At 36.4% G+C, this 72,089-nt stretch overlaps 2 protein-coding genes and 2 pseudogenes across 2 annotated transcripts; 2 read left to right on the forward strand and 2 right to left on the reverse strand.

Annotated features, from left to right (window-relative positions):
• Nucleotides 1–24,783: 24,783 nt before the first annotated feature.
• On the reverse strand, nucleotides 24,784–28,444 carry LOC144435542 (succinate-semialdehyde dehydrogenase, mitochondrial-like). Its single transcript, XM_078124133.1, has 6 exons — nucleotides 28,397–28,444; nucleotides 27,937–28,080; nucleotides 27,292–27,435; nucleotides 26,727–26,885; nucleotides 25,954–25,980; nucleotides 24,784–24,852 (listed from the first exon to the last, which is right to left on the reverse strand). Exons 1-6 carry the CDS (start codon nucleotides 28,442–28,444, stop codon nucleotides 24,784–24,786), a joined length of 591 nt encoding a protein of 196 aa, XP_077980259.1.
• A 3,461-nt stretch (nucleotides 28,445–31,905) lies between these two features.
• Nucleotides 31,906–51,930, reverse strand: LOC144446212 (succinate-semialdehyde dehydrogenase, mitochondrial-like). The gene is made up of 11 exons (XM_078136001.1): nucleotides 51,336–51,930; nucleotides 40,433–40,485; nucleotides 38,831–39,023; nucleotides 38,564–38,647; nucleotides 37,051–37,221; nucleotides 36,558–36,674; nucleotides 36,068–36,211; nucleotides 35,522–35,665; nucleotides 34,904–35,062; nucleotides 33,234–33,403; nucleotides 31,906–32,834 (listed from the first exon to the last, which is right to left on the reverse strand). Exons 1-11 carry the CDS (start codon nucleotides 51,378–51,380, stop codon nucleotides 32,570–32,572), a joined length of 1,545 nt encoding a protein of 514 aa, XP_077992127.1. The 5' UTR covers nucleotides 51,381–51,930; the 3' UTR covers nucleotides 31,906–32,569.
• Nucleotides 51,931–59,724: 7,794 nt separating this feature from the next.
• Nucleotides 59,725–61,320, forward strand: LOC144435551 (cytochrome P450 1A5 pseudogene; annotated as a pseudogene).
• Nucleotides 61,321–65,190: 3,870 nt separating this feature from the next.
• On the forward strand, nucleotides 65,191–68,235 carry LOC144435558 (cytochrome P450 1A1 pseudogene; annotated as a pseudogene).
• Nucleotides 68,236–72,089: the final 3,854 nt, after the last annotated feature.

Raw genomic sequence — 72,089 nt, forward strand, 5'->3', positions numbered from 1 at the left:
GTGATGTTTAATTACACTTTAGTAACGAGAATACTGTGATCACCTTTTAAATATGCAGAAAAAATTACATCCCATAACCATATAAACTCAGCTTGTGCCCCTTTGATAACCAATCAAATAAACTTGTTCTATTGTATCTAACCAATTAAGTCATCGACACTGATTTGTAAATAATAAACTTTTGTACTTCTGTATTTCTTTGTCAGTAAATACATCCCATTCGTGTTCAAGTCCAAGAGACTGTTTAAATGGGATTTGTTACAAGAATGATATGGATGTAGAACTATGCCAGTGCAATAGAGGATTCGAGTTAAATAACACGGACTCCAATTCCACAGTAGCTGTATGTATAGGTATGTCTATATACTTATAAGTTACATACATTACGTTTGGTGACACTTGCAGTTAGGTATGTACATCACAGTCGTCCTTAGAAGATAGAGTTACACAAATATCAGACTTACAGTAAGGTATGCATGCAATTGTATTGCTTTATTGAGAAGTCTGTCTTCCATAAACAGAACGGCAACGGTAACATTTGTTTTGTGCTCACAGACTGTCGCTTGAGATATGAGACCAATAGCCTCAAGTTAAACGCGTGTCATTATGTATAATGTATGTTTGTATGGTTATACATACCGATCTAATTAGGTGCAGATGTGCCTTTATTATTACCCCTGGCGTAGACATATGGTAACATAACTGACCCACTCCCAGAACATTCTCAACTATACTACCTAATGTTTGGAGCATAAATCTTGGCAGCCATTGTGGCGCATAGGATTAAAGTTGTCCCCTGTCCTACCAGCTGGTCTCAATATTTGTGTAGTTCATTTGGGGCAAAATCGTCGTTCAAGTATGTAACTTATCCAAGGGCTTAACGAAGCAAATTGCAACGGCGAGGCCCAAACCAAAGCAGTCCACTCTATCTAGCCATTCGACCATCGCTACTCCAGAATAAGTACTTGTGGAATCCAGATTTCCCACCACCACCACTACTTAACTATCTATTATGTTTCAGAAATAAACGAATGCAATAAGAACGATACAAACCAGTGTCAACATACATGTGAGGAAGATACATCTCCCGGATATAAGTGTGGATGTTATGACGGATACCAATTAAACTCGGACTTGAGAACATGCGTTGGTATGAATATGCTTTGGAAAATGTCTTGTAAATTATCTTGCAATTGTCATCATATTTGATGACATGAGGGAAATGTATTCATAGATAGACCTGCTTATAAAATGTTCTAATGGATGTCATATGCCAAGTCAAATATATTGGTATCGTCACGTTTCCATATCAAATAATTTAGCAATCAGACTGCTTGGCTATAGATAAACCTTTTAAAGAAGGAGGCCAACAAAGTTGTACAAGAGTTCATTAATTATAGATATGGAAAGGAAAGAAGAAATATACAATTCTTTACTTTATGTATTTATTACTTTTATTTCAAGGTCACTTTTATTTCAAGGTCATTGTATGAATGTAAGTAATGTATCATGGTAGAATGAACCCAGGGCAATTTGGGGTCCGGCGTTTTATATGATTATCATCAAACCACTGAGTACTATTTTGCATTGCTAATATTATTTGCAGATATCAACGAATGTACATCGGGCACTCATCAACACAATTGTTCTTCGAAGGAGGGATGTGTTAACACAGACGGTAGTTACCGATGTTTTTGCAAGAATGGTTATACGAATGTAAGCTCTGGATGTGAAGGTACTGTAGCTTGATATAGTATTGTAGTTTGAGTAGAATTTACATGTCACAGTGGTATACTTTTAGCCGTGATAATGTCATACATAGCAAGATCTAGATAACGTACGTACCCCTTACCCCCTTCACATCTTGCTCAATTAGTGTAAATATGTATATAAATCTAGGAAGATGAGAACTTCCAAAGTAAATACTATTAATACATTTCTCAGTCTCGCTATCTGTATGCCACAAATATATTTTTCACTATCAGTAAACTTTGCATTTCGCCTGTGGCCTAGAAACGCAGTACACATATTGTCATTGTAACCGCATCTTAATAAATATGTACAGCAAGAATGGCAAAATTAGCTTTCGTTTAACGTTTTTATGATCATCGAAAATAAATATTTCAGTGATCTTTTAATGTATGTTTTCGTTTCAAATCAACTCTCGTTTAAATGTCACGTGGTTGTGAAAGTAGTGTTTGTAAAAGAAATGAACAAGTGGACGTCTTGCGAGCGCCCTCTTTGAGTGATCGGATTCCCGATGACAAATCACCATCAATCGTGTTAATTCTATGAATTTATAAATTTCAACTCTCTAGTTGTAAAGCCCTCCAATCTGTTGTTTTTCTTAAACATCATTTTCACAAATATTGTTGATTTCTGTCTTAATCGCTAATAACTGTATTGAAAAGATAACGGAAATATGTAATTCCAGATAAACAATAAGGAGTAATTGGTTTTGCTAGTCGAATCATGGATAGTCTACACAATACACCAGTCCTGTAGAACAGATGTAGTCTTTTTTAACAAACTTCCATCATATCATTATGCAACTTAAAACCATGTAAACTTAGCTTTAATAAACAACTTAAACTAATGGTTACTATTTTATTTTTTAATCTCATACACCTTGTTTTGCACTTGATTCTTTCTTTAAAGATATCAACGAATGTGAAATAACGTCTGCACCATGTGATGCAGACGCTGTTTGTAACAACACTGAGGGCTCTTACTTCTGCGAGTGCAACGCTGGATTTGATGGCGATGGTATCTCCTGTAAAGGTAAGACCAAAGAATGTAGTGCAACATTTCATCCCGATAAACCCACTATGAATTTCATTTTCGAATTTTTTCTTAGTGTATTTTCTTATTGTAGCTTTACGTTTGGATCATGTGAATAATTCATATGACTGATGATATTTAGTAATTTACATATATTAATATTAATTCAATTCACAGATATCGATGAATGTAGTAATGATACAATATGTGGCAACAACGGAGTATGTCATAACAATGTTGGATCCTACTATTGTTCCTGTATTGATGGATACAAAATGGAGAATGATTCTTGTCACGGTAAGATAAATAGATGTAGATGAGTGATTGATCAAGTGTGTCTAGATTTATTGAGTAAGGTGGATGGGTAGGATTATGTATTTAGTGAAATAGAAGCTAGATTAGTCATATGTATCGTCCACTATCGCAGCTTTGTAACAATGCATTAAATGCCATGGCATCACAATTTACACTAGTCGTTTTTGAGAGAACTATATGTATGACAGAGACAAACACATACATACACAGACAGGCAGACAGACAGACAGACAGACATACATACATACAGACAGACAGACAGACAGACAGACAGAGATAGCGAGACAGACAGCGAGACAGACAGACAGACAGACAGACAGACAGACAGACAGACACACACATACATACATACATACATACATACATACATACATACATACATACATACATACATACATACATACATACATACATACATACATTACTACTGTGTTTAGAGGGTTCGTCAGTGTAGAGACGACCACGTGCAAGAAAAGTTACAAACAAGAAGGGTTTGAGAGAATATCTTCCCCTCTTTTTTTAATAACCACCGAACCTTAACCTCCGTTTTTTGATCTAGCGCTATTGCTCGAACGTTAGGCGTACTTTACATCTTAGCGGACTTCTTTACCAACGTCTTTCGTAAATTTCCCCTACACCCATCTAAGTTGATTTGCAATGTTTGTTATGCGAGGGCAGATAAAGAAGTAAGAATAAGTAATGACATTTTTACATTTGTAGACAAGGATGAATGCACAAATGGTGATGAAACATGTGATACGACTGCCGATTGTACCAATACTCCAGGATCATTTACATGCAGATGTCGTGAAGGATTCACAGGAGATGGACGAAGTTGTACAGGTCAGAAATGATTTTTTGCGAATTTGATAATCTATATTAGATGATAATGCTATTTTTTACACACTGTTTGAATTCCTTGCATCACTCGAGTTGGTAGCTACACTGCAAAATTGACACTCTTTACAGACAAACTCAAGGTACATGATTAATGTATTGTGCAACGTGTGAATTGTTCAACCAGTAGAACTTTACCCATGATTTTGGGCTACACCTGGTCAACTACCAACTATCACTTCTGTTTTAAAACCTTGAGCCGAAGTGAATTGAAAAAATGAACTGCATGTAAAACAAATACTAAAAAATATAAGTGCATATAACTTGGAATACTGGCTTCCTTTGCAAAGTCGTTTTGTTATTACCTGCTGGTATATCGATAGTGGTGATTAAGAATAAAAGAAGTGAACATTGATGATTTACCTTTCACTTGACAGATATTGATGAATGTTCATTACCCGAGGATAATCCCAATGCAAATATATGTCATCAAAACGCCGACTGCATCAACAATGAAGGGGATTATGCATGTAACTGTACACAAGGTTACCATGGGAACGGAACACACTGTGATGGTTTGTTTTGTTTTCTTCTTAATCATATACGTTTCTTACCTTTGTATGTTCCTGATCCCATCTGTCTGTCTGTCTGTCTGTCTATGTGTATGTATGTATGTATGTATGTATGTATGTATGTATGTATGTATGTATGTGTGTGTGTGTGTATGTGTGTATGTATGTATGTATGTATGTATGTATGTAGGTAGGTAGATATGTTTCTCATTTCTGTAACTTCTTTACACATTTAAGTATTGCTTTTCTTTACGCAGATGTAAATGAATGTGAAATGGAGAACAAATGTGCCGACAATTCAACAGGTGGCCAGTGTACAAATTTAGATGGTACATATCGATGCAGCTGTGTAGTTGGTTTCCGAGGTAATGGTGGGGTTTGTGAAGACATCAATGAATGTGTAGAAACCCCCGATGTTTGTCATAGCTACGCTGACTGTAACAATACAAATGGGTTCTATGTTTGCGTTTGTCGGCCTGGGTTTACTGGAAATGGTGTATTATGCCAAGGTAAGCTATTTGCATAATTTGACCATTTTGTTGTATGGTAGCTGTGCAAGAACTTTCATAATAGAGCATCTCATCTTTATATCGAGAATCGGACTACAAATATTGCATATCATGCCAGTGTGTATTCCCTTTTAAAACTACTCCCCCCCCCCCCCCCCCCCCCGTGTGAAGTACAGTTACTTCTTCATTTATAAGGCTCAACGCATACACAGGACATTTGTAATGTTTTATGAATCAATTGAGGAGAACATTCGAGGTGAAAGCGCTTTTTGTTATTCGTGTGAATAACCACTTGACGCTTTCTCATTATTTTTCAGACATCGACGAGTGCGCCAATCAAAGCTTACACAACTGTGATGATAATGCAACGTGTAAGAATAAAGTCGGGTCTTTTGGATGTACTTGCGATACTGGTTTTGAAGGAAACGGAATAACGTGTGCAGATATCGATGAATGTACCTTGAACATCGACAATTGTCCTGGGGAATCTTACTGCAACAACACATTTGGTTCCTTTGACTGTTTATGCCGTGATGGATACTCAAAGAACGGAACACGGTGTCAAGGTGTGTAATTTATTCAAAATAAATAAATAAATGATACAATATAAGAAGTCAAATACCAGTGTGTACGGTACGCCGCGAGGGGGCGCTCTGACACATTGGGTCAACCAGATAGAGCAGGCCGCGGAGAGCGAAGTAATAACACGTCGTATTTTATAGTATCAAACAATATGACAAAATTTCTCAAACTGCGATGCATATTTAAGGATGTACATATACTTTGTCTTTGAAAAATCACTAACCCCCATAGTCCTACACATTTTGTTTGATATTCATGCTTTCCAAATAACAATATTATAAAGATATATCTGAACACAAATCAAACACTGTCAGAACACCAGCCAAAACTACAATAAATCTATACCTTGCAATTGCTCCATAAAATTAGACCAAACGAATGTATACCTAAGTTAGTCAAACTTTATGTCACAACAGATGATGATGAGTGTACAACTGACAATGATTGTTTAGAGGAATCAGCTGGTGGCCTATGTATAAATCTACCTGGAAGTTATTCATGTGAATGCAATACAGGCTACAGAGGCGACGGGAAGACAAGTTGTAGTGATATCAACGAATGTGATGATTCTAATATTTGTCACACTTATGCTGATTGTCTCAACACCAATGGTTCATATATCTGCGAATGTAATAGTGGTTTTATTGGAGATGGCAAGAAATGTAAAGGTAAGTTGTATACATAATATTATGTATTTTAGCAGCATAGATTCATTTGGGCAACGGAAGTTTGGATGGCGTGTTCTGTGTTCACCTTTGATTACCCGTTTGATAACGCTAAAAGGTGTGAATATGTTGGGACAAAATATTCGTGGAAGGGACCAGGCAATTACAGTTACCATGGAAACCAAAATGAGTGGAAGTCAAAATTGTTGTCACTAACTATGATATACTATTTAGATGAAACTTCGTGAACAGACTTTCTATGAAACACGAACCAATCAATTGGGTTTTGAAAGAATTTGTTTGTTAGCATGTCAACCAAATAAGAGAAGATTTGAGTCAAATGACATCAAAGTCGCGGATCCAAGTACATCATCAGAAACAATTTTTTAATGTTGCCATGGTACCCAAAATGTGAAAGATTATGAAATTCGACCTCTGCGCCAAAATGCGTGATAGTGACAGACAAATTCCATGTAGCGTAAAATTTGTCAAGATTATTCATCGAATGGACTCAAAGAAACTAGATGTAGTTAATGTCGTGATATACGTAAAATTGAAAAATACATGAATCAATGATTTGTTGATAGTAATGCATCCAATGGTATCACTAGAAATCTCTGTTATCGGTACCATAGTAACTAAAATGTTACCATTGCCCAGGGGTATGTTTTCACCGCAAGAACTGATCAGTTTTGATTAAGGTATATTCTCTCTAGTCGTTTCGCCATGTAATTCTATGAAAATATGAGTCATTGACAACACAATTTCTATGTCTTATTCTGCAGATATCAATGAATGTCACAATGACACATTTAATGAATGCCATGGTGACGCTACATGCATAAACAGTGTAGGATCATATCGATGTGAGTGCAATGATGGTTTTGAAGGCGATGGAGAGACATGCACTAGAATAAGTACTACCACTGAAACTCGGACAACCACTATGGGTTTGTATGATTACTTTATTGACAGTGTTCTTTATCAAAAGTTTAGTGTGTATGATACTAGTACAGTATCATCTTTCATATTTACTTCTCAATTCGTGCGGAAGCCAGTGATATGATGACGTAATAAGTGATAATATTGATAACAATTCTTCGCAAACAGAAAAAGAAATGGGGGGGGGGGTAAAATTGAATAATATAATAGTCACGAGCCACAATACTCAAACTATCATACAATGCATGGAAACATTGCTCAGCCCGACGAACATTACGAAAAAGCTACTACTACTACTACTACTACCACTACTACTACTACTACTACTACTACTACTACTACTACTACTACTACTACTACTTGCATACTAATGAAACAGACTCAGTGTTACTTTTATAGACCTTACTAGTACTACACATGTACAAATTAAAGAAATGCGACAATGTCTGTGATGACAGGAGAACCAACAAATGCATCGGTTAAATATTTTGTATCCAACTTTGTTACCCAAAAATACTGAAATTAGGGGTTAATATTGATGGAGAAATCACCATATGTCGTAAGGGGTCAGTATTTTATAAATTTTGTTTCGTATTAACTTATCTACATCTTCTTTGTGACCCCTGATATGGCAAATGTTTAGAATAAATAAATGAAGCTAATACAATAGAACTAACTGCATGTCAAGTTATATTATCTTTATCCATACTTCTGTGCCCTAGAAATTCCAACTACTCAAACTGATGAAAATCAGACAATGCCAATGACGTCAGAGAAACCAACATCTACATCTGGTAAATATATACATCATAACATTATAACCTCAAGATAGAAGTTTCACCTGGAAGATTTACTGCTGACATTCAGTAAAGTGAAAATAAATCAACATAGTAGACTGTACCAATTAGACGCAGTTCAATCTCCTCATGGGTTTGGCCTTCTGGGTAATTGTTTATCATAGTTTTAAGTATGTACTATCTATATATCCCACATCGTTGACTTCTGTTGTGTCAACAATTTCATGTTTATATTGCAACCATAAACTTAGTCGGCTTTTGTACTTGTGTAGTTTCAATCATTTATTGTCCTTCTTTTCTTCTTCCAACAAAAAATGTCAGAAATAATCACAACAGATTCCACGACATCGGAGGAAGCCTCTACTACTGTGACATCAGGTATGTCTGTCGCGTATTTTTTACTAATTTTCTTCTCATCCCTTTCAAATACATTACATTATATACGTTTGCGATAACTTAAAAGGGGGACGCCAGTAATATATTTAAGTTGCACACTGTATATCGATGAGAGATATTTTACACTCAAAGGTATTGGCACTCAAGACTCATGAATATTCAGTGTGCAACTTGAATATATTATTTCTGCTGACTCCCATGATGCAATAGCTCATAGCAAAGATACCCTATAAAGGCACAAGATCAACTTGATGTTTCTCTAAAATCTCAAGTAATTGTAGGTGATGTAACATTATGAAATTGCTCTTCAGAACTCACAATTTTTGAAAAATGTCTAGTTCCTGGCGTGCTGTTCTTCTTTAAGACTTTTCTATTTACTTTCAATGTTACTTATGCAACCTAAGCATATTTCATGTATTATTTTATTAAGTCATGTAAAACATTCCAAAACTGGTTTGTTGTTAGACCATTAACATTTTGTTGTTTTGTTATTATTTCTATCGCAGAAACCATGACAGAGTCAACGACATCAGATGAAGTGACGACAACACCAGGTATCTTTGTCTTACTTTGTTCAAATGTCTCTAAAAACAAATCTACAGTAAATGCTGATTATGATTTTCTCAAGATTAGACAATGAAATATGTGACATTTCACGACAATCAGAAAACACACCAAATTGTATATGCTAACACAAAATACCACAAAGCCATACAAAAACAGTACCGATTAATTGTAAGTTTTTCAAGCACGTGGGAATAGTTTGTATGGAGAGTAAAATTTGGTTGGAATTAATAATTATGAGCATTAATATATTATCTGTCTGTGATTACATAATGTTGATGCAAAAACATGGCAAGCCTCATTTTGACAACTTCCGGGCTGGTTTTATGCAGATTACCATGGTCAAATGACACACCTTTGAGCCTTTCGAATAAACCATTATTAGTAGTAGACTGTAAGATACGTCGTGTTGTTCCGCCCTTACTGGCCTTCTCTCACTGATGTGATAAATTTGACCTGCATTAGCTTTCCTTATTGTTTATTAAGTTATAATATCTATATTCATCTTATACTTGTGCACTTTCAATCATTCATATTTATATGGTCTTCCTTTTCTTCCAACAAAATTGTCAGAAATCACGACAGAATCAACGACGGAGGAGGAGGAAGCCTCTACTACATCAGGTATGTCTGTCGCGTACTTTTTATATCATTTTATTCTCACCCATTTCAAACAGATTACATTGTAAGTTTGGGATAACTTAAAAGGGAACGCCAGTAATATATTCAAGTTCAAACCTGAATGTTGATGATATATTTTTTATCGTGAAGGGTTTGGGCACTCAGAACTCGTGACTATTCAGTTGTGTAACTTGAGTATATAATACTTCTGCTGACTTCAATGATGCAATAGCTCATAGCCAACGATACCCCATAAAGACTCACGAAATGTTTATTGTCTACTATATTTCATCAAACAATGTCTAATTATAATTTTTCATTCAACTTTGCCTTGTGTAGAACACTCAACGACATTGAAAGAAACGTCTGAGGCCCCGACAGTAGCTGAAAAGACAACCACTGCTCCAGGTGAATACGAGAGAGAGAGAGAGAGAGAGAGAGAGAGAGAGAGAGAGAGAGAGAGAGAGAGAGAGAGAGAGAGAGAGAGAGAGAGAGAGAGAGAGAGGGAGGGAGGAGGGAGGGAGGGAGGGAGGGAGGGAGGGAGGGAGGGAGGGAGGGAGGGAGGGAGGGAGGGAGGGGGGGGAGGGAGGGAGGGAGGGAGGGAGAGAGAGAGAGAGAGAGAGAGAGAGAGAGAGAGAGAGAGAGAGAGAGAGAGAGAGAGAGAGAGAGAGAGAGAGAGAGAGAGAGAGAGAGAGAGAGAGAGAGGGGGGGGATTGAGTGAGGGGTATTTGAGTGAGGGCCAGAGTAAATTTTTAAAGCCAGTAATACTGGCTCGACAATGAGATTAAACATCTAAGAAATAGATACACGTTTGTGAGTTATTGATAACCCATTTTTATTCTTGCTTTAATTTTCATACAGGTTGTGATGATAAACAATGCGTCGACAGCACTGAGTATTGCGTAGAGAAAAGCGATGGCCCTAAATGTCTCTGTAAACCTGGTAGCCGAAGAGATGACAACGGTACATGTGTTCGTAAGTATCAATTGAAATTACTACACTGACTTTTTATGTGCGTTATATGTATTATTAGATAAAGAAATAGAGAGTTCTTTGTGTTGAGCCCGACGACCATTTCCCTGAAAACAAAAATCCATAAATATCTTCAAACTTTGTCATATGGAAGCTTGCTTCTTCTCCTTTTGAACTAATACAAGGAATTAGGGAGGGGTCCTCGTCTTATCTTCAAAGAAATCAACAATCTTTTATTTTCCTAAAGAGTTAACAAAGTATTCGGCGGCATCTTTGGATTCCAAAATAATTTTGATAATCTACTTAAAACTTTTGTTCCATTTCTTTTCTAGTGGGTTTGAGGTTTCTTGAAAAATGTATTAGCAAGAGCTTAATGTTTACTTACTAGGTACATATATACTACATTATATCATTGCTTGTATTATATTTTTAATGTCACCATCCAGATATTAAACAATCAGCAATAATGACATAGCAATTATGCATTTTCTTTTACAGACACAAAAACCTTCAAGGGTTCATTTAGATTTACTGCCTTTAACAATAAAACATCTGAATTTTCAAGTGAGCTGAATGACAGAACATCACAAAAATACAAAATCCTTGAAAAAGCTGTTATTGAAATGGTAAGATATGTTTATATGTTAAACTTCTTCTCCATGTGTCCAGAGTCCCCAAATGCCATCTATATATCTCGACTGTACTAGTGGTTTATGCTGGCCTTTCCACTGCAATTCCTCTTCCTGTGTACCCATGTATTTGCATGCAAGGATTCGCCCCAATTTTTGAACCAATTGCTGTTCCCTCTTTTTGTATATATTGTTTGTCATTGAAAGTGTAGTTGGTGCTCTTTCCACGGAACGCTTGGATATAAAGCTTTTACATCCATACAGTCTCTTCGAAATATATGGGTTAGAATTGCAAGGTTTAAGGTATCAACTATAGACAGAACCTCGGTGTAAAATTACACACACACACACACACACACACACACAATATATATATATATATATATATATATATATATATATATATATATATATATATATATATATATATATATATATATATATATATATATATATAGTTTTGGTAGTACTGGAACTCTTTCTTGGTTGTAACTCGGAGTTTCACGATCGCACTATGCGTGAAACTCCGAGTTACAACCAAGAAAGAGTTCCAGTACTACCAAAACTATTACGCTCTGCCACTGCGGTATAGAGCACTGTCTTAGCAGATTGATACTCACCAAGTTATATATATATATATATGTATAATGGGGGTCTTTTTGTCCCAACAGTTAAATGATGTGTTCAAAGGTGATATATATTTCCAAGGAGTAATCATTCTCGGCTTTAGAAACGGCAGCATCGTCGTCGACTTTGTCATGATTGTCAATGACGCATCAGAGCACACAGAGAAAACGTTACAGGAAACATTAAATAATGAAATCGAAGATGGCGTTCTTAGGGAATTTGAAGTAAGCAACTTCACTGTCGGAGGTAAGTCGTGATTTTGTTTGATCACTCCTACGGATTGCCATTATATACTGATAATATGCAGGGTGCACTGATTTTAGTCAAATTGACAGGTAGTAATAACATTAATCGCAACGATGACACGTATCCATGTGACAATGATAAGTTCAATGTTCAATGCATACGATTCGACAACTAGGTATAAATAATAGTGATGCAATCAGTGCACAATTTACTTTTAAAAATGCAAATTTTGATGTGCAAAAATGTAGGAGGCCAAAAATAAACACGCTTATGGTGACCAAATTGGTGACACAGAAAAGTTAAGATTTTATGAATAAGTGAAATCATTTGTTTCATCTAGTGATCAAAATTTACCTCCGCGTTTAAATCCAATATGTTCAAATTGTAATTAGTTAGTAATAACTAATCTAAGCCTTATACAATTCATCATAACATAATATACCCATTCCTTGTCACGTTTGTTAAATTTATGAATGATATTCATACATTACCTTGACCAGCCCTTGCAACAAAAATTACCATGGACTACCTCCATATATTCTTTTAGATATCGAAGACTCTGTGTGCATACACCCAGACAGACACGATTGTTCTGATTATGCACAGTGCATTGACCACTCAGAAGGGAATTTCACATGCGTTTGTAATTGTGGTTATGATGACGATATGCCTACCAGACCCGGAAAGAGTTGTAAGGGTAGGTTTCTTGCTGTTGTCATCTATAGTGTGAAAGCCGTATTTTAAGATATGTTTTTGAAGATCCATGATTCTTAGCAAAGTTCTCGCATTCGTGATATCTTTATCAGTGGAGCCAGTCATAAGAAGACACAGTGACTTTTTTCATGGCTAACTTTCATAACACTCCATCCAGAATGTTAATCATGATACGACTCTGGTCTTCAAATCAAGCACGGCAATGGTAGAAATGTTAATGTGCTTTTGAGTCAGAACTTGATTGATGTATCGACGAAAGACAAAATAATTCCATAATAACTAAAACAAAACAAAGAAACAGTGCCATCTATCATAAAGTGAACAAGACTGGCAGTTTACAGTCGAAAGTTCTCAGCTTTTCAAATGTATTGTATTGGTTAACATTTTAGTGTACGTGTGATCAAAATTATTATGTTCACTTAGTATAAAAAGTGGTGTGATGGTTAGCGATCGTTAGACAACAAGCACTTTGCTAAAGATGTGACCGTGGCTTCCAATACATAAAATCCACTCTATTAATCAACGCGAATGCTATCAGAATATGATTCAACATTAATGTATGTGGCACCAAATATTTCTGTTCTTGTCGCTTATCATTTTCTTATCATTTTCACATAGCACATGACAAACAATTCCCTTGTCTAAACGGTGGAAGATGTAAACTGGAGGATGGCAGTAGATCATGCGAGTAAGTATGATTCAGGCGTTGATGAACATTTGACGATAAAATGTTGAAATATCCCTTCATTACGAGTATAGTATGGTTGAAAATAATCATTCGTTTCACAGTTTCCCTTAAGTGAATACGAGTACATATATTTGTCTGAAAAACAATACTGTGAGTGTCCCAGGAAGCTGAAAATTGTTCGATGAGAAATTACTTTGCTTTGTTACGATTTTTGAAGAGTTCATGTTACTGCCTTGTAAATTATATACATTGATAGTTCTATTCCCAACACTGCCAATTGTGATTACCCTAAATACTCGGATATGATACGACACTGGTAATCCACCCGTCGGTTTACTAAGATAGACTCAAACTAAATGTATTACTCTTCAATGTGCTAGATTACACAAGTTGGTGATAGGGGTTCATCTGTTGTGCGATTCTAATCACCCTGACGTCAAGATAGTGTAAAGTGGAAGTCCCAAAACAACACTGCAAATTCCTCCGTACTGAGACTATAATTAAACCAACGTCCATTCAGTAGCTGATCACTGTTGTATCACATACAAGAATATCTGTGGTTGAATCAACATGTTGCGGCAATAGTTTTAGTTTGTGTCTATCTTAGAGGAATGAAGGCTCAAATGCCAGGGTAATAGTAAGAGGTTTACAACGACCACTGTGCTCCAGCGTATCAAATCACTAATTATTCAGATGCAATCAATTTGTATTTAGCTGTCCTACTGGATACGACGGTGACAAATGTGGAATTAAAGCACCTTACCTAATAGGTACGTTACATAATATTAACTTATCAAAAGATCAATAAACGAAAACTTTATACTACAATATGCAATCCTGGAATAGACCTAGCTTTTAACCAGATTCTTCGGGTTGAAGAAAATCGTGAAGAAGAATATGGTTGGACGCTAGGATTTATTCCAACGTTTTGGTGCCATACGAAGTTTTAATTTACTTGAAAGTATATCACCTGCTCAGACGAGTCTTCATCATATTTTGAAATGTCAGTTCATACTTGTCTAAAACTACTAACATAGTTATCAATCCTTGTTGTTAAACCACTGGGGTAAGAATCATAAACAGCTCAATGTCCAAAGTAAATCAATGCATGAATGAAGCAGTTTTTTAAGAGGGTAGATAGACGGACATGATTTATGCTGTGATTCAATAATAATGTATAGTTAAGTAGTAGAGATTTGGAATTGTGAAAATATTGCAAACTGATCGATATATATCAACGATCTGCTGTCACTCCATTTCCAGACTTCGGTTCGGCAGAAACTATTGGTCTTTCCGTCGGCATAGTGGCTGGTATTCTCATTGTAGCCATTGTCGTTATCATCACTATTCACTATTGCCGAGTTTCCAGACACAAACCAGTAATACAGAAGAACTACAAATCTTGGCCTAGTAAAAAGGCTACAGGTCTCACCTCAAAACAACATGGCTACCCTGAAGAATGGCTATGGAAAGAGGATAGTATCGAAGAAGAAAACGAGAATGGTATAAGCAACGAAGACTTTGACAATCTAGGCAGAGCTAGAAGACTACGTGAGGTGATGGTAAATGTGCCTAGCTTCCAGGTAAATATTGTCTAGATATAGCAATCAATAATTATTAGTTTATTTGCAAAAGAGGTCACATGCCCAAAGAGCTTTCACAACGTAAAATATAGAGTTTAGAAAAGGTAAAGGAAGTACTGTATGAAACTAGAACTTAGGCCAAAAAAACCAGAATTATTTCTGGTCAGCGCGCGCATCACTTAAATACCCTCGCGTCGGTCTTTTTACTTTCATGCTTTTCCAATTCATAGAGTCTGCACATCTAGGGGGGGGGGAAACACAAAAAATAACGCCCCCAACTTCAAAGAAGACAACTGCAGAGCCAATCATGGTCAAGCAAATGACATCTGCCCCCACATACACACTTGCTCTAAAGTACTAAAATAAATTGAACAGTAACTTCCGTAACTCGTAGATTGAGTGACAGGTTTGTTCAGAAGAAAAACAAATAGAAAAGATAAAACACACCACTTTAAACAAAATGTCCTGATGAGAAAGAATTCCTTTTTTTTGGTCTTAGGTTTTCATTTTGAAGCCCTAGCTTGCAATAGCCATTTCATACATTCGTAAAATAGTATGAAGTGTAGAACAGTTTGTCGAGCTTTCATGACATTATATTGCCTTACCCTTATTGCATTGTAATGATACAGTTCGTGTCAAACTTCAAACTTACATAGAAAGTAACATCAATCAATCAATCAATCAATCAATCAATCAGAATTCACTTACTCTACACACACACCATTAGAAAGTGTTGCAACATTTGGTACAGAAGACATACAACAAAGATATTTGCCATGTAATTATGTCATCAGTTGATCTTTTTTAATTGTGTAATTGTGTCGTTAAGTATTGTGAATATCGAAATAATCATATTTATGAAAACTCAACAATACTAGTTGTCTGTTTTGGAGTTCGTTTAACCATAGACAGTGAAGGGGGAGTTGTTAAACCCTACTGAATTTTTAAGAAATTACGTCAGCATAATCACTAAACGTGTAAAATTTGATAGAAAGAGGTTTACTCCAAATGCTCTTCACTAAAGAAACGACTGCAGACAATGCACGGTGGATTGCATGATCTGCTAGAGCTTGTGGTAAATGCTGATGTTGATATATTCATTACAGATTTTCCAAGGCGCACCGAGAGAAGACTATAGCTATACGTCCGATTCATCTCTCCATGGGGGATTCAAATTACCATATGTTGCTGATGGAACAGAAGCAGGGAAATCACAGGTAAACCACAATTATATATTTCTGTCGTCCTTTGTTCGATCAGTTGATATGGATACATACATACATACATACATACATACATACATACATACATACATACATATGCATACATACATATATACATACATGTACGTGCATACATACATACATACATACATACATACATACATATGCATACATACATACATACATGTACGTGCATACATACATGCATACATACATACATACATACATACATACATACGCATACATACATACATACATACATACATACATACATACATACATACATACATACATACATACATACATACATACATTTATACCACCACCACCACCACCTTATATAATAATGAATTATATTACATTCCAGAATTCAATTCCTCTATATCGGTATCGTGTAAACCTGCACAAGTCTGGTCAACTTTGACATAAGAATATCAAAACTTTTCGGAGAGCTCAGTCGACGTTCAACATGACAGTTCAATGCCAATCACTTTGGAGCCGGAAAGATACTTACGGTCAATCAACATTTCTAGTCATAGGCAAATGCTTGCTAGGTTTCGCTGTTCGTCACATTTCCTGCGCATAGAGACAGACAGAAAACACGGCATTGAAAGAAACCAGAGAATATGTTTATTGTGCGATTCAAATGAAGTCGAAGATGAATATCATTTTTTATTAGTATGTTCATTTTTCAATCATTATAGGGAAAAATATATTTCTAGATTTTACTTTGATCCTCCGTCTGTACAGAACTTTGTCGATTTACTTTCTTCTAACAATGTAGATACACTACAACGTCTCGCAGTATTCTTATTTCATGCCATGAAACTACATAAAGAAGTTAACAGTGTTATGTAACAGTTTCATTGCCTTTTCAATACTGTTTTACTGTAATATTGGTATATTGTATCTTTGGGCCGATGGCCTCTGAATACGGAATAAATAGACCACTTATATATAGAATTCAATTCCTAATATTATTCAAATACATCACTTCCAGTTTTGTCATTGTAGTTGTGCTTATATTAACAATGTCTTTCATGTTTGATTACAGCATAGATCAAGTGACGCTTCTACACTAGACGCAGATGAAGCAGGAGCGTATAAGATACCGAGGGCCCGACTACATCAACATCCCTTTTATTAATCGACATGATATGGATTTGTCTTTAGTAAAAATGAACTTCCTCTTTGAGACTCAATCTACAGTATATAATAGTGCTCATGGTACTGGAAAGACAACATGCAAGAAATAATACAGTATGATAATGAACTTACCATATATAGATACAAGAAAATTGTTTAATTGAAAACACGTTAAATTAAAATGTTATCTACCCGGTTCATACCCACTAATCAAGACTTCATATAAATCTAGTACTTAGACCAGTATTGTATACATCATTACATAATAATTATTATAGTAAACAGATACTACATTACATACTTTTCAGAAAACATTATGAAAGTTTATATTATTATATCACGGCAATCAACAAAGCTGTCGGCATATTGAGTGTGTTACATGGAGGTACAGCCCTTTTCATGTTAGTGTTCACTGGCTATGTTTGCTACAAACATGCAGAAACGAATTTTACAATTTAAGATATCAAGCTAAAGGTCACAATAAACAATGTAAACGTACTGCATCTAGGTTCAGACACGCGGGCGTCAATGTTTTGATCATGTCTGCAGTTGATTTGTGCATGGTGATAAGTTTGTTCATTTTATTTAGCCAAAATGTTGGAAGAAATTCAATCTTTTTATCTTAAAGACTCAAAATCGCAATTTCTCATTCGTTTGTTGTTGGTTTCTGCGTGATTATATCCGACAAAGCCAGTGAACACTAACATGAAAGGGGCTGTATTTTAATCATCTATTCGATGGATGTTATTTGCATCAAGAATGTCGTCGAAGTAATACAAAATGGATTATTATCAATATCATCAAATTACATGTTTCTGGAAGGGTGAACAAATGCAACATTATGTGATTGATAGTTGTATCATGACATTTCACATTTACAAGTCAAAAAACCACCTCAAAGTTTCGTCAAGACACAATCGTAAACAAAAAACTCGTCAGCAGGGTGACATGCCTGCAAGCCGGGGCGACATGGTATTATGCATAATATGTGAATGTTAGTAGTATACATGATATTTCATATTTATACAAATACTCGCCTCAAGTCTGTATATCATCTACTCTTTGGCCCCAACGGCAGCAACTCTAATTTCCCTTGCAATACTGACGTCATGTCTTTCTGTTGCTTGATAGTATGCTATCAACATGACACCAATATACTGTCGTTGACAACTTTGTAAATTAAACGTAAAATCTATCAAAAGGCGTCGAAATGTTTAGATCTATCAGGCGTCACATTTGTCGTATTTTTTTTGTAGAACTCGTGCCACCTTATCATATCAACGTGACAGGAATAAGTAATATGTGCACAATGCAAAACAAACAAGCGAACTATTCGAATTCGAAGTTCAACTTAATTGTTGGCCTATATCAGCATAATCCACATCTTCCATGAAACTGTGTATTACATTCAGTTTATAGATAGATGTTGTCTCACTCTTCCTATTATTAAAAGTTTGTGTATGAAGCTATGACCATTTTATGTCGTCTAATTTCAAAGGTTGACCTGATATTATATTGGATTGATTATGTCAAACATAATGTAAAATTATTGTGAAGTATGTTTATTAATACTATGTAAACTTATTAAACAGATTTTAACAATTTTTTGTGTGAAATAAAGATCGGTTTTCGACTCGACAATCTCTTAAGTTAAACCTGGAGTACACAGTTAATTAAGTGAAGGACTGATATAAACATTGGACTGAATACATCAACGGAAATGACGCAACGAAGCTTAAAAAATATTTAGTAGTCATTTTTTGTTTACACGTACGTCTTAACTCATTGAACAACAAGCTAATAGCTGCAAGCCGTACAGCAACGTAACCACAAAACAAGAGAAGAACAACGAGCTGCTAATGTATACATTTAATCTGGATAGTCTTAACAAAACTCAGCCCAAAATGTTTTGAAATATTGGACTAGTTTTCGTCTTAGTAGTAGTAGTAGTAGTAGTAGTAGTAGTAGTAGTAGTAGTAGTAGTAGTAGCAGTAGTAGTAGTAGTAGTAGTAGTAGTAGTAGTAGTAGTAGTAGTAGTAGTAGTAGTAGTAGTAGTAGTAAATGGATTTAGGAAAGCGGAAAATACTATTTCAATATGTGCGCACAGTTTCATATTATTTTGAAAAGCAGGTTTTATTATACGTTTTTGGATTTCGAGAATACATTCAATCGCATCGGCCCATGATGTTGTTTTACAAATTGCTATGATGTAAAATGTTGCTTCAATGGAAAGATGTGTAACCATAAACCGTCGATTTACCAGAATCATAGCGTTAAGTATGTACGGTATATTAGTCTGGGTTACCCAGACTCTCACCCCTGGGGCTCTCCACTAAGCACGACGAGACCACCCTGACGAGTGACCTAGTAGTAGAGCCCCAGCGGCGACAGTCTGGGTAAACGAGATTAACACCACATTATACTGTCTGATGCTTACGTTGGTATTTAAATTGTTCAATATCGTCACTTCTCTTGTTTAGTTTGTTCAGTTTCATTGGTATAATTGGATGAAACTTTGGAGCCAAGGTAAGGTGTTGTGTAGAGGTAATGTTGATACCCCTCCCACCTCTTTTGCAGGTAGCTACTTTGCGACGATCTTTTATTTAAATATGCGCTACTAATACTTTTACAAACTCCAAATAATTTATCGGTTGTTATACATGCAAGTGGCATACAATGTATAACACCAAAGTATAGTATCTCGTATGAGAAATTGTGGGACAGGGTGTACAAGATGAATATCATGATAAGTTTGTAATTACTAGTGTGACTTCGGAGGGAACAGCTTTAGTCCGTCCATCCACCCCCCCCCCCCCACCACTCACACCCATCCATCCGTCCATCCATCCATCCACCCACCCAAACCATCCGCTCTCCCATCTATCCAGCCATCCATCCATCCTTCCATCAGCGTGTATATGTATTGGTATTCACGTAATATGTGCAAACATATAAACATATCCATAACCTATACACACATGCGATACATCAATTATTGCCACAATAGTCAGGGACATAGGTATATATTGTTTGACAACTGACTCATGTAATGAAGACAATATATATAATCTTATACCCATATACTGTTATAGAAGTAATTTGAAAAGCTACGCGAGGTTATATCTTTGAGAAACTCCCCCCCCCTCCCCTCCCAACCTTTTTAAAATATGGCCATTGCGTCAAATCCATCTATTTATCTCTCTATCTCACTCTCTATCTATCTATCTATCTATCTGTCTGTCTGTCTGTCTGTCTGTCTGTCTGTCTGTCTGTCTGTCTGTCTGTCTGTCTGTCTTCTATCTCGTCTATCCATCCATCCATTTATTGATAGTGCGTACGTACGTAAGTACGTATATTACGTGCGTGTGTACGTGCGTCCGTGCGTGTGAGTTTGTGTGTGTGTGTGTGTGTGTGTGTGTGTGTGTGTGTGAGATATACCTTCTTGAGCGACTTGATATTATCATGCACGACGTTTATAGCATCAACCACTTTAGAACTTAGTGCGCCCTCAACATCAGAAGACGATGTACTAACGCACAAGATAACAGGTGGTGAATTGGTGATAGGTGGACTCGGAGATTTATTTTGTACAAAGGCTAGTTTGATCTTTGGAAACGCAATCACTTGAAATCACAACACTGACATATTTAACGGCTGAAATAATACACTTCTTAAATATATTTAATACTGTTTATTAGATTTGCATTATTAAAATCGATTGAACAGTATTTACATGACACGAATCACGGTAACTGAGTAGCTAATTCATTGACTGGCTAAATTTAAAATCATCGACTGACTGGTTGTCTCAATGACAGACAAACAGATAGACAGATATACAGACAGAAAGATAAACTCCATGGTTGGCTGGCTGGCCGACTGACTGACTGACTGACTGACTGACTGACTGACTGACTGACTGACTGCCGAACAGACACACTAACTCGCCGATTAACTGGCTGACTGTCTAGTAATAACACATTAACTGATTGACCGATAGACTAACTCATCAAATGACTAATCCCAAAACCATTTGGCTTTTGCACAAACGGTTATTGGTCATTTTTTGGATTCCATCAAAATTGTACATTTTAATGATATTTACAATTCAACCTACAGACCATGGCCACATCACATGGTAGACTCGTTTTGTGACTGACCTATTTGTTGACACTTCATTGATTGGTTGGTTGGTTGATTGGACTTTTGGACACTTTAAAGAGGTCAATCTAAGTGACTCACCCCGAGTTGATAATCCTTATGACAATATGTTAAACTGTCATTACGACATAAAAAGAAGAAAAACTATGGCAATGTATTCTATACCCCGTCACACACACACCCACACAAACGCACACACACATACATACATACATACATACATACATACATACATACATACATACATACATACATGCATACATGCATGCATGCATGCATACACACACACACACACACATACATACATACATACATACATACATACATACATACATACATACAAAAATGTACATACATACATACATACATACATACATACATAAGGAGAGACTGTGTCTGTGTCTGTCTGTGTCTGTCTGTCTGTCTGTCTCTGTCTGTCTGTCTGTCTGTCTGTCTGTCTGTCTCTCTCTCTCTCTCTCTCTCTCTCTCTCTCTCTCTCTCTCTCTCTCTCTCTCTCCATCAACGTAAGGTCTTTTTAATGCGCCACGTATCTTAGCATTAATTATATGCGGGTTTAGGATGTGAATGAATCAGCTCATTAGCTGCCTTTACACTGTATCCATCCTTGGTACATATAAACTACATTCAGGAAATTACTTTGCTGGTTTATTCCGTCCAATAAAATCGTACGAAAATCGTTATTATAAACTTTCTGTTTCTTCTGTATGTTGAAGGCAGACTTTCGCATTCACTGCATACAAAACGGTCACCCACTCAATGTCCTCAAACTGGACAATCCAAACCACTCATAAGATTTGCTTAAGACTACCAAAAACATATTGACAGAAACAAGCCTATAAATAGCTGTCTGTGGTCCTTTTTTATTAGGCGGGAAATTTTGGTAGACGGTGCCCATTTGAAGCTGGTCGAGCAAATTCTGTCTGGAAACTGTGTTTGTACACGCATATACGCTGAAAAACCAAGAGACGCAGACCTTGTGATCAGTGAAAGAAAGTTTGAGAAAAGACCTTGTGTTTGTGGCTGAATAGGTTTCTATTGGCTACTTCAGAACTATTCCCACATATACACATGCGAAAATACCGCTAGAACAATATGTATTGTATAGCTATACATGATACTTTCTAAAAGAACTTGTCAATTAGAAACGTGTTGCTACTCGAAAAAAAGAGTGTGATTAAAACGAGAACACGGCAGTGCACAACCTTTCAATAGTAGTAGCAGGACAGACGAGGACAGGGGAAGATGGCGGCTGTCGCTGCTGACACTCTAAGTCGGAATTTGTCTACTCTACTCGGTAACTACGAACGTTTTCCCTAGCTCTACCGTCCTTTTGATTGTTGCTCAGAAAGCATTTATGACTGACCTGGCTTTCGAGAAGCAATCAAAGAGATGAGAGAGACTATCAGCTCCAGACAACTTCGTCACAAATGTGTCCAACACCGGTGGTCTTTCCATGGTCGGGTGATCAAAAAGTGTCCGTATATACAGTTCAAGCCACCCTCTATAATATATGGGCTGTGGTTCAAGGATAAATGAATGGTTTGTGTTTGTGGTTATCTATAATTACATCATGAGGGAAATTCCTGTAAATTAATGATCATATCATCAACGTACGGTCTTCTACCGCGTCATGTTTAGAACTGCATACTTTCTGTCGGGATACCATTTTGCGGCACTAGCTAAGTCAAGCCAAGCCGGCCATGGTCTGCCTGGGGACATCCACTTTACTGAGAATGCAATAGTACTTTTGTACCGTATACTAACATTTACTTTTCACTGTCAGCGGTGGGGGTACTTATAGAAGGTCGTTATTAATTTGATACCCGCCAAATTATCGACGACAAAAAACAGAATATACGTGGTTGATTTTTTGGAGTACCTGATTGGGAAGGAGAGGTAATCATCAGGTGTTTTCGTAACGTCTACTCTGTCATCATAGTTGTGTTAATCTTGTATTTTTGTTGTTGTTGTTGAAAAGACCGGTTGGATTTGACAATCAATTATCTCATGACATGAAACATTTTTAAACGGTGAAATTATAATTTTCGTATTTCATTCGGTGATAGAATAATACCTCCCTGGACGCCGACCTCAAAACGCTTCCATATGCAAAGTTTTCAGAAACTAAGGTGACAGTTCATTCTGTAGAATTGTGAACGCATTTATTAGTTGGGGGACACACTGTACCAACTCTATTGATATGTTTTCTATAGGTCTGCCATTGTCTGTCTGGGTAGCGGATAATCAATGACTGGTTATCAAAAGACGGTGTCCCATCGATACTCAACGGTGTCCAAGTCTTTACATTTGTGCCAATACATTTACTCTGTGACGCTTTTGATAGTGTGAACACCTACTTATAATGGCCGAGGTCAGGCTAAAGAAAAAGTATTGAGAAATTTTGATTATATTTTGTGTGAATGCAATCATATGTTAGATATGGATATAAATTGCATTGTAAAACGCCGACAGAATACATCAAAAAATGCTTCAAAAAGGACGATTGATCTCGCGTTTATTGTCTATAATTTTGTTATTTGAGATATATTAATGAATGCTTTTTTATTTTGAAATATTGAATACAGCTACTAAGTGTATATTCCATTTAATATTTTCTGGACTATATGTCTGTCTGTCTGTCTGTCTGTCTGTCTGTCTGTCTGTCTGTCTGTCTGTATGTATGTATGTATGTATGTATACATGAAGTCATACTGTGACAGTCTATCTAACCTCAAGAAATGGCTGTTCTAATCTGGCTACACCCACTTGAATGTGATTACATGAGAGAGAGAGAGAGAGAGAGAGAGAGAGAGAGAGAGAGAGAGAGAGAGAGAGAGAGAGAGAGAGAGAGAGAGAGAGAGAGAGAGAGAGAGAGAGAGAGAGAGAGAGAGAGAGAGAGACTTGGACCGTTTGTTGTCGGTGGTGTACCATTCAGTACAATGACCCTATTTGCTCTTATCAAACAGCTACTTGTCAAATAAAGCTAAGGATACCTTTGATGACATCCCTATGACATCACTTGTCATAAGAAACTAGTAAATACTACTACTTACACTATAGGAGTGAGTAAAGTATCAATTTATATTCTACTATCTACTACTAAAACAAGTATAGGATTATATCTCCTATCAAAATCATATCCAAAGAAAAAACAAAACGTGAAAATATATATTGACATAGTTTGACAGCAGTTCAGCACAACAGAGGCACAGGATAGCGGGCTTTAAGCCCCGCTTTAAGTCTACAATCGAATCCTAACACCTGGATAGAAAAAAGAAAAAAAACTTGTAAAAAGTGTAATTCTAATTTCTGATGCATTGTAATAGGTTAGAGACTGAATTTTCACATCGAAATAGGCATTTCTTCAAGATAGAAGGTTTAAGCTTACAGAGAGAATATATATCAGATGTCAACGAACGTTTAAAGCCTATGGGGTCACGGATCGTATGACAAAGTATCTTACTTTGACCTCTGACCCGACATTGTTGCTACGTCATTTGTTCAGAGTCCTAGCCTCCCTATTACTTACGCTTATGATTGATGAATAGCGCTAACCTGTATCGTGTAAATTACACTAGTCTTGGTGGTGCCGTAAAAGAGGCAGGCATACATACATACATACATACATACATACATACATACATACATACATACATACATACATACATATCATATTCAGCTATATAAAGGCTAAAAGCCTATGAGCTGGTCGAAATGTCAATAGTGAAAATAAACTCGGTCCATCATGTCCTCAGGATGTGCATATGCAACTATCATATTACAAACATAAAGTGAAAAGAATAACTTAATAAATTAATATGTAAATAAATAAATACTCAAGTTAAATAGTAAAAGTCTCCACGTTCATGGTCCAAAGTCCTTACATGAAGACCAAATAAATTTAAGTTATCCGTAGTAACAGTCCATTGAAAACACTGGTGAATGCAACTGATACAATAGAGAACACTACAGTTCAATAAAAAATGTTGAACAATAGCTGCATAGTTCCCAGTTTGTAGTATCAGTTCAGTTGGTGGTAAACACAAAAATAAATAATAATTACAGACCGCGAATAAATTACATTAATTTTGAAAAGCTTCATGTCTCTAGATCGTAGGTCACGTTAGGTATATATTTATAGTCTACCCACCGACTATCCAAACCGTTCTTGAAAGAGTCAAGAGTAGTTGACATGACAATTAATGCTGGCAGATTATCCCATATGTTGATGACTCGATTTGAAAAATAATTTGCCCTCGTCGATTTCTTGCACACAAATGTCTTCAGTGGTTGCCCTCTTGTAACACTGTGATGTCCAAGTTACTTTCCAGTTCAAAGCTGAACTACACGAGTGAACATTACCTTCTGGATCATTTCATCTAAAGAACTCTATATATAAAATAATTGCAAAAAAAAATATTTAGAAGTTATTCCCCAATATTTTTCTATTCAGCCAAGGAAAATACGAATGCTTTGTAACTACGAGGTGCCAGACAAGTAGTGACAACACCCTAAGAGTATTTTCCAGCTGAATGAAGAAAAATGTTGGGGAATAATATAATTATACCAGCGCCAGTAATATCAAAGAAAAATCGGGGAAAGTAATGGCAATTTTGAACATTTTGACTCATGTTTGGAAAACAACAGAACCAGGCATGAAATATATACCAATTACCAATAGACATGTTAATTGTGTACATAAGTAGTACAACAAGTTGAAATCATGATTGTATTTGGACTCCTGATTTTTAGGGTTCAGACCCACAAGTCAATGCTGAATGGATTCAATTGGATTTATTGTACTATATTATGTGTTACAGCTACACAAATATGTTTACCTACAGGTGATTCAATACTGTTAAGACTGTACAATATCATCATATCTAACAAAACAGTTTTAAAAAACATTCTAGTAGCTGTTAGCGTAGCTTTAAGCAGTTGACTCCTTGACACTGAATTGGCACATGAACTCCAGTTCTCACCATTAGTGCTAGACACTAATTATATTAGATTTAGACATTTGTGTTCACTAAAATCATAACACTTGCACCAAAACTTCCTACTGGGTATTTGAGGAATGTCATCACTTGAAACATTGTTAGCAGTACCAGTGAATCACAGACTGCACTCCTTACCCTTTCAAAGGCTCTTTCATTTATCAGTGGCCCAATTGTTGTACCCTCTTGAAAACCATCTCCAACTTTCAAAGTAGCCTCCATAGTCTCAGCAAGTTTGGCACAGAACTTGTCATAGATACCAGCTTGAATCAAGAACCTGTTAGAACCTACGCATGCCTGAAACACGGTGTAGTCAAATATTTAGAGTTTAAACTTTTACGATACAAACTTTATATTACATAGATATCCTTATATCTTTGACATAATTTTGTTCATTCTTTTAGTCCAGAAAATGCTAAGAAGTTCAAGGAAGATTGTGTGCAATACTGATATTTTAAAGAACTTGCTTTACCTCTGAAGAAGGTGGTACATGTATAATATTGACCTTGACACTGCAAAAATAATATACATGTACTAAGGTATGTTGTATTTTGAAGCCACATATCAAAAAAATTTCCGATTGGAAAATACATCGTAATTTTAATATTTGCCACTATCATTGGATATATTAAAAAGATATTTATAACTATGTAATTTTCCTGCATCATAAACATATTGCTTGAATCCTGGTTTGGTATCTTACCTGGCCAGTGTTTCTAAATTTGGAAACCATAGCACCTTGCACTGCAGCATCTACATCAGCTGAATCAAAGACAATAAAGGCAGCATGTCCACCAAATTCCATGGCAACGTGTTTGACTCCTTCAGCAGCTTGCTTCAGCAATATCTAGATAATATAAATAACAAGAAAGTATATAAATAGAGTTCATACAGGGTGTCTGAATTTTGCTAAAAGACTGACAAAAATAACGTCTTCAAGGAAAAGACACAGACACGTAGGTATTTATTGTCACCATATAGCCTGAGTTCTTCTTATGTCATATGCTTGTCAGTAATGCAGGTCAAAAATAAACGTTTTGTCATCATTGTGGAGTACTCAGTCATGAGATCAACTTCTGTTTTGATAAACATATTACATTACCTGTATTGTAATCTCTAGTTTTTAGTTCCTAATCTTTGGAAATAATGCATTCCGATTTTAGATACACAAGCAACTTCTCTCTTTTTCCATTCACCATTACCCACCCTCTACCCCACTGCCTACCTGCCTTCTAACGTGCCTGGCCACATCACTGGCATGAAGCAGAAAGATGTCTAACTCGGGGAAACTTGCAGAAGTAAAATTATAAAGTCAACCACTGAGGGCGCCATTCGCCACATTCCATACCTGTCCAGCCATAGTAGAACCAGTGAAAGATATACCTGCTGACATTGGGTGTGAACAAAGAACGTTTCCTACTTCTGGTGTACTGGTACGTGAACTTGTCACAACGTTGAAAACTCCAGGAGGTATACCTGCATGTTCAGCAAGCTGAAGTATACAATAATTAAAAAACACAAACGTGGATGGCAATATCATATTTGCATAAGCTAAACAATAATTGGCTCTTGTTATCAATGTTGCAATGTTTCATAAATGAATATAATACTGATCCATGTACAGTGATATGTAATTATTTGAATATTCATGATGTAATTTACATACTAAATGTAATTGTACTTTATGGAACTGTACATGTGTAATTATTTGAATATTCATGATGAAAAAAAATTGAATACAAAAGTTTTCACATTACCTCAGCCAAAGCCAAGGCAGAGTAGGGAATAACTTCTGAAGGTTTCTATACAATAGTACACTCAGCTGCAATGGCTGCTGCAGCCTTTCTGGTTATCATAGCACTTGGAAAATTCCACTGAGCAGTGGGGAAAAAGGAAAGGGATGATTATTTTGACTGTATAATTCAGTAACTGTGGCTGGTGAAGCTTGAATACTTTCAATTCACAGGCAATTGCTTCATTTTAATTTTAAAAATTCACATGCAGATACATGGCTGAAAAGAATATAAAATTTACATAAATTTACATGGCTATAAAATAATACTAATTACACAATTTGCAATTTCATGAACAGATAAAAATAATTCTGAGAAAATTTGTTGTATAATTATGGAATTCATAGCATTCATAGACCAGGTGATTATACTGAACAACTACATGTTGCAAGAAATACCAAGGCTGTATGCTTAGTCACGTCTTGTTTTCTTTATTCATTAATGACCTGGTTTCTTATATAAATAAGATTGGACACGAAGGTGTTTATATCGATGAAGAAGTTCAAAACCTGAATATCTTAATGTATGCTGATGATGTGGCTGAGGGGTCGGACATACCAATTCATACTCAAAGACAAATTAATCAGCTACAGTTATTTTGTTCTCATTGGGGTGTAAGTGTAAACTTAGGCAAAACTCAAATTGCAGTGTTCCGCATAGGAGGTTGTCTAAAGAAATTTGAAAGATGGTACTTGGAAAACCGACCAATTAAAGTCGTTCCTCACTACAAGTATTTAGGCCATTTTTTCATGAAGACTTACATGTAGTTGAGCCCAAGTAAGAAAAACCAGGCTTCACAACGAAGAAAGGCCATGTTTCAACTTATGACTTTGCTAAGGAAGCTGAGTGGAATGTCCATGTCCGACTCTTTCGAACTTTTTGATACTTATGTTACACCTATTTTACTGTATGGTAGTGAAATCTGGGGTTATGAAAATTTCCCCCAGGTTGAACAAGTTCATTGTCAGTTTTGTAAATTTCTTTTGAATGTTAGTAGGAAAGCAAATGATTTGGCAGCAATAGGAGAGTGTGGAAGATTTCCCATCTGTTGAAAAGATTAGAAGAAGAAAGGAGTATAAAATCAGTCAACTGGGCTTAAACGTTAAATCTTTAATTTGCCGCCTTGGATTCGGCCATGCATGGTTGAACCAGGGTGTAGGCTCCTCTAGTCAGTTTTTGTCTGAATTCACCCAAAGATTAAAAGACCGTGCTAGTCAGATCTGGCACGAAGGTATCGAATCATCTCCTAGGCTTCGTTCCTATCACACTTTCAAATCAATGCTTGAACCAGAGAGATGTTTAAATTGTGTTAAAATATGTAAATTTAGAACAGCACTGTCAAGATTTCACTGCTCTTCGCATCCTTTGCAAATTGAGAGGGGACGACATGAAAACATTCCTGCTGACCAAAGATTTTGTAAATACTGTATTACACATGATTTGTACTGTATTGAGGACGAGTATCATTTCTTAGCGATTTGTCCATTCTACAAGGACCTTCGTAATGAAATGCTACCAAGGTGGTTTTGTTTAAACCCTCCCTATGATAAGTTCTTCATTTCACTTTTCAATTCAGATGATATAATTTATCTAATAATTTAGCTTCATTTATTTATTTTGCAGTGAAAAATAGAGAGGAATTTCCCTCTATGAACTGAAACGTTTGTATTATTGTTTGCTCTTTCGGTCTGTAGCCTTATTGTTCTAAAATAAACTGATTGATTGATTGATCATCCGAGAAAACTGGTTTTTCTTTCAATGGATTGTATGTACCCCTAAACACAACCTTTTTTTTTTTTTTAGAAATGCCGTCAAATTGAGAATATTAAGTAAATGCAAGGCACTGAAATATCAAAGTATCAACAATGTTTTCTTCAATACATATCGGCTTTATACTGCACACTACTACATACATACATACCCACTCTGATTTACTGTGTTCTCTGAAACAATTAGCAATATTACTACTCGAAGGTGTGCTTTATTCGCTGAAGATATTTATTGTTTTTGATAATGCCAAAATGTTTCTGACGTTGAATGAAAGTGTTGGTCTTGTAATTCTGATTGATTATCAGTTTGGCAATAACAATATTGCAGTTACATGCGCAATTACAGCAGAAGAACATTAAGCTATGCAAAGGTTAGAACGTGTGCAATTGTTGCTGGTGTCTGTCTTGTGCACAGAGTGATTTATATACAGTGTAATACAATTGTTGCATGTGTCTGTTGCAGCGGGGAATCATAAATATAATAAAATTGTTGAATGTGTCTGTCTCTTGTAGAGGGTGATTTACATACATTTGTTGCACGTGTCTGTCTCATTCAGAGAGTGATTTATATACATTGTAATACAATTGTTGCATGTGTCTTTCTATTGCAGAGTAGACTTTAATATATACATTGTAATACAATTCTTGCTTGTGTCTGTCTCTTGCAGAGTGGATTTATATACATTGTAATACATTGTTCATTACAGAATGCACCTAATATTGCATTGAACACTGTCCCCTCCAATGAGTCATCTTATATATGACTCCATTTTCTCCTAAGCCCCCCACCCCCTCCCAATAAATCTGACAACATTATTAAGACAATGCTCTGCTCATATCCTGTTTGTGACGTGTCGGTAAATTGAAAGAAAGTGTTTCCCCTCCATTATGATGAAATGGGAAAAAGGTAAAAACAGGCGTAATTTGAAGAAGTGTGCTTTGTTCTTTCTGATAACATCAGAGAAAGTGTGATCACGGAAAACCAGCATGACAGGGTATTTTCCTTCTATACATATGACTATTTGATCATCTGTGAACAAAAAATTAATATAAAAGGAATGTTGTTAAAATTAATTAATATTTCACAATATAAAGGAAAAAGCACACTTAACAGTTTTTGTTAAATACCTTCCGTGGAAGATTTTGAAAGGGTTTTAATGATGGCCGTGAATAGCTACGGATTATAAACAAATACATACATACATACATACATACATGTACATACATACATACATACATACATACATACATACATGCATGCATGCATGCATGCATGCATGCATGCATACATACATACATACATACATACATACACACACACACACACATACATACATACAATGTATATACATACATACACATATACATACATACATACATATATACATACATACACTAAACATACATATACATAGCATACATACATACATACATACATGCATCCACACACCGACACACACACACACACATGCATGCATGCATACATACATACATACATACATACATCCATCCATCCATCCATCCATCCATCCATCCATCCAGACAGGTACATATATACATACATACATCCATCCATCCATCCATACAGACAGACAGACAGACAGACAGGTACATACATACATACATACATACATACATACATACATACATACACACACACATGCATGCCAGCATAAGAATAATGGTCATCCAACTTTTGAAGCACAAGAGATGAATAACTTTTGAGTGCAATTAACATAACTTTTATTATGTTGATTGATTTACATTTGTTCGGCAAAATGTGTATCTATGATTTAATCTCTTCATCTAATCATTTAAACATTATAGAATCATAATTCCTAACACAGACCTAAAACAGTACAACCCTGTGAACTCTCTGTAAAAGTAGTAAAATCCCTGCTGCCAATAATTGAACAGGATTAAAGTCTTCATGAGAATATTAACTCTCTTCTCAAGTCTCCAATTCATACAACTGGGTTGATCATGGTAAAACAGTGGTTTAAATCTTGTGCGAGGACTTTGGCCAATCAGAAAGAAATGGCAGTACATGGTGAACATCAAGCCACCAATGTAGATTACAAATAGTCCCCTTAACCATTCAACCATTGCAATAGCATAATGCATATCTTTGTGTACATACATGCATGTATGTGTATCAACAATGGATATGTGAATTGACTGTATACAACGCTAGACATTTGATTAAAACATCACAAAACTATTTGTACTTTAATGCATATATTATCATGCCATTTACACTCTTAGTGCATACTAACATGTCATTTATCAAAATTAAACAAAATAACATGTAACATGTTTCCTATCTGCAAAATAATACAATGGGGGAACAAATTTACAAGATTTTGGTATATATAATTTTTTTCGTTTTTCTGCCCTGCAATTTGACCAAGCGCGGTCATCAAATACATCCAAATACAATTGATTTTATTTGTAGATATTCTTCAATGCCATATTTGGAAGCTTCACGACCCAGACCAGATTCTTTCCAACCACTGAAAGGTGTTTCAACTGTAGACACCAGTCCTTCGTTGACGCCAACCATTCCTACTTCCAGGGCTTCAGCAACACGCCATGCTTGAGATATGTTGTTTGAGTAGAAATAACTAGCCAACCCTACATTCACGGAATTAGCAATGGCAACAGCCTCTTCTTCTGTGTTAAATCTGTTAACAGAACAACAACCGTTATTTTCACACCTAGAATTTAATCTAAAGTGGGTCAGTGATCTCCCCAGGATTTTTGCAAGGCATAGGGGCTAATTTGCATATAATATGCATATAATTACTATAATGACATGCATTTATTTACAGGACCATTACTGAAACAGCTGGAAAGCAATATTTAAAATCCTACAGTATATGAAGGGATAGCTTTAAAAGGTTACTTTCTTCGGGATCATTTCATCTAAGCACTCTATAAAATCATTGCCAAGAAAATACTTAGATGTTATTCCAAATATTTTTCTTCTTTCAGCCAAGAAAAATTTGAGTGACATGACATTTGTCACCAGACTTGGTCTTGAAAAGTTCCGAACATACAAGAGATCAATTGAATATACTTACTTGATAATTGGTGCTAATGGTCCAAATGTTTCTTCCTGAGTGACCACCATCTCTGTGGTAACATCACCCAATAGAGTAGGTTCCATAAAGTTTCCACCTCGACTGTGTCTTTCTCCTCCGAGTAACACTTTAGCTCCTTTTTCCACAGCATCCTTCACATGGCGTTCTACCTGTATAGCAAATAAACGATCGCATAACTTGCATGTTACTTCTTTGATCTGACAACCAATAATATATTTACTAGAAATCGGTATGAAATACCAATAAGTTGACATTGTACATATACATGTCAATTTTGTGCATAACATTAACAGGTTGAAATCATGATTGCATTGGGACTAGTTTTTGGATTCAGAACCCACAATCAGCATTGATTAGATTGGATTTATTGTACCATATTACGTGTTAAAGCTACAAAACTATGTTTACCTACAGGTGATTCAATATTGTGCAGAGTGTACGATATTATGAGTAAATTATTATAACTAAATTAACAGTTTCAAAAAAAACCCACACATTCTAGTTGCAGCTAGTGCAGCTTTAAGCACTTGGATATTACCTTGACACTACATTGTTATATGTCATTTGTAAACCCATTTCTTAAGGAACAACCACAGAATGTCACACAAGCTCAGAAAAACAAACTTCATTCATGGGGGGGGGGGGGTTCTGACGTCAATGAGATTGCTGAACTTCACTTCTGCACTTCTAACAAAATTTTGAAAATTTTTATGTTTTCAATGAAAATGGGTTCTGTATTTACTACTGACACATTGATAAGTTTGTTAAAATTTACTTCTAATATGATATACAATGTTGGGTTTCCAGTTAGTATGTTAATGTGTTTACTGTGGTTTTTACACTGTATCAATTGAAATACATGTCAATGTGTCACTTGTATATGTTTGCTTCGGGGAGGGGGAGGGCTTTTTAACTTTAAAGAATGAAGATCGTTATTGAGCTTGAGCAATATTGTGTGATCGTCCCTTACATTAGCATTTGATCCTACATCACAACTACCAATAGTCTAGCTGCTAGACCTCTGGTGTTCTTCTGATACACTACAACACACGACCGAACATCACTATCGAGAATGGAACATCCAAAGTCTAGCAAAAGTCATCTCTGCAGTTCAGGGATATATATAACTGCCAATCAGAGAACCACATTGACAACACACACAAACAGAGGACAATAGCCACTTTTTTCATGCATATTCAGCTTAACGAGGGGCTTGTAAAAATAACCACCAATGCTTTAACTGAAATGTATGAAAGACAACGTCTACACATTCATCAAACTCACAATTACCATAAACCAATAAGACATAGTAGTTAGTAGTTTGTTATCATCATGTGATATTGGACATTAGTATGTACGCATTATAGAGGTCATGAGTTAGTGAATATATTAACATATATATATGCATACATGGCCTAACCCACGGCCATACATCATCTCAATGGAATGTCATCTGAAAATGGCATTAGCTAGACGTTCGGGCAACCCCTCACTGTGAACTTCGTTCACACATTGAACTTCCTTCGCTTATCATATCAGAAGAAAGCCAGAACGTCTAGCAGCAAGACTAAACTTCCTACTGAATATTTAAGTAATGTATCACTTGAAACATTGTTAGCTGTACCAGTAAATCAGACTGCGCTCCTCACCTTTTCAACGGCTCTTTCATTTATCAGTGGCCCAATTGTTGTACCCTCTTGAAAACCATCTCCGACTTTCAAAGTAGCCTTCATAGTCTCAGCAAGTTTGGCACAGAACTTGTCATAGATACCAGCTTGAACCAAGAACCTGTTAGAACCTACACATGCCTGAAATACGGTGTATTAAAAAATTTACAGTTTAAACCTTTACGATATAAACTTTATATTACATGGATATCCTTATACATGTATCTACATAATTTTGTTCTTTTTTTTAGTCCAGAAAAGATATGTAGGTTTAGGGAAGATTGTGTGCAGTAATATTCTATCCAAATTTGGTCTATTTCAGAAAAAGGTGGAAAATGTAGCCCTCACGCTGCTAAAACAATATACATGTTATATGTATGTTGTACATACAACATGTAATTTGTCGTTTTATATTTTGATTTCAAGAAGCCAAATTTCAAAAAGTTTCTCTGATTGGAAAATACATCGTAATTGTAACATTTGTCACTATCACTGGATATATTAATGCAAAAAAACTTAAATCCTTTTTAAAATTAGTTAATTTTCCCACATCTTATACATATTGCTTAAATCCAATTCAATCCTGGTCTGGTATCTTACCTGGCCAGTGTTTCTAAATTTGGAAACCATAGCACCTTGGACTGCAGCATCTACATCAGCTGAATCAAAGACAATAAAGGCAGCATGTCCACCTAATTCCATGGCAACGTGTTTGACTCCCTCAGCAGCTTGCTTCATCAATATCTAGACAACATAAAATATTATGTAATTAGTCTGTACAGGTTTACTTAAGTTTTACATAGTATGAATACCAATGTTGTACATAATTTGACGGGCAAGCAATTCTGAATTTTGCCAAAAGACTTCAACAAAAATAATATTTTCAAGGAAAACAGACACATCAATATTTCTGTCACCTTTTACCCTTGGGATCTTTTTATATATTTTGTTGTCACTACCGCAGGTCAAAAAAAAAACGTTTTGTCTTTTCTGGAGAACTACATGTATAATGTCATCTGATTGAACAAATAGCAAATGTGAAGGCACTTATTCACCACAGAAGCAGAAAGATGTTCACTAGGGAAAAGTGACTGAAGTAAAGTGATATAATCCACCACTGGGGGTGGTATTCAACATATTCCTTACCTTTCCAACCATAGTAGAACCAGTGAAGGATATACCTGCTGACATTGGGTGTGTACAAAGAACTTTTCCTACTTCTGGTGTACTGGTACGTGAACTTGTCACAACGTTGAAAACTCCAGGAGGTATACCTGCCTGTTCAGCAAGCTGAAGTATAAAATATAAAAAAAACATATTTCCTTTATTTTTGTAAACAGTATATGGCAATATCATATTTGCATAAGCTAAATAATGAAACTTGGCTCTTGTCATCATATGGTAGAACTGTTTCAAAGATGAATATAGGTATAATATTGATCTTTCAACAATGATAAGTGATTATCTGAATATTCATGATTTAATTTGCATAATGAATTTAATTACTTCCTAGAACACTACATGCAATTATTAGAACATTCACGATGAAATGTATACTAAATTTAAATCATAGAACAGTAAGTGTAACTATTTAAATATTAATGATGAGATTTGCATACAAAAGTTTTCACATTACCTCAGCTAATGCCAAGGCAGAGTATGGAGTATCTTCTGAAGGTTTCAATACAATAGTACATCCAGCTGCCATGGCTGCTGCAGCCTTTCTGGTTATCATAGCACTTGGAAAATTCCACTGAAGAGTGGGGGAAAAGAGATGGGGATGATTATTTAACTGTAACATTGAGTCACTGAGGCTGGAAGCATGTCTATGGTTTCAATTCACAGCAACCCCATTTTTAACTTCCAATTCATCTACAGATCAAATAATTTTATCCTGTTTTTCCCAACAAACACCCCCCCCCCCCCCCCACACACACACCCATCCAGAGAGAGAGAGAGTAGCATTAATTGTATAATCATGGAATTTATAGAAAGCTTAAGCCAGGTGAGTATACTCTTATCAAAGCAGTTTTTGTCACATTGAAAACATTGCTTTAAAAAATACTGAACATTACAGCTACATGTTCATGTACTCTCACATATCAACAGTACACTTTGTTACCACTTACAGGAGTTATCATACAGGCCACACCAATTGGTTGTTTGATGGTTACGATTCGTTTAGTCTTGACAGGGGCTGGGATGGTGTCGCCATAAATACGTCTGGCTTCTTCAGCAAACCATTCAACCATACTGGCTGCATAGTTGATTTCTCCTATTGCCTCATTGAGTGGTTTTCCCTACAAAACACCAGATTTATTAGTTTGTATGCACATATCATAACTGGGTCATATGGATTTTGATGAAGGTAAAAAAAGTTGTATTTCAAGGTTTAGAAAACAAAAAACAGATTTTTTTGATGGCATACAAAAAATACTTGCAAAATATTCAGAGTAGATTTTCATATTGTGGTTAGAAAAATTAAATTAATGCACATATTAAGAAATTGGGAGTTTTGAAATTGATAACTTAAAAACATCTATCAAAAATGTTGCATCTTTGTAATAAGCCCAATAAAATGTTATTAAATACTTTTAAAATGTGTTACTGTACAGGCAGTGATTTATAAATAAACTGGGGTATATAAGCCATATACTTAGTATATATGGGAGAGAGAGAGACAATAAACACATATCACATCATTTAACATCACCGTGCATGAAAACTGGGTAAGCAGGAGACTCAGGCACAGACTGAATAAATTTACTTAGAAAAGCTTTTACAGCAGCATAATGTTATTTACAGCAACCTGCATTTTGCAGAAATCTGAAGGTGTTGTTGACTTCCTTGTCATCGTTATACAGGTATGGAAATATTGAAAACAGAATTGATATGTCCTATAACATTTTATATCAAGCCACGAATAGAAATTGATTTTATTTTTGCCAGCTGAAAAAAGTTTTCAAATTAATATGTTAGGAATGGTACTAACTGCAGTTGTATGCTGCATGCTGTCTTGTCACAGAGTGTTTGCTTAAGATGTGTAATGTATTAAAGACACTTTATCATGAGTAATAAGACAAAAGCTTGTAAATTTATTAACTACACATACTCAAGAAGATGTAATCATTTCATTTTATTGTACAATGCGCTGAGACGTAGTGTAGCACATTTCTTTAAGAATTAAATAATAATAATGTTTTGTTTTGTACTGCGTTTTGTTCGCCATTTTTGCTTTCCATTTTTTCCAGTTTCTGTAGAAAATGGTGACTTATAAGGCTAATAAGTAGCCAGTGATGTATTTGTGTACAATTCTTTCTTATTTGTAAATATTAATTGTATTTGGCATATCACAATGGTATGTCATAGCAATGAACAACTCTACTGCTACTACATGTACTACTACTACCATACTACCACTACAATATAGGACAAATTCCTGGGTTAATGTGTTCCCACCAAATGCCATACCAACCAATTATCTCAACCCCATACCACATTTTAACACCTGCATCTCTTCCGAATGATGGTTATCACTATAAAGGTATAAGTTAGGAATAGGGTAAACTCAATGACAACAAATTCAAAGTTACATTTTGCAGATACATGGATATATATTGACAATTACTTTGAATGACTTACCATCTCCATGGTAATAATTTTAGCAAGGTTTTCTTTGTTTTTGTGAAGTAATTCATCCCACTTCCTTAGCATCACCTGTCTCTCCTATAAAAAGAGATTTGTAAACATGGATGAGTTTGGAGTCATGAAAAACACTCAATAGTCTAGCCACATTTGTATAATTTATCATCACAAAATCATGAATAAACTGCTTGAATAAATTTGAAATTAGGTGACTGTCAGTGCAACACTACAAAATGGCTGTACAATGCTGATATACATGTATACCTTTGGTAAAGTTCCTTTCCAAGTCTGAAATGTTTCATAAGCTGTTTTGACGGCCATCTCAGCATCTGAAGCCTTCATGTCTGGCACTGAACCCAGTAATTCCCCTGTAGATGGATTCCTGACTTCAAACGTTGACCCATCTTGTGCAGACGTCCACTTACCACCAATGTAAGCTTTGTCGAAAAACAGTGGACTGCAAAAAAAGTAACAGTAAAACATGTGGGGACTCACATTGGGGTTTAAATGCGGAGGTAGCAAAGTATAATGTGATATTCAACATGATTTATAATTTCTCAGTGGCGCAATGACTTATATTTTTGATATGATGTGGGGTGATACAAACAAACGAGAAAGAGTATAGAGCTTCTTAGAGTTTCAATTAAGTGGCACCTTTTTTTACTGTATACAATGTTACACAAATGACACAAACAAACAAGCCATTGTAAATGACATAGTCCCCGCTATGGATTGGGTTTTAAGGAACTGGCAGTTTATGTTGTCATTTTCAAACCTGGTTAATGTTGTTTGGCCTCATATGGTTGTTTTTGATATCACTACTCTGTTCAAGCATGTATGAGTTATGGCTTTGGACATGAAAACTGCACAAACAAAATGCCTGCCAGGCAGCCATATCGGATTGTATCACGATGAAAATGGATATACACATGTATGTCATAGAACACTATGCTAATACCAACTTTGAATGAGATCTGTTCAAGCATGTCTGAGTTATGGCTTTGGACATGGAAAATTTGCAAACAAAATGACTGCCAGGCAGCCATATTTGATTGTATCACGACAACAATGTACATGCACATGTATATCATAGAACACTGTCCTAATCCCAACTTTGAATGAGATCTGTTCAAGCATGTCTCAGTTATGGCTTTGGAAAGGGAAAATTCACAAACAAAATGGCTGCTAGGTAGCCATATTGGATCGTTTCATAAAACAAATTGATGTGCATATGTATGCCATAGCATGTTGCCCCTGTACCAAGTTTGAAAAAAATCAGTCCAGGCATCTCCAAGACACGGCTGCAGACGGACGGACGGACGGACAGACACACGGACGCACGGACAGACGGAACCCAATCCATAAGTCCCAGTACGGAGTTTGTCCGTCCGGAGTTTGTCCGGCGGGGACTAAATACAGGCTCTTGTAGCGTGCATGAAAATGAAATGTTACATTTTAGCTCACTGTGAACAAAAACAAACAGTTTTTTGTTTGAGTCTTCCTGTTTCATCTGACAGTGATGTTGATGTGTGTTCAGTGAGATATAAGATAAAATGTATCATACATATTATATATTATATATCATCCATAATATTTATTACATGCTTGCATGCTACAAATGTATCGGTGTCTGTATTTTTTACAAAAAACTGTGAGGTGTAGGAAACACTGTGTTGCATAAATGAATAACTATAGTCTCTCTAGTTTTGTAGTATTATTGGACAATGTTTTTAGAGGAATGTTTAGAGGTATGAAAATTGAAAATATATACATGTAGTAATATATTAATATGTTCATTAACAGAAAGTGTTACACACAGGAATACATGTAGGTACGTTGTGATAATCAAAAATATAATTATCTTACTTTTTTCCTGCCATGCTTGATAAAACTCTGGTTCCAACTTTACAATTAAAGACCTGTTGGAAAGATAAACAATAGTTGTACTAATTAAAATACAAGTAAATAAATAAGTATATTTCATAGTCAAAGCTGTTACAGTACAAACAACATACTCATCAATACCCTTAATAGGGAACTTGCAAACCTGCCATGTTGAATGTTGCATCATGGGAAATGTAATAATAAATACTAGTCAATTAGTATTATAAACAATATTGTTACATTGTTTATAACCAACTATAATCAATTCATAGCTACCCTGAACATTGTGGGAGGTTTATTTTATTGATAGCTCCAGGTTAGGTATTACGATAACCTCATAGTCCTTTGCGTCTGAGCATGCTCAGTCTGGATTGCAAGTTCCCGATTGGACTTCAAATTGTGTACAATGTACTTCAGCCATATGTACTACATGTTGGATTTAACATGCAAAGTTTACGAGAAAATGTATGTATACTTAGAGACTGACTTTACATACATACATACGTACATATTCAAGACAGCACTGTCATTTGTGTTTCATAAAAAATGGCCATAAATTGACACAAAGCAATAATGTAACACATGTGGCAACTAATCAATTGCTAGCAAGTGTACGTTTTACATGTTTATGTGTATACATCTAGTCAAAGAATACAATTAAGTAATTAATTATATGAAAATGACAATATTGTTATTTGGGAATGTTTTATTACATCACAGGATATTTAACACATTACGTGCCATGCATGTATGCGTACAATGTATGTGTTGTGTGTGTGTTGTGTGTGTGTGTGTGTGAGTGAGTGAGTGAGTGGATCCACATCAAAATGTGCCCTCTAAGGCAAAAAAAAAAGATTCATTTCTGGTCGGGACATTTTGTCTAAAGTGGTGCGACGACATGGTTATTTCGTTTTTATTGTTATTTTTTTAATTCCCAACAACCCTGTCACTCAATCTAATAGTACTTTAGAGCAAGTGTGTATGTGTGCTTGTTCGTAATTGACTCTGCAGTTGTCTTCACTGACGTAGGGAGGGTTATTTTGTGTTTCCTCTTGAATCTGCAGACTGCATGGGCTGGACAAACACAAAAAAATGATGACGCAAGGGTATTTAAGTGTTCGGCGTGCTGACCAGAAACAATTTTTTTTTTTTTTTGGGGGGGGGGGGGGGTGGGGGGGTAACCATTTAGTTTTTTCATGGCACAATGGTACATGTTTTATCTTGGATATTTGTGCAAGGTTTGAATGAAACCACTACATGTATGTATGTCCATACGCATGTGTGCAAGAGCAAGGAAGCAAAGTATTGTCACATACAAGCATGTACAAATGTACAAACATTACAGTAGACCAATAACCAATATAACATATTCATTTGGTTATGATATCCTGCTACTACGGCTGACAATCATCACTTGCCATTTATAACAAAACTATTATGAGTGGTATATTATTCAAATTCTGATGATTATTAGTTTTGATAGTCATTGCACTGGACCTGGCTATGACAATTTTAGACAATATTTCGATGTTATTCCCCATATATTTCTTTGTTCAGCCAAGACAAGTACGAGTGACTTAAGGGGCGTTTGTCACAATGAGTACATGTACATGTAGTGACAACCTTTAGGTCAGGAGTATTTTCTGGCTGAATGAAGAAAAATATTGGAGAATAACAGTGCCAGTAATATCAGTGAAAAATCACCGAAAGTAATGGCAACTTTGAATGTTTTGAATGTTTCAAACACAGTGACATACATACATGTATTGTTGTGACATGGATGCATGTGATGTAGAACGACCAGAGTACATGTATACATTCCATATTTTTTGTTCAACTTGGTTTGTGCATGGTATAAACTGTATTATACATGTACAAATGTATATGTATATCATTTATTGTAACCTTACTTACTTATAGATTTATAAGGGGCAAGAAATTAACCAAATTCATCTTCAAAACACAAGACAGGCCAGTAAAGGTAACATATACAAATGTACATCCCTACAGTTACTGAATATCGGAAACAGGCATTATAGTGGTGCTGTTCTATGGAACAATCTACCCCTATCCATAAGATCAGATCCGAACTCATCGATATTTAAAAGACATCTTAAGAATGTAGTCTGGTAATGTGGGTGGATTACTTTTAAAGTACACTGTGCGTCTGTAACTTTTTGTCCTGGTTTGTCCTTTTTTTCTGTGTTCAACAGGTTCCATTGGGAGAACAGTGTTATTAATGCACTGAAATGGTGTTTGTATATGGAAGATTAATAAATAAATAAAGCCTGCTTCAATTTCTTGAACATACATTGATACATGTATGCAACACTGAATCCATCGCAACCAAAAAACTGTGACAACATTAATGCATCAGCAGTTTGCAAAATATGCATGTAGTAACGTGGTACCAGCATAAATGGTACATTGAAGAAATTTACATGTACACACACTTTCTCAATGAAAACTTTTGTATATGAAAGAATGAATTAATCCATGATAATAGAATACAGCTAACAATTCAATTCAATTCAATAGCATTTCTCTATAAATGTCTCTGAACCTACATGTTACAAAAACAAAGATGTGCCATTTTGATAATTTGACATGTACATGTATACATTTGTACCTATTGGTGTCCTTTTGAGCTGACAATGAACATTTCGCAAAAGACAAAATCAGACAAAAACAACTATGCAAACACAGACAAAAAGATGACCTGATCTACTTTTATATGTCACTTTCACAACAACAATAAATGTATGTTGATATCGTGTATTACATTACAGTACCTCAAGTGGCACAATAAAAAAGAATTCAAGTGCCCAGTCCACTGCAAATAAATAAAGTTCTGCACTCCCTAAAGATTCACGCATTCCCAACTCTGGTTTGATATTGTGTATCTGTTTTAAGTCGTCGTAGGCTGGAAGTACCAATAGGTTAAAGAAGGTCAAACCCACTAGGTTGTTCATAAAGTTTTTAACACGCTGCAGAAAGTACATTCTGTCTGATAGTCCCGACATCATTGCAGGGACATAGGTGGTCGGACCGGTATACACTGTAACTACAAATGTAGGGCGGGTCACTTTTCACGTGCAGTTGCCAAGGCGAATCAGTAAAATGCTACGAATTTACCTCTGCGCACAGTAGTTAATCATATACTATAGAGTACATGTACATATTATTGAGGTATTGACCTTTCCACCGGGCTCTATTCTATACGTATCATTTCACACTATTCGGCAATTTAAACAGAAAAACAAACAAAATTTGAAAACATGTGTTCTGATTCTATGTTAGGCTGGTACTGAGAGTATTGTTGCAATTTTTATTACCTAACTTTAAATGCTGTCACTGAAATATTCTTTGTCTAAATTTGTTACATGAATTACTTTAGCTTTCTATAAACAAGCTATGGCAAGAGGAGAAAAGTTCCAGTGGAAATGTAAATGTTGTATCAGTAAGATGACTAGGAATGAGATGTCGGCCGTGACTACGTGTGAATTGATGGACACTTCTCAACCATCTTCACTAACGGCACAAGTACCACCACCGCCAGCAACACCGTCGTCAACAGTACCACCACCGCCAGCAACACCACTGTCATCAGTACCACCACCGCCAGCAACACCACTGTCATCAGTACCACCGTCACCAGTACCACCACCGCCAGCAACACCGTTGTCAACAGTACCACCATCACCAGCAACACCATCAGATGCAATGGAAGTCGATTCCTGTCTTGACGAAATGTACATAATCGAATCAAGACCATCGCCACTGGAAGAATCTGAAATCAGAGAGCCTTCGACAGTTTCTGCAGAAGCCGAGGATTTCGAGATAGCTTTCGAAATCATCAATCAGGGTACGAAAAGAGCCTCCAAGAAATTGGTGGACAACCGTGGATATTCATTTAACGTGAAGCGACATAGAGACGAGAACACCATCAACTGGCAATGTACAGTTCGTCCAAAAGGAAACCCCTGTCGCACCACCGTTATTCAGAAAGGACAGGAGTTTATCGTAGGGAAGAAAAACCACAACCATGCAGCACAGCCAGGAACTCACATCGTCACGAAAATCACTGCAACTATAAAGACCAAGGCAGCTGAGAACCCCTACAAGCCAGCATCCGCCATCGTCACCGAGGTTCTCCTTGAAAATATCAGCGCTGCTCCCTGTCCATCCCTCCCTACAACAACCAACCTTACAAGAGCTACAAATCGTTTCAGACAACAGAGCCGCCCAAAAGATCCAAAAGATTTGCACTTCGAATTGAACATGGAACATATCCCCGATGACTTCCTTGTCGCAGACGTCAAAGTTAAAGATCGGCGACATCTCGTGCTATCATCCCATAAACAGCTGAACTTACTTCGAAAATCAAAGACCTGGTATGCGGACGGAACTTTTAAATTGGTGCAATCGCCGTTCAAGCAACTATTCTCAGTCAACGCGTTCATCCAATACGGAGACAATATCAAACAGGTCCCTTTGGTTTTCGTCCTTACATTGTATGTCAGGAAAGAAAAAGTCGGACTACAGGGCCATTCTTAAAGAACTGAAAATCGTGTTAGGAGCCAATGACGAAACCATCCGGTTCCAGTGCCTGGTAATTGACTTCGAAATGGCGATGTTGAAAGCTTTCAGCAAAGTTTTCCCCGACGTTGAAATATCCGGTTGTCTGTTCCACTGGACCCAAGCGCTCTGGAGGAAAGTACAGGAGCTGGGACTACAAGTTGCTTACACGACAGACAGGGACATATCATCTTACATCAGGAATATTAATAGCAAGCAAGTTTGCTTGAAGTTTTACCGTGATCTGGTCGGTTGATACACAACCTCGCATCAAAACCATGTACAACCCAACCCGTTTACGTTTCAAGGCGAATGGGTAGAGAGAACTTGTTCACTTCAGAATAGGGCGACATCATGAAATTAAAAGACAAGTTACATGTACATGTAATGAAAATTGCAAAAAAGTCGGAATGATCGTCCGTACTCATGGACAAAGGTTCTACTTCAACTTCAAGTTGACCTATAAACACGGCATGTGTCAGTGGTTTTAATCATTACTTGGTTTAGTAACAGGAGATACTACGTAGTAAACTGAAAAAATACCGTAATTTGTTTTACTAATGTGGCCGTAATGTTTCGATCGTGGGAAAGCACTGTCTCAAAACTGCGTATTCTAACCCATAACCATTGTTTACCACATGGGGCGAAACGACCAAACCTATGGGGCGAAACGACTAAACCGCTGGGGCGAAACGACTAAGTAGGTGCGAACTGGCAATGGGGCGAAACGACCTGTAACCGAATGGGTTTCATTAGAAGCCGGACGCAGGAGAAAGTACCCGCCTACTCTTGTCATTTATCCAGCTACATTTTTCGAGATGATGACAGAAATGATGTGAAATTTAGTCAAAGACAGTTTGTAATGTTCATAATGATTTACAAAACGGATTATAAATGAATACTTCCGGTTCTCAGACTACAAAACCTAGTAAACTGCCATGAACTCTTCGTAAGAAATACATCATGTGACAACAGATTGTGACCTTTGACTTAGTTTGATACCGCTGTCCAAGAAAGGAAGAAAACATGTAGCACTTTATGTACAAAATAAATATTCTCTAAGAAACCATCTGTCAGATTCAAAAATGACACATTTGATGATCATATTGGCTCCAAGACATCTTAGTCAAGGCTTTTATTCTGCATACTGGTTGGCCAAAGAACTCATTTCCAACAGCAAAACCGATTCACCACTTACCCTAATAGAGAGACTTGGATTAAGTGAACTACATGGGTTTAAGCGCAGGTCCCCTGCATCATTACGTGAAATATATACAGTGATTGGCGATACCATTTTGAAGTCAATTGTAGATATGGTAAATAAGGCTGAATGCTATGGATTGTTAATTGATGACATGACAGACGTAGCTGTATTGGAACATTGGTTTTATACAGTTTTTTAACAATGGTACTGACCAAGTTGAAGTTGACTTTCTCTTCATAGAAAATCTCTTAGAAAAGTCTGACTCAGCAAATGCAGAGACTATTTATGGTGTTTTGTGTGAAAAGTTGAGGTATCTTGAACTATCATTACAAGACCTGAGAGAGGCTTAGTAACCGACGGTGCCAGTGTAATGGTTGGCAAACGCAATGGGCTGGCCAAAAGACTGAAAGATGTCAACTCAAAACTTGTTTCTGTCCACTGTATATACCATAGACTGGCCTTAGCATGCACTGACACAAATAAAACATTGAACTGTATTTCAAATGTAGAGACAATAGTGACACAGTTGTTCGAGTACTCCCAAAAAAATTGGCAGTGTACAAAAATGTATTTTGATGACACAACAAAAACTAAAGAACATCAAGATGACCACTTCAGCTACAAGAGCAGCTGTGACAAAGAGGTTCAAAAGAGCTTGCCAAACGTGGTGGTTATCATTTGATGCTGCAATAAGTTCAGTTTATCAGGACATTGTCCCATTACTACACACACTTCAGAAATTGGAGTCAACAGACGGTGACCCAGTGGCATTTGGGCTCTTCAAATTTATAGCAATCTTGTATATACTTCATCATGTTCTTCCCATACTTAGTGAGTTAAGCAAAACTTTTCAACAAGAGCTAATCAACTACAGCCATATCCAGCCAACTGTTCATTATATCAAATGCAAACTTGTTGAAGTGATGGAGAACAATGGTGCTATTGAGCACTTAAAGATTGACCTTTCCAAGGGTGGTAGACTAAAACCTTTAGACTTGCGGTTCACAACAGAAGCAGAAACATCTATGGCAGATATTTCAAGGCGTTACACCACATCAACAATGTTGATGCTCGCTTGGATACCTCATTACCAATATTTAATTCATTTGCAATATTTCATCCTCGCGGCATACCTCCACCCAACAGTCCAGATTTCAAGGAATATGGTGTGGAAGCTATAGGCATCCTTGCAGATAAGTTTCTGACAAATGATAATGATGACAATAACAAGTTAACTGCTGAATGGTGCAAGTTTAAGTATGACCTGATGTCATGGCAGAAGCAGATGGAAGTAGTATTATCAACAAACAAGGACACAAATCCAATAGTAGTATGGTGTCTGACTAGATTACTGAAAATGAAGTCCATTTCTACCCTGAACTGAAAATCAAAGGAAGTTGCCAGTTGCCACGTATCACAAAACAAATTGACGTGCATATGTATGCCATAGTATGTTGCCCCTGTACAAAGTTTGAAAAAAATCGGTCCAGGCATCTCCAAGAAACGGCTCTGGACGGACAGACGGAACCCAATCCATAAGTAGACTAAAAAGGCATGAACGACTGTCTACAGTCTACATACAAATAAATATATGTAACAAAGTAAATCACAGAAACTGTGTATTAAGGGATGTCTGTGTGTTTATTGTGTCTATCTCAACAGGAAACACTGTGATCAGTCATTTATCTTGATATACCCTGTAAGCATTTGCACACTAAGAAGAAATCTCCTTTAATAACTAAATAACCAAGTTGCTGAACTTTGCACCCTATTTATTCTAGCTAATTCATCAAACAATACCCTTACTTAAAAATCAATATCTTCTTGATATATTTGAACAATAATTTTCTCCATATCAACATCTCTATATTGCAAATGACATTTATGTAAACACCATGTCATGACTTGCACAGAAATTTGAATGATGTGAAAAAGACACAAAAAGAGTCCACAATGACAAATCATGATAGGGACAAAATTTAAAGGTGGAAATGTACTTCTATATTAATTGTAGCACCTCTAAATTAGAGAAAATACACGTGGAAGTATTAAGTAAACAGAGATTGCATTAAGAAATAAGTGTACAAAGTGACTTTTAAAACTATAACAAGCTTCCATCTCTGTTCAATTCTAGCAATGAATTAAGCTAAATACTTGAGTGGGTCAAAAGGGATCCAATCATTTTTGTCCAATAAGTCTTAATTCATCAGATGATGATCAAACACCAAAGATGGTACACTGACAATAGTTCTTGAGTATTTTAATTAAAGATAGCTAATTTCAATTTTGTACATTTCTAGATGATTAAATTAGGGAGTTCAGAATCTAATCATTTCATTTCATGTCATTTAAATGATGCGAGAAATCGTTTTAATAGTAATTAACCTCTGTCTGTTGTGACTTAAAGTGTACATGCAAAGGTACATACTTTTTTTCGTAATTATGTTTATTTTGCCATAAAAATACAGGAAATCGGGTTTGTAATAGTACAATATAATTCTAACACGAGAAATTGCGCGAAAAATGAGGCACTCTCGGCTCAGCCACAGAGCACCTTCAGGTAAGTACCTCTCATTTGCATATGGATAGGACAGGATTTGGAACTTTATGACGTCAATGCAGGAACACAAACGCATTCGTCAGTGTATCTTTACATGTAAAGCCATTATGATCGAACCAGAAGGTCAACTTCAAAACCAGTTTTCGCCAGAACCCGACGTTGAATATTGGTCAGATTCCTCAAGCTTAGAGCAATACACTCCAGCATTAACATCTGATGGTGTGATTTAGCCAAATTCATTCGAACCGACCGCTAGCAGTAACGATAGTGGTAGTGAATGAGTACACTGTTTAAATATCCACCATGCAAGTTTAGTGCTTGTTTTCTGACTATGCCTTGCTGTCTTATAAGTTATACAGCGTATGTCCTAGTGAAGCCGTGTTGTTTACATAAATAACATACTGTTATCAGCGTCCTTTGTTGACATAACTATTCAACGGGTGGAAAACAGCTCCTGCAGACAATGTAATCGAAACGAAAATTATCTAATATTTCCATACCCATCAAACATACAGAGATCGAATAAGAATGGCTTCAAGAGTTCCCCATAATATTCTCTCAAGTTGTTCAAATGTAGCATGTGTCGTAACAGTACATTCGATCTATGACCAAAATCACCATTCAAAATCTTCGCGAAAGTAGACCCACAAATTCGTTAGAGTAGAACGTTTTGTTGGATAACCATCCCTCTTGAAAGCTATGTGTACACGTACTTTATATCATTTTTTACTGCGTTAATTTACCATCCACACAGTGACATGAAGTGGTTTCATCTTCTTCCAAAGCACGACCCATGTTTACTGAAGCCGGCCGTACTGTGGTGTATTGTGTATTGTCTCCGACCATTTTTGTTTGAGTTTTTTATGGATAGACATGTCTTACGTTGTGGAAGTTATTTGACCTGGGAGCGTGAAGCTTAGTGCTGACTGTACTTTGGTGTATCCATCCACTTTTGACATGTGATTGGCATGACACAGTAATTGTTCAGGTAGACAAAACAATGGGAACAAAAATAGCAACATTATAATGAGCGTTGCGTCTTTTTACTTTGATATGATTCCGACGATGTACATGTGATGTATCACAATGAAAACGATTGACTCCCAGCAACATGGAAATCAAAACATACAATCGGACTACGCATTGTTTAAAAACAAATGCTATTGTAGTGAAAATATTTTATGAAGCTAACTTGCTTTCTTGAAAACATCATTTCAAATTATTTTATTTGTCTTCCTTTTTTCGCTTTGACCATGGCTACACCGGTGGCGTGGAGAACCCCGGCCCCGGAAACATTTACCGGCTTTCACTGTATGGCGTCACTGTCCAGTTTTTACGTGATTTCAACTGCCTTCACCCATTATCACCTACTCAGTTATATCACTCGGAAATGTGTGTAGGGTAATCGTTTCACTGCGGGTGCTACCGACAAAACACCAAGGAACCATTGTTGTCGGAAGACTAAACTGGTACACCACAATATGTACAGTTACAGATAATACTATATGGCAAGCGTAATTAGTAATTCATAAGTAAACATTACACAAAGGCTTAGAAGGCTTTTGAAACATGTGGGACATCGACACCTTTCGTGAGCTGGTTGAGGTGCCGAAGTTAGTCGAAGCACAGGGGATTAAGGGGGCAAGTATTTTTGCGACTTTCTTACCAATGCGCGCAATATTTAGAGGTATGAATGCAATTTCATTTATTTTTATAGCAAAATAAACATAATTACGAAAAAAATTATCAACCTTTGCATGTACACTTTAAACTGCTAATTGTATACACAGGGAAAGATTTTAGGTCATGAATGCAGGCCTGAATCCATACATACCTAGATGCATTCCCATTAAATTTCAGCCCAATCTGCTCAGTAGTTTTGGAATTATAGATTTTCAACCAAAAAGACACATTTTTAGCCCTAATTTGCATATTACTGATGGAATCATCATGTCATGAACAAATCTTACTTTCTACCCCCTTAAGAATGTTCCCACTAAATTTCGCACCTATCTGCCCAGTAGTTTCTGAGTTTAAGTTTTTGACCAAAAATCACATTTTTTGACCCAAATCACACACCTGTGATGCGATCGTTTTGATTTGAACAATTTCCCAACTAGACACCCAAGGTAATGGACCCACCAAATATCATGGCAATCGATTCAGCGGTTTTTGACTTTAAGTTGTTTACACACACAGACAGACAGACAGACAGACAGACAGACAGATGCCGGGCGATCCCTACAGCACTACTGAACCTCAGTTCAGTTGTGCTAAAAAAATCATACAGATTGATTCGAGTGCCTGTGATCACGTGACTGTCAAGTGACTAAAACGTAATCACGTAGTGCTCACACGTACATGCAATCGGGCGGCAATCATTAACCTGGCCTGGAGGATATACATGCAGCATGCAAGCTTACATAAGGCACAGCAAGTCATACTGTACTGTTGATAGACGCTAATATCAATAAGGGACTGGTTGGTGGTACAAAGGTTGACAAGCCACATGTATGATTATGATATCTCTAGATCTAACCTACCAGTCGTGGCAGCATCAGCCTGCATATAACTAGAGCCTTTGCCATAGCATCGCCGTCAACGGTTCTCCAACAAGAAGGCAAAACGCAAAACAAGTTGTTTACGTCAGAATACAGTATACTGTATAGTGGCCCCAGCTGATCTACAGCTGTGTAACCTGTATCCCTCCACGCTGTGATGAGATGGCTTTGACCTCTCCACGTCACTATGTCACTGCTCAGTCAGTGCAGTGATAACGCTAAGAAGTTGGAGTAGTGTAGCGACTGCAATATGACTTTACGTTTGATAAACTGCGCCCCTCACCTTGCTTGTTACCAACTATGCACGGTAACTTGTTTTGTTTCGATTTCCTGTTTACAACAAAGCCGGTGTATACTGGATTGTGAAGGTCACCACTGCACTGCACCACATGGAACAATACACTGCACGCAGTCTTGTCTTCGAGCCAATGTGATCATGTGACTGTCAAGTGACTAAAACGTAATCCGATTGCAGTGATCAAATATGATTTTCATACGACGGCCGCGGCGCGCGACTTTAATCTTTGTCAAGGAAACAGATCGCAGTGTTGACCTAACGTTTTCCTCAGGTAGAAAAAAATATTGGCCGTAAATGGCGCCAAGATATTGATTATGTGAGGACCAAAATAGGTGATGTTAATCACGGATAACTAACACGTTATGTGTGTGTTAATGCAGTAAGCTTAGTAGGGACAAACCATTTGATTTCGGAGAGGGGGTGGAGGATTTTTTTGGGAAAAAACTGTCGGTAGGTGAAGGAGAAAAAAAATAATATGATCCCGTAATGGTTTTTATGGAAAAAAATTGTTCCAACAGACAGAAGAAAAAAATATTGTTGCGATGTGCTGAAATCGGCAACATTTGAGAAACCGATTCTCTCATTTTCTATGGAGGCGCACTGCCTAATGGGGCGCTAATATTTTCAATATTTGTTAGTGCAGGGGCATATGGGTTTTCGTGTGAAAAGCATGTTAATTTTATGAAACATATATGGTTACGTTCATTATAGGACCACATATCAAAAAATACATGTTGGCAATTTTTATCTTCAAAATTAGTCTGAGGGGGCTAAAATAAAATTTGACCCCAAGACCCTATTCTTAACCATTGGTTAGGCAATGAAAACCCATGAATCCATGATTATAGTCAACTTCCATTGATATGGCCTTAGCAGCAGCCAACAATGCCAGTATATTTTGCAAAGATAACAACATTTTTGGTTAGTCAGGCAAAAAAAAATATCAAAACATGTATGCAAATATGCCTACCAACAAGACCATGTCCATAGCAACAGTCAGAACATTATGTATATTGTAAAGATAACAGTAATTGGTAGGTATATGTAAGGGCAGCCTTAATTCTGTTTCTCATGACCCAAACGACCCTAAATGTCTTCAATTACCGAGATGAATTTTTTTTTAAATGACGCCCTCTATGGCAGGGTTAGGAAACCCATGAGTGCGTATCTGAATGAAAATTATTGTTTATCGCTGAAATTTGGGCAAATTCAATAAAACACAGTTCAAATGTTCCTTCTGACTTTACTTGCCATTTCTAAGTCATTCAGAATATTAAAATATGATTATGAATTGAAAGTATCACCAACAAGTACTCATAAACTTACAATTTTTTTTTTAAAATTATTTTTTAATTTTTAACAGACTCACAGACCAATCATTTTAAAGATTTTACATTGACAAACAGTGTCACTTCGTCTCATACTCACCACATTTACACATCCTCTGCTGAAGATTTACCCCGGTGGAAAGACATGGTCAAATATGACATTTCGTATAGTGAACTAAACTCTAGTGAAAGTTACAGTGGGTTGAAAATACAGCAAACTCAACTTTTAAAACATTCTGAAGGTTTCTAAAGGTGTTTTTACTTTTCTATCTAATATTTGCAAGACGTCCAATTTATGTAACTTGTATGCTAATATTGAGAAGTAAAATTTCAAATTTTGCGTAGACCTAAACTTGGACTCTATATCCTGTGTAGAATGTACCTGTCCAGGATTCAATACTACATGTGTAGATACGTATTAAAACCAGATGCCAGATCTGAAAAGGAATATTTTAATGTGTGTATGTACACTTGACAACAAGTCACACCAATACGCCGAAATTGGTCAAAAGGACATATCATTTTGCAAGGGTCGTTCTATGCAATAAATGAATGCCTTTATTTTTTAACGATGCATGTACCCATGAATGTACATAGGGAAGGAAGCCATTGATGCTTTTATAGACCCCTTACTGTTCTGAGGTGTTATCAATACACACTTTAAAATGATTAATTGATGTAGTCACAATAACCCTTTCTGGTAAACTGTTCCTAATGTGTACCACATATTGACTGGAAAAATATTTACGTATATCAAATCTGGATTAAAATAATTACTAAGTAATTACAATGGTTTAATTGGTGTAGTAATAACAATAATTCTTTCTGGTAAACTGTTCCAAATGTTTACAACATGTCGACTGAAAAAATATTTTGGTATATCCAATCTGGATCTGTCTTTAAATCATTTCAATCTATATCCCCTTGTTGTCGAAGTAGATACTTTACTGGGACAATACCCCCCCCCCCCCCCCGTGGACCCGTGCCAGCTTTCTCCCATGTCAGATCGGCATTGCATGAAGCTTGTGGATTATTCAACTCCGAAAAGGGATGACAGACCAAAATATATAATCAAATATTAAATACTAATTTGCATATTAATTAGACTGTTACAGGTGTTGCCTATTCAGACCTTCATAGTTCAAAGTTTGCAATCCTTAATCCAAAACAACACCCCACATATGCCATATTTCGAACATTAAAAGCTTCCCATAAACACGCAATTAAACTACTGGATGTTACACCCTTTATTTGTTCTTATTAAAATCATGTTACATGTACTTTAAAGTGTGTCCTTTCATTACCTATCAGAAATGTCTTTTTTCTTTTTCTACAAGGAACGTAATGTGTCACTCGCAGCACTATACAATCTGTTGTTGAACGTTGCATACATATAAATGTTTTTTTGTCGGCTTAGCATTGTATTTCGTGGAGATACAAGTATGAGCTAGTCATATGAATGAATATTCAAAAAATGAATATAGTTATGCCTAACAACCAAGACCACATCATCATCATCATCATCATCATCATCATCATCATCATCATCATCATCAGTTTATACTGTTGATGGAAGCTAATGACCTGTACCACAGTGTCTATGTTTTTTTTGTAAAGTCCGATGTGTACTTTTTCATTGTGCCGGATATGAAAGTGTGGATCCACAGAATGGTAAATTGTGCGGTCTTCTAGTGTTTGTCAAATCTCGATTTGAATGAATTCAAGGCTGAAGCATTACCAACATCTTCTGATAGATTGATCCATAGTTGGAAAGATCAGAGTTAAAAGAGTAAACAAAAAACAACTATTTGTAAACAAATATGGCCAATTTCAAGTCCCTGTGCATAGAATTGCCATTTTGGAAATAAGTCGATATCACAGGTAGACTTTGTTTCAGTCTGTGTTTTGAGAACTGTATAGATGATGTTAAAGCATGGATGACTCACAGCAAACTTCAATTAAATGATAGTAAAACCGAAGCTATGCTAATCATGCCACCCAGGCTGGCTGCTAAAGAGTCTCTCCCTATTCACATCCATGTCGGTGATGCCGATGTGCACTTTTCTTCTAGCGTCAAGAATCTCGGTGTCACTGTAGACTGTCATTTGAACATGGCAGAGCATGTTCAGAATGTCTGTAATCTGTCGTGTATGTACTTTCGTCAGATTGCTTCCATCCGTCATTTTCTAAGGTAACATGCCACCAAGACTCTTGTCTGTGCGTTCTTTCTCGCTTGGATTACTGTAATAGTCTGCTTTCCGGTTGTTCTAAGAATCTTAGCTACAGAACGCAGCCGCATGCCTTGTGTGTAAAGCCACAAACTTCGACCACGCTGAACTACGTGCACTTCTACTCTATTTGCATTGGTTACCAATCAACTCTCGCATACAATACAAGGTTTCTTCTATTGTTATGATGCATTGGTGATAATATACCGATGAAGTCTGTGTGTGTGTGTGTGTGTGTGTGTGTATCACGATTTCCGGAAAAACGGCTGCATCAATTCAAACGAAATTTCATAGACATGTTCCGTAGGGTAATGGCCAGAACTGATTAGGTTTTGATAATAATCCGATGAATATTAATGACCAATTTGAGTAATTAATCAATCAAATGAGTATAAAGTTGGCATCAGATTCAGATTCAGATTCAGGTAGCGTTATCTTATGAATGTTATATTGAGCATCAGATGACCTCAGATCTGAAGACACCCGACAGACTCAAACCTGAAATAATACCGTTGAGACTACAGGGAAGGATTCTGCTTCACTGCCGTCGGGTGTATTCGGATTTGAGGCTATCTGATGCTCAATATGATGCTACCTGAATCTGAATCTGATGCCAACTTTATACTCGTCCTCTACATAGCTCTACACTGAGAAAGACTCTGTTTTCAGGGGTTTCGTACGTGCCAACCTTATTTTGTGTTTCCCTTGGATCTGCACTGGCTGGACAAACACAAGAAAAAAAGAAGACTCCGAGGCAGGGTATTTAAAGGTGATTCAAAATGCTCAGATTCACTATCGCTAATTTGCTAGACAACATGTTTGTGAAATGCATTCTGGTTTTAAAACTTTTCAAAAGCGTCTGCAAACACCTTAAAATGACCTTTTTTCAGTCACTTCCCTTCGGATTTACTTCGAGAGTTTTCGGGTATTTCCGGTCCCACCTAGACCACGGGATTTTATGACGTCATAAGGGTACACGTTAGCACTAAGACTATGACGAGCGTAGTCACTAGGTGAACAAAACTCAACATCATTGTGAAAAAATACATTGCTAGTGGTTGTAACAGACATCAGTAAACAAAAACTACACTCTACATGTCTTATTAACCAACATTTACCGATATTTACTCACACTTTCTGACTAATTGGCAGAGTCTGTAGGTATAAATGCTAAAATATTATCTCCCCATATAATTATGGCAAAATAAATCAAAACGGCTAGACTACAGTGTAGATATACATAAACACTTGTAATGTCGCTCGCGTGTTTCAATTTATTTATCTGATTTTTTTTATTATTTGCCGAGGAGAAGCATTACAATATCTTCGACAGGCATGGCGTCGACAGCATATTATAACCCACTATTGTTCACAAACAGGTGAAATATTTATCATCGTTTCAATTTCGTCAAATATGGATTTATCATTTTCAAATTTCACACACTAAAGCGCAGATGAATAAAGAGAAATCGTGTCTTTTTAGATTTTCGATTAGAAGTTTAGGAAGTATTATATTGACCGCGAACCATCTCCTTTTTACCATGTTCTTTTTCTCTCGATAACAAACTACCGCTGTTTGTTGCAAGGCTTGTACATAAGCATTTATCTAGCTCTGTATCTCAGGATATAAATACACTCCCACATATTTATCAAGTGTAATAATCTATAATTTATACCCAAATCATGTGTGTGGTCAAAATATGGAAAATAGACCAAGCCTCGCCTAGCCTGCGAAGAAAATTTTGTGACAATGTATCAATAATGGTGACCTATACATTGACCTCTATATAATAGTGTACAGTGAGGGCGCGCCACTCAACAAAATCTTGACAATTTTCCCGTAAACTCGTGGTGGGACAGAAGGAAGTTCAACACGCACATGCCATATCCCGGGTATGTAGGGGATCACGAAAGCCGAGTGAAGTCGAGGATGGCAAGCTTTCCTGTGCTGAGAATAGGAGGCGTGGTGGGCATTTCAACAACATTTTTGACATCTATTAACTTTCATTGGGATTTGGCGAATCACAGATATAGAGCTAAATTTCTTGCATAAATCATGAAATTCCTTACAGAAGGTATTCAGTTTAAATCTGGTTGTTAATAGTTCTGTGTCTGTGACTAGAGCTCTTCGGAGGACAGGCGCATTATAAATTCGCTTTATTATTACTATTATTACTATTATTATTATTACAAGTGTAGGGGTTTAAATATTTAAACAATAATGTACGCCCTCCCAGCCCATAATGGACGAAAGCAAACTTTGAACGACATAATGGGCGAGGCGACAACCGAGCCCATTATGGAGTGCAAAGTTTGCTTGAGTCCATTATGGACTGGGAGAGCGTACATTATTGTTATTATTTTATAGTTTTGCCAATTCCAGTGAATTTGTAGACCGAGAAACGCAAAACAACGTATAATATACACAGCGCTGAACATCGTCTGCCATGTTCGGCCCGGAAGCTGAATACTAATCATAGCGACACACGTACGTACACTACACACACATAGACACTTCAATGAACTGCTGTGAACACAAATTTGTTTCATGAATGCGTTGTATTTTTAAACAGTAGAAATGACAATCATAAGTAACAACATACATTTCGAAAAAATACCTAGTCCTATGAAGAAACAGAACAAATCTCACTCTCTTTTACGGACATAAGCTTGTATTGTTATGCTCGTTCCGGGGCCGCGATGCCCAATAATGGAGTACATTATCAGTAATAATGTACAGCGATGACGTCACAAAATTCACTGGAATTGGTAATACTATAATATAATAATGAATAATTTTGGGAAGACATTACAGGATTATTACTTATGGTTGTTGTGTATGAGGCGTAAAGGTTGACGTTTTACACCCACAACTAATTGTGCAACATTTCCCATTCAAGCTTCAAGTCGTAACAGTTGGGAGCTTGGTACTTGCCATGTATATGAATAAAAGTATTAATTACATAATCAGCACAGATCTTCTGACATACATGTTAAGCCTTTACGACCACTCAGTTTGTCACTAGTTACATATTTTCTTTGAACTTAGAGTAACAAAATATTTGGTATTTTAGTAGCAAACCCATTCCGTTGTAGTTGTATGTCAGATGTATTTTTTACTAAAACATGGCATTTGTAAGCATATTTTATGTTTCCATATAAGCCACTATCCAATTTTAGATAATCTGTCTTACAATGGATAACACTAGTGCATATATGCCACAAGGATATTTTTTTCAAATAAATTTTCTTCGAATTTTACATAAAATTTCCAAAATATTTGCATAATATGGTGATTTAGGTTACCATGGCAAAAGTTGTTCCTAAAATTATATCTATTTGTGAACTCAGCATAACAAACTATCCAATATAGGGTAGTCAATATGCAAATAAACTACGTATAATTAAATTTATCATGTTATTTTCCAGATATGTAGGTGTTTAACCAAATAACATATTTTTTAGTCTACTGTATGTTTCCATGGAAACATATGTCCTATCTTAGACATTTTGTGTTACAAGAGATATCTATTGAATTGAATTGAATTGAAAAAATAAATGAATTACATAAATTAAGCCTTTGAAGGCTTGGAGTCCAGTGCCAGAGATGTCCCCAACAACACAATCAGGAGGACTGTTTCCGTTATATCGATCAATGTATACAAACAGAAAAGAGACTAGTCTTACCTTTCTTCATATTCTGAACACGTCCATTGGTGTTTTGTCTGAGGTGGATTGTCTGATCCAGGTGTGGTGTCAAAGATATAATACATTGTCGGTCCTACTTTGAATAAGAATGAGTAAAAGGCATATATACAGTATGTAGAACACTTTTCTTTCCCAGGGCACTGTACAAACTAGTCTGGGGTCTAGTTTGTAGCAAGACAGGTTTCGAATAATTCTGAAGTCACTAGGTGTGGGCACAGCTCAGGTGGACTTCGGCTCAAGTTCTGGTAGGCTCAGTCTCTCTGTTGTACTTGTTTTTGTATGTGTTGTGTTGTGTTGTGTTGTGTTGTGTTGTGTTGTGTTGTTTTGTTTGTTTGTTTGTTTGTTTGTTTGTTTATGTGTGTGTGTGTGTGTGTGTGAAATTAACGTTGTCAATTACGATGCTATGTCAAATTGATATGATCGTTATTACTCTGGTAATTGGGCCTTCGGGTTACTAATTTATAAGCTAGACACAAACTAAAACTATTGTCGCAACATGTTGACACAACAATGATAAGCTATTACTTATAGTATCAGTGGGGAGGTGTCTCTGAAAACTAGTTTAATCATAGACCCAATGTACACCCTCCACCAATATATATATATTAGATGTATGCAATATGCCTAGCAAGAAAACCCCATCCTTAGCAACAGTGACATAATGGTATGTATTGTAATGATAATGAAAGTTATCAAAATACTAGTGATCTGATTTGAGTCTCTTTGTCTTCAACAGTGTACTGTTCCAGTATATATACACACCAGATGATTTCCTATCTTCCTAGTTTTTACTAAAAGCGTTAGTAAACATGGTAAAAATTGTTCCCTCTACTCTTGTCCACTACGTCCAACAATTAGTGGACGACAATGGTACGCCAATTTTGATATTTGCATCAGTGACTCTGGCATTAGTATGGTTGTTGAAATATTTTAGTAGGAGTACTGGTGCAACGCATGGACCAAGTCCGCCTGGACCATGGGGACTACCAATCATTGGTCATATCCTTTCATTGCGAGACAACCCTCACTTGTTACTGAACACCATGGCTAAAATATATGGTCCAATATTTCAGATTCGCATTGGAGGAAGACAGGTTGTAGTTCTTACTGGGTTGCCAACACTGAAACAGGCGTTTAGCAGGCAGAGCATAGAGTTTGGGGGAAGACCTGAATTTAAAAGCTTACAGCGTATTGCACGTGGCTTAACCTTCTCATTCAACTCCTACAGTTCAAGTTGGAAAATTCACAAAAAGATTGCAGTCACAGCTTTGAAATCATTCATGACTGGAAAACAATTGACCGGCCTGGAAAAAAAAATTCAGAATGAAGCCATGGTGTTGGTAGAGGTTTTGACCGGTCATGATCTCAAGGGACACGTGATCGACCCAAAGATACCAGTACGTTTGGCAGTCGCTAACGTTATAAGCCTCATTTTGTTTGATAAGGCGTTTGCTCGTGAAGATAAAGAGTTGCAACGTATAGTTATGTTAGCCGATGAAATGACGGAAACCCTTGGGACTGGTAATCCAGCCGATATGATGCCATGGACGACAATATTTCCAAGTGTCAAACGAAAACAGGAACAGGGTCTTGCGATGATAGATGACCTTAACGATTGGTTAGACGACAAGAAACAAGAACACACTGAATCGTACAACCCGGGAAATATTCGCGATGCAACTGATAACATTATTCATGCCAGCCGTCAAATGAACCCTGAAGACCTCGAAAAACATGACATAACCCATTCAAGAGTTATTGCTGCCGTGGATGACTTTTTTGGTGCCGGTTTTGATACAACTGCATCTGTGTTAACGTGGTTTATTCTGTACATGGTGAAATATCAAGCAATTCAGCACAGAATCCGTGATGAATTAGATAAAATGGTAGGGCCTGATCGGTTGCCGTGTTTGGCAGATAAACCCAATCTACCGTTCACCGTCGCCTGCATACACGAGACTTTACGTATTTCAACAATAGCGCCACTATCTATACCACATAGTACCTCCCGTGATACAATATTAAATGGCTATTTCATTCCCAAGGATACAGTGGTTTTTCCGAATCTATGGGGAACCAATTATGACGAAGGTGTCTTCCCAAACCCAACCGAATTCAACCCCGAGAGGTTTATGACCGATGATGGCGCATCACTTGATAAGGCAAAAGCAGATGATTATGTCACGTTCTCCGTTGGTCGACGACGTTGCGTTGGTGAAGAACTGGCCCATATGGAACTGTTCCTTTTTATCACCACCATATTGCATCAATGTACACTTGATAATATTGAAGGGCAATCTTTGTGTTTCCAAAGTAAATATTCTCTTGTACGTGTACCTATGCCATTTCAGATCAGGGTTCGTAAAAGCTTAAAAACGAGCTGCTCGGAAATAAGAGATATATAAAACTTGATATTATGTAGTGAAATCACCAAACTTGTTGTTTTCAAATGTTTATAGATATTGACGAGATCGTCGTGTTACAGTATAAAGGGTGGTTAGCAGTTTTTTATTGTCATTATATATTTGTTTACTGTCATGTATAGTATATACTTCAGTGACTTACATCAAATGAGCCCTCACACCACGGATATCAAGGTTGAAGCTTGATATATTTGGCTTTGCAATTTGACATACTTCCCACCGTAAATTACTCTATGTTAATCGGATTGAATTATTTAACGTCTCTGTTTGCTTCATTGTTCGTGTAGTGTATCACTCAAGAGTGTAACAATATGATACTAGTAGAATGGTGGTGAACATGAAGGATGATAATGTGTACAAGACACTAAAGATAATTGACAAAGCACACTCTGTGGCTTTAAACCAAATTGACCAATAATTGCTCTCTCATTTATTTACTTTCTATGAAAATTAAAGGTTTGGTAAAGGCCAGATAGACAATCAATATCGGAAAAATTGAATTGAATTGAATTGAATTTCACCACAAAATGAGAACATATAAAACAATTAAATATATACAATAGCTTATAATATAGTACCTACAACAAATATTTACAATAAATGATAGTATGTTCTGGTGAGGACCATGGATATAGTCCACTAGGGACTAATTTAGTTCATGATCCTAACTAATAAATGAAATGATAAGTACCACAGCGTACAAACATGAAAAAAAGATGTCAACAATTAATTGTGAAATTAAAAAGAGGGTAGAGATCAGAAAGCAGAAAACAAGGCAATTGTCTAAACTATGTGATTCGGGGATATCACGAGAATAATATCCCATAATATACATGTCACTGTGGTTAAATTAATGTAGCTATAAACGTGATATTGTGGAACATGTAAATAATCTTGCTTGAAATCGTTATTTCAGTTGATTTATTGGCCTTTGGTACATTTTTTTTTGACAAATTGATAAAATATTTTGCATAAATTATATAGAAAAATATTCACTATAGACATTTGTAGTTTAAAGTATTTGTAGCGATTCATATGAAACATACATAATATTTTATTTCAGGCTATGACTGCCACAGTGTTTCTTTGATTAGGTGTGAGAATATTGAAGATAATATTTTATTTTTTGAGGAACATTAGTTAGAGATATATGGCAGAAAAATTACAAAGAAGAGGACACATTGTCTAGTCTTATCGAAATACATGTACATGCTTAGTGATATGCAAGTGCAACAACAACGTTTGACCATATAGTGAACTTGGAAGAGAATTCAAGAGCACTTAAAGTAAGTTCTCAACGTTCTGACTTTGAGCCTCCCGGGCCTGCCCGCCATATTGCCGATGAGCAAACCACAAGCCAAACCAGACAACATTCACCAAGAGTTGATGTGACTTCGGTCCCACTTCGTCGAGAACGACTAGTGCAGCGGAAGACATGCAAAGTGAGTTTAACTCGCTAAGGGATTCACTTCAACGAATTAGTACTGCCTCCTGAACTTAAATTATCTGATTCCAGAGCAGGAATAAAGAAAAATGATCAACCCACACTTAACGTAATTATGAGTTGTGCCAGGTACATTGAAACTGCCTTAAAGTGGCTATCTACCCAACGGGGACAAGTACAACTGCCGACCTACCAGCTACATGTTATCATACTTATCGACCAATATTCGATACTTGCTAGACGAATTTTCTACCCGAATTGTCCAAGGAAATTTCGACAATACAACAGCAACAACGTGGGAAGAAGGTCAAGATTAATCTAGAAATTAATTAGATGGTGTGTCTTTCTAAGGTATTAAGAAACCCTCTGTCTGAAAACATGAATTCTTGGAAAGAGAGTAACACTTGTTACATACGTAATAATTTGATAGCTAACTGATTTGCAGAAATATAGAAATGTCTAGTTGACCTAAGACAGTTATAACCGTTCAATAGAATATGTCCTGAAACAGCTATAACAGAGTATAATAGGATAAGTCCTGAGACAGCTTGTTATAGTACAAAAGGAAGGGCGAAGGTTAACCATATGTCCTGAAATATCTTGATATAGTGCAATGGAATGCAAGTGATCTCCAGTAGCATAATTAATACACAGGTACCAGAGCCGACGGAGGACTAAAGTCAAAAGAAGGGTAATGAAGCAACTCGATAAACGAATACATTAATATCAATATTTTGCACATCAGAGATGAGAAGTTTTAGTCTAATCAGCTGTCTTGATATGATCGTAAGTGTAGAATGAATAAGTTTGCATATATTTAGTAGATATGTCAAATTTCGGTACTGTACCTTGAAATGTATAAAAGACATCTGTTCTTATCTTCCTTATACTCGCTGCTGCGGTCCGAGTTGATCTCTCTGTTAAGCTGTGAAATAAATCTATAAATCTCTTTACAAGCATTCTGTTGGTCAATGAGCATTGATTCCTGGGTGAGAGTACTCTAGGTTAACCGAGTGAGTGTGATTCCCTGTAAGAAATAGTTTGTAACAACGCAGAAACACAGCTAGCATCTTGTTACACGCTTCTGAATATCATGGTTAACTTATGGTGTCGATTTACAATTTTCTGAGAATATTCCTAATTTCGAATTACCTAAATTATCTGATAAAGAACATACTTCAGAGATATCATCCCTCTCTACTCACCTATGACAAACAAATACGTACGTTCATCTATTATCTACTGCATTGGTGAAGTGAAGTCGGGCACAGTATGTCCATCGCAACGTACGTTAACCATGTCTATCCAGCCTTTTGTAGAACTGTTTACCTCATGGGGAGACAATTGTTAACTTTGCTCGCATTATCCTCCATGTTACGCCCATCAGACCTAGCATCAAAGGGCCACTATTATGATCCAGGTTCAAAGATGACAAAACGACTTATATTCTCTACTGATCAAGTAGTATTTAATGATGATGGTTCAGTGACAATGGGAATTAAAATGACACAAATAGAACAGGCTTTTTCCGCCTTTACCTTTGCTTCTCTATACTAAATGACGCAATTCGCTTGGCAGGGCTAGACGTTACTCAGTACACAGCGAAATCCTTCAGACCAACGGGAACCACAGCTGCAAGAAAGTCCGGCTGCAACTCAGACACTGGCATGCAGATTGGCCGTTGGAAAACGAAAGAAATCTTTCTGAATCATTATGGAATCGTCCAGAAGCAGCAGACAATTCGACAAGTACACATACAATATTCTTTGCTCCCAGGTAAAACAATCTCTGAATTAGGCGATGATATTGTAATAAAACTAAGTTGAACTGGAATACGTAATGACGCAAGTTTATTTCAAGAACATATATATACATACGTACGCACGCGCGCGCGCGCGCGCACACACACACACACACACACACACAACCAGAATGTTATTACAACTGGTACAATGGTAGCACGTCGAAATGAGATACCGTCGACATGATACTCATATCACTTAATTCGGCTGAGAACACCACGCAATCAGTAGTCTCTTCTCGACAATATATGATGAAGAATCGATTTGTGATGGAAAGTCAACAAGTTTCGCTAATAAAATATCATCAACATACCAAGAGTTGTCAATTTACGTAGTCACCAGATCTCCAACGCTGGCATAGGAGTCATGTAAGTCTCTTTAGCCAAGGGACTGGAATACTCCCCCCCCCCTCATAATACCCGTGAATGACCTTTACCGATCTGAACACTTTTTTCGTTGCTTGAGGTTAAGGGAATTTTTTGTGATGTGGAAAAACGCGATGTAATCGTACAACCCAAGTTTCAACTGCCAAATAACACATGAATGCCATCAAGAAATAGAAAGTCGGTTTTAGAGGCCTTTATCCAAGCTGTTTAAAATGATATCATGAACGTGTTATTGAAACAAAATCTATACGGAGACAATGTAACACCGGAAGAAAGGTCCCCACTAAAAATCCTGATGGCTCAGAACGATAATATCATCAGGTGAGTGGACATAGTACGTGGTAGTCACGTGGCAGTTGTAGAAATATATACATTTGAGGCTTTACGACCTCTACAATATCTCAGACCACTAACGTTAGTGGCCTGAGACAATATACACCTGGTCCATTGAATGAGAACTATACTTCAAGACGAGTTCATCACACTTTGGGGGTTAGAGGTGACATTGTTGTGACGGGTCATACGAAAACAGTCGTATTATGTTTGGCACCAACACTGGACCAAATTGAATTGGCTTATTCCCCCAGACCTTGTTTCTCTGTCTGAGACATTGACAACGTGTAATCTTACTCAAATTGTATACATTTCACTATGGTATTTCACGGTCCGTGTGTCTGACCTCTATAAGGTTCCCGTCATGACGCCATGCGTTCAATATGTCACAGGTAAATACCCAAGTAGATCACTTTCTTGTCTTGGGTACGACCAGACATATCCTTACAAAGCGTTTAGCTACTCCAATCTTGTGGCTGGTTATTGACGAAAACGTTTAACGCCCTGTTTGCTGTTCTGCTGAAATTCTGGTAGGGTCCTTTTTTCTGTCACCTACTGTGATTTTATTTGGTCAAACTAGTGCTACTTCTGTGCATACCATCGAAACTGAAGACACTTCAACAGACATGATCGTATTGATATAAGCGTCTGTACAGCGAGAAAGTACCTTTAAGGTGAACATACCCATTAACGTGTCTGTTAAGATACAACTTGACTCGTGTTGTAATTTTTAAGGAAAATGTATGGAGAATGAACAAGCAGCAACCTCGAAATAAGAGAACATATACATTTATTGTGTACTTGTCACCGATACTCAAACGTACCATATCAGTTCGCAAAGGTCGTAGAGTATAGGTACGGTAAATCACCTATACCATAGTGGACAAAGCATGTGGAGTCACTTTCTCAGCTTGTTTTTGTCTATTTGCATTACTGTTTAACATTTGCAGCCATGCTGGTGTCCAGTTCCTTGTTTCGGAGTATAGTCTATATCTAGATACATGGATTTAGTACAACGTCGTTTCAACAATAAAATGCTAGTTCGAATAACAATTCAAATTCTTCAATAGCTCTTTATAAAAATGGAAAACTATTTTAATTGCTGTACAATTGTTAGCCCTGGCACCGACCTATATATAGTGCAATCAGTGTGAAATCAGTGTTGTCACTATGTGCGTTGATTTAATAAAATTACTATATGAGTTCCACTGATGAGGACACAAACGAATTTTCAAATCTAGCTTACATGTTGTTTAATCTCTGATTGATTCTACATTTCTTTGTCTTTCACAGAACCCTGTCACAAAGCATAGAAGAATATAGTGTTTCACTCTGTAAATCACCTGTTACAATGGTCCATACAGATGTCTCTACTCTTAGCTCATACTTACAAATATTCGTGGGCGTCAACAGAAGCTCCATTTTGATATTTATATCAGTGACTTTAGCATTAGTTTGGTTGTTCAAATACTTCAGTAGGATTTCTACGCATGGACCAAGCCTACCTGGACCATGGGGATTACCAATCATTGGTCATATTCTGTCATTGGGAGACAACCCACCCTTGGCGCTGACCACTATGGCTAAAATTTATGGTCCAATTTTTCAGATTCGTATTGGACGAAGACCGGTTGTAGTTCTTACTGGGTTGTCAACATTGAAACAGGCGTTTATTAGACAGGGCACTGAGTTCGGAGGAAGACCCAGGTTGAAAACATTTAAACGTTTTGCACATGGCTTAAACTTCTCATTCAACTCATACGATCAAGGCTGGAAGATTCACAGAAGCATTGCAAGCACAGCTTTGAAAACATTCATGAGTGGCAAATTATTGGAAAAAATAGAAAAACAGATCCACGATGAAGCCAAGGTGTTGGTCAACATTTTGTCAGATTATGGTAATCTGAAGGAACCCGTGGTCGACCCAAGGTATTCTGTAAGTTTGGCAATGGTTAACGTTATCAGTGGCATTATATTAGGTAAAAGATACGCCATTGAAGACAAAGAGTTGCAGCGTTTAGTTATATTATTCAAAGAATTTGGGGACGCCCTAACGGTTGGTAATATAGCTGATATCATGCCGTGGACGACAATATTTCCAAGTATGAGGCGAAAGCAGAAACAGGGCCTTGAGGTGGTAGATGATCTTAACGATTGGTTAGACGACAAGAAACAAGAACACAGTGAAACATACAACCCTGGAAATATTCGCGATGTAACTGATAACATTATTCTTATTAGCCGACGTATTAATCCCGAAGAGCTTACGAAACATAACATAACCCATTCAAAAGTAATGTCAGCCGTCAATGACCTATTTGTTGGAGGTTTTGATACAACTTCGTCAGTGTTGCTGTGGTTTATATTGTACATGGTGAAACATCGAGAAATTCAGCAAAGAATCCATGACGAATTAGATAAAGTGGTAGGAAGTGGTCGGTTGCCGTGTTTGGCAGATAAACCTAATCTACCGTTCACCGTCGCCTGCATACACGAGACGTTACGTATTTCAACGATTGTTCCAATAGCGCTACCGCATACCACGACTTGTGACACAAAACTAATGGGTCACTTCATCCCAAAGGATACATTGGTTTTGCCAAATCTATGGGGAACCAATTATGACGAGGATGTCTTCCCAAACCCAACTGAATTCATCCCTGAGAGGTTTTTGACTGATGACGGCGCTTCATTGGATAAGGCAAAATTAGAAGACTATGTCACATTCTCCGTTGGTCGACGTCGTTGTCCTGGTGAACAAATGGCCCATATACAACTGTTCTTATTTGTTACCACCATTTTACATCAGTGTACACTCGATAAACCCGATGGCCAATCTTTGCATTCCAAAGGTGAATTTTCAATCATTGTAAAACCAATGCCATTCAAGATACGAGTGCGCAAAAGCTTCGAAAACAGTTGCCAGAAATAAGAGCCATATGAACACCCTTGGTCGTGTGACAAAGTTCTAGCACCCTTATTCTTGGTTATGTCTATCTGTCTGTCTGTCTGTCTGTCTGTCTGTCTGTCTACATGTGACTGAACACATGTTGTATGATGCTGTCTAAAACCACTGGGCAAAGTCGAAATTTAATAGACGCATTCTTTGGAGTTTTGGTTAGAGTTTAGTAGTTTTGGGGGCGATATCTAGAAAGATTTTTTTCTTAATAGATCACCATTATTTCAAAAAATACTGCATCGAATGAAATTGAATATTATCCAAATACTGTATGTAGATATATCTAATTAATATTCATTTTTGAGGAAATTTGTGCATACGGGCTGGATTTTCCACATTTGCATATCACTCGACAAACTTTTATAGGACTTTCGATATATTTTAATGACTGGTTAAATGACGCAATTCATCAAAAATTAATTTCATGAGTGGAATCTGCGTGTACTAATTTGCATAATTATTATTACAATCAACATATTTTGTGAATATCATTATCTCAAAGACTACTGGTTCAAATACACTTATACAACCAAAATATATTCTTTACTTAGCACATCTATGCATGATGATTAACAATATTCACCCATTATTCATGCATTTAAAAAAAATTGTTTTAGTGATAGAATGTTTCGTTGATGAATGCCACACGAATGGAGTCCAGTGAAGTATTATTTAGCGATTTTAAAGTGACACACTTATTTAGTGTAATAAGGAAATATGAATAATTCTTAGATGTAGTATAGTATGTATAGTTCTATAATAAATGATTTCATTAAAACAGCCTCACCAATATCATCATAACATAAAAAAAAAACATTGTTTCAAGTATCATATTTGATTATATGTTGTATATAGTTATACAAAGAACTTACCTGTTTTTGAGCATAATTAACGCATACTAATCATCCCAATTTACATATTCCTGACAAAAAATGCTGTGATTTGCATTTACTTCATGGTTCCATTGAATGAACTCGTACATGGCAGATACATGTTGTATTTAATTGTCACGCAATGCGAATTGTTTGCACTAATTTGCCTAACCAACATTTTTAAGCATTAGCACTATTTCAAATACTGCTGGTTAAAGATATTTTGAATGTTGTGTCGTCATGACTATAGCTGATTAGTTTTGAATAGCAGTTATGCATACTGATTACACACATTTGCATATTTTATTACGACATTCGTTGTTCTTCCTTATTTGTCGAGCAAGAGTCCACTTAATACTTGGTCGAATATCATACACGAATGAATCCTTATGTTACTCGCATTTTTGCGAAATCTATTCATATTAATTTGCATAATGAGTATTATTAAGGAATATGTTGTCAATGTCTTTATTATGTCAAAATTCACTATGAAATAAAATAACATTTTGAACACATAGGAACTATTACACTTTTTGAGTAAAACCTGTGTGTATTGATTATCAGAATTTTATATATCATTACCTCCCGTAAGGGTACGGGAGGTATTAAAAGGGGAAGGTGTGTCTGTGTGTCTGTCTGTCTGTCTGTCTGACTGTCTGTCTATCTGTCTGTCTGTCTGTCTGTCTGTCTGTCTGTCTGTCTGTCTGTCTGTCTGTCTGTCTGTGTCATCATTTTCTAAAAATCGACTGGCTCAATTGTAATGAAATTTGGGATATATAATCTTTAGGGTAATAGCTAGACCTGATTAGATTTTGAGCCAGATCTGTTAATGTTTAATTAGAGAAATTTGCATAATAATGAAATCAACTAATTACGCAATATCTTAAAACTGCATACTTCAATTTCAATATAATTTAGTACACTATATTCATTCAACATAACAACATACATTTGTCCTATAAAATTCGTTGATGTATCTTACAGCGTTAATGAATAATTTGCATAATTAATTATTTTTGGTAATTAGGCTATATCTTAAGAATACATACTTCAAATTCAACATAATTTAGTACATACGTTAACCATAAGAAAACACATATGTCCTATCAAGTTTGTTGATGCACCATACAGTGTTAATGAATAATTTGCATAATTAATGATTTTCAGTAATTAGGCTATATCTTAAGAATACATACTTCAATTCCAATATAATTCAGTACACACGTTAACCATAACAATCACATGTGTCCTGTAAAGCTTGTTGGTGTACCTTTCAGTGTTAATGAATAATTTGCATAATTAATGATTCTTGATAATTAGGCTATATCTTACGACTGCATACTTCAATTTCAATACAATTCAGTACATACATTAACCATAACAAATTGTGTATGTCCTATAAAGTTAGTTGATGTACCTTACAGTGTTAATGAATAATTTGCATAATTAATGATTTTCGGTAATTAGGCTATATCTTAAGACTGTGTACTTCAATTTCAATACAATTTAGTACATACGTTAACCATAACAAAGCGGATATGTCCTATAAAATCTTTTATATAGCTTAGTTTTAATGAAATATTTGCATAATTAATGATTTTAGGTAACTAGGTTGTATCTTAAAAATGCAAGCTTCAAATTTCGTATAATATGATACGTACATCATAATAATACGCACCTGTTCTATGAAGTTTGTTGCTACAACTTTTTCTTTAATGAGTATTTTGAATAATGAATGATATTCAGTAATTAAGCAGTATCATACACTCTTACATACATTAACCTAAGAAAGCACGCTTGTCCAAAAAACAAAGCCTGTTACCATAGCTTTTTAGTTTTATGAGTTATTTACATAATTAGTGATTCCCTTACGGGAGGCATTCAGTTTAAATCTGGTTTTCTGTATACCCAGAATGTGATTAATTGATTGCTTGATATTATACCTAACAAATGTTCATGTTGCGTAATAGTTCGTATAAAAAGTATATATCCTGTTACAATTGTTTCTTGTCATGTACCGATTTGATCAGTGAGGCTTGTTATCATGTGTTTGCAGTTTGTTTCGGGATTACGTTCATGGGAGTTCGTTCAAATAAAATGACACTTGGTGACTTGCCGAGGTGGCTTCTATGACCACACAATACCTGAGTGTTTTTGTATGTATGTATGTATGTATGTATGTATGTATGTATGTATGTATGTATGTATGTATGTACTCAAACACGGTAAAGTTGATTACATACATATTCACCCTCCTGCTCTCATTTATCACTGATTGTTCCTTGTGATGGGGTATGGGTAGTATAGCGACATGGGTAGTATAGTCAACAGAGTAGGAAGAATTGGTAGCAATAATCTTAAGAAGACGTTGTTACCAAATCAACAAATTAAAAAGATTTGTTGATTTGGTAACAACGTCTTCTTAAGATTATTGCTATATACGAGCTATTACCACAACCTATAAGGGGGGAAAATGAAGTAAAAACATTCCCTATCAAAATCAAGGTAATAAAAGATCTCCTAAGTGTTGGCGTCAACTTTATATTGTGTATTTGTCGGTAGTTCAAATAGCTTTTGTTGTAACCAGCAAAATGTCCCTGTCTAAAAATAGTATGTTTTATAACCACGCTGCGTGAGATGATTTATGAATACATGTACATAATAGCGTATTTAGTTTGTTGAATATGACAAAAAAGAAACCAGTTGTCTGTCGAGTGTTCCTACAAAGAACTTTTGGAGGTCATGCAACTAATGATGACACCACAGAGCTGCATTGTAAGTTGACATGTCGAGCTAGATATCCAGTTGATCGAATTGAGTCGGCTACACAGCAGACATCAAACCTCCATGAAAGTTCGTCAGGTAAACACATTTATGTATTCATTTCAGTTTACATGAGAAAACTTTAATCCATTGCTCTGGGTTTTTTTTCTTATTGGAATTGTAAATGACCAG

The sequence above is a fragment of the Glandiceps talaboti genome, chromosome 1 (genome assembly GCF_964340395.1).
Source record: "Glandiceps talaboti chromosome 1, keGlaTala1.1, whole genome shotgun sequence".
Lineage (NCBI taxonomy): Eukaryota > Metazoa > Hemichordata > Enteropneusta > Spengelidae > Glandiceps > Glandiceps talaboti.

Bases quoted from the DNA above. Each gene is read 5' to 3' on its own strand.
- LOC144435542 (XM_078124133.1), bottom strand. From the start codon at position 28,444: ATGATAACCAGAAAGGCTGCAGCAGCCATTGCAGCTGAGTGTACTATT. The intron at 28,081-28,396 runs GTATAGAAACCT...TGTATACTTCAG, and splicing joins TTGCAGCTGAGTGTACTATT to CTTGCTGAACATGCAGGTAT. The intron at 26,886-27,291 runs GTAAGATACCAA...ACCGTGTTTCAG, and splicing joins AATTTAGAAACACTGGCCAG to GCATGCGTAGGTTCTAACAG.
- LOC144446212 (XM_078136001.1), bottom strand. From the start codon at position 51,380: ATGGCAAAGGCTCTAGTTATATGCAGGCTGATGCTGCCACGACTG. The intron at 35,063-35,521 runs GTAAGATACCAG...ACCGTATTTCAG, and splicing joins AATTTAGAAACACTGGCCAG to GCATGTGTAGGTTCTAACAG. The intron at 32,835-33,233 runs GTAAGTATATTC...TTCTGTTAACAG, and splicing joins CCATTAGCACCAATTATCAA to ATTTAACACAGAAGAAGAGG.